At 47.5% G+C, this 71,352-nt stretch overlaps 4 protein-coding genes across 6 annotated transcripts in view; 2 read left to right on the forward strand and 2 right to left on the reverse strand.

Annotated features, from left to right (window-relative positions):
• Positions 1–5,748: 5,748 nt before the first annotated feature.
• LOC135817109 (uncharacterized) lies at positions 5,749–23,507 on the forward strand. Its single transcript, XM_065330228.1, has 16 exons — positions 5,749–6,174; positions 8,007–8,200; positions 8,816–9,017; positions 9,766–10,100; positions 11,110–11,336; positions 12,649–12,756; positions 13,758–14,009; positions 15,988–16,572; positions 16,944–17,183; positions 18,308–18,400; positions 19,055–19,125; positions 19,674–19,839; positions 20,761–20,827; positions 21,284–21,558; positions 21,979–22,088; positions 22,283–23,507. The coding sequence occupies exons 2-16, from the start codon at positions 8,014–8,016 to the stop codon at positions 23,025–23,027; spliced, it is 3,663 nt and encodes a 1,220-aa protein (XP_065186300.1). The 5' UTR covers positions 5,749–6,174; positions 8,007–8,013; the 3' UTR covers positions 23,028–23,507.
• A 1,128-nt stretch (positions 23,508–24,635) lies between these two features.
• LOC135817110 (anaphase-promoting complex subunit 4-like) lies at positions 24,636–27,974 on the reverse strand. Its single transcript, XM_065330229.1, has one exon. It carries the CDS (start codon positions 27,651–27,653, stop codon positions 25,065–25,067), a length of 2,589 nt encoding a protein of 862 aa, XP_065186301.1. The 5' UTR covers positions 27,654–27,974; the 3' UTR covers positions 24,636–25,064.
• Positions 27,975–31,117: 3,143 nt separating this feature from the next.
• LOC135817111 (transient receptor potential cation channel subfamily V member 5-like) lies at positions 31,118–53,758 on the reverse strand. 3 transcript variants are annotated; one of them, XM_065330231.1, is made up of 15 exons: positions 53,365–53,758; positions 46,381–46,876; positions 45,658–45,911; positions 44,742–44,968; positions 44,141–44,266; positions 43,341–43,547; positions 42,342–42,512; positions 41,379–41,645; positions 41,144–41,230; positions 40,192–40,364; positions 39,888–40,053; positions 39,164–39,230; positions 35,029–35,303; positions 33,318–33,469; positions 31,118–31,718 (listed from the first exon to the last, which is right to left on the reverse strand). In XM_065330231.1, exons 2-15 carry the CDS (start codon positions 46,743–46,745, stop codon positions 31,679–31,681), a joined length of 2,577 nt encoding a protein of 858 aa, XP_065186303.1. In that variant the 5' UTR covers positions 46,746–46,876; positions 53,365–53,758; the 3' UTR covers positions 31,118–31,678. The 3 variants fall into 3 exon arrangements, with proteins under 3 accessions (XP_065186303.1, XP_065186304.1, XP_065186302.1); XM_065330232.1 differs by lacking the exon at positions 53,365–53,758 and having other exon boundaries at positions 45,658–45,908; positions 46,381–46,900; XM_065330230.1 differs by lacking the exon at positions 53,365–53,758 and having other exon boundaries at positions 46,381–46,900.
• A 6,412-nt stretch (positions 53,759–60,170) lies between these two features.
• LOC135817112 (transient receptor potential cation channel subfamily V member 5-like) overlaps positions 60,171–71,352 on the forward strand; it is a 30,410-nt gene continuing 19,228 nt past the window's right edge. Inside the window, exons 1-5 of the mRNA XM_065330233.1 lie at positions 60,171–60,401; positions 60,572–61,030; positions 68,059–68,462; positions 69,028–69,323; positions 70,623–70,831. Of these exons, the coding sequence (XP_065186305.1) occupies positions 69,059–69,323; positions 70,623–70,831 (474 nt within the window). The 5' untranslated portion in view covers positions 60,171–60,401; positions 60,572–61,030; positions 68,059–68,462; positions 69,028–69,058. The remainder of the gene's footprint in view (positions 60,402–60,571; positions 61,031–68,058; positions 68,463–69,027; positions 69,324–70,622; positions 70,832–71,352) is intronic.

Consider the following 71,352-nt stretch of genomic DNA (forward strand, 5'->3'; position numbering starts at 1 on the left):
CGTGATCCAAGCTGACGAATAAGGTCCGATGGTTCAGCTACATTGAGCCACAAGCAAACCAAACACCACAACATTGCCAGAAACTAACTTGTTCACACCTACATACAATCATGAGTCCATACCGTGTCTGGTCTGGTTTGTTATGTTAGGAACCTAGAATGCATTGAACACATGGATTCGATCACAATCTTTCCTTTTACACCGTCTCTCGCATGCAGCATGCATGGTCCATGCCCTCGGTGCTTCGTAGATCTACGTGATTTATCACCGTCGGTGCCAGACAGAACGCGCACCTTGAAGAACTAAGATTTGAAGTCAGTCATACGACGATTCAGAGCCGCAAACGAACTTTCCACACCTGACGGCTGACGTATGCTCCCTCCTTCAGTCTGATTGCATTGTCGTTTCCTACTAGACTACTAAGTACTAGGAAACCTTGCAACCGGTTACCCTATTAGTATTAGTTTGTGTAGCCTGGACTGGAGGCCCTCGAGGGTGGCTTGGCAAGTCTGCCATTTGCTGCTGCAGTCAACATGGTCAATGTCGCTGATCTAACAGACAGCTAGCCTAGCACTTGTGCCAAGTAGTTGTTGTGGCTTAGCACTAGCAAGTAGCAGTGGCGATAGCAGTAGTGCGAGTGGAGGTGAGGTGAGTTTCACAAGCCCGTATTGCACTAGCTATTGCACTAGTGCTGTGTGGTAAAACACGACAGAGCCTGCTCATCCATGACGAGGCGCTTTCAAACTCCGCCGAATCGCCCATCTCACATCGACCGTTCCGTTACGAATGGAACCGGATGGCAAAAAATGGTCTGTTGTGTTACCACTACAGGAAATCATCCGGTCATTGATGATCAGATCATGGATGATGTTTGAACTGGGCCGGAATCGACCGGGGCTTGTTGGGAGACTGTATCCTCTTGTAACCACTTATCCAGGCCAGGCGACTAATAACTGTCACCTAATACTAGCATGAGGGAGTGGCTTCATCGCCCATACTGGACATTCAGAGCAGCCAAAGGATGTAATGGCACAAAGTACAAGTGCACGATACGATACGAAGTCCTGTGATCCATCTCAGCATCTGGAGTGCTGACTCTGATCTAGCTGGGTTCAAGCCAGGATTGTACTTGTACATAATTGTATGTAATAATGTAGTACTAGTAGTAGCAAGCACACGTACACGTGCATCTGCTGTAGCCTGAATAGATCCAAAAAAAGGAATGACTTCTTGACTCCGCCGATCGGATTTCATTGAGCAGCACAGCCATGACATTGAGCCTTTGAGGGCGCTTTCCTCATCAACATTTCGAGAAACACCTTAGAAACACCTCTTCAGAAACACGAAATTCCTCGAAAAGGCAAAGTGTGTCCTTACTTTGAACCAGGGAGTAGTAATTTTACTACTCCCTGCTTTGTTGTAGAATCATGTTCTCATGTAGATGAACCCGCAATGAAGTACCGCGTACCTACCATACCTACCGTATTTTCCGGGGTATAAGCCGCACCCCCCTTTTTGAGGCAAAATATTGACTAAAAGTTGGTATTCGGAGTATAAGCCGCACCCACAAACCAAGATTTTTCACACTCATTGACAATGGCCTTTCTACAAATTTATTATGGTTATGGAGCTAAATACCATGTTAGATCAGATTATGAAGTGTTAGTGCACCACAGGTTGCTGCAGAGATGTTGGTGTATTGCTGTGTTGACTACACTCTACAGATCACTCCATGTCATCTGCACTATCTTCAGTCTCGCTGCCACTGATGTTGATCAGCAAAACAGGCGCGAATTCGCGAAGCTGAGTCGAATGACATGTCACATGACGTCAGCATGCATACTGATGTATGCTAAGCATTCATTCGCGCAAGCATATTCGGTGATAAGCCGCAGGGGCGATTTTGGTCCGATTTTTAGCGAAAAAAAGTGCGGCTTATACCCCGGAAAATACGGTATGTACGCTTATCCATGACATAGTCATTGGCCGGATTTTTTTGGCGACGACTGTATTGATTTGTAGTGTAGATCTACGTGTAGCCGTAGGTGTACCGGTGTACGCGGTAGTGGATGACAGGTGCGGAACCGTGTTTCAGCTAGAACCACGACTCGGCGAGGAGACTGCACAGTACTGATGCAGACTCAAAAATAGCTAGCACGACCAGTGCCGCGCCAGTGGGATGGGGATAATTATGTGGTAGATCTACCCCAGTGACGTACTGACTTGAGTACATGTATTCTGATTATGGTTGCCTTTGAAACTAAAATTACAGTCTACTCGCGATAAGTCACGCACTTTTAAGGGGGGACGGGAGGTTCGCTGGCCATATTGCGGTGCCCGTTATAAATTCGCTTGAATCTCAGCACTCAAACATCAGAATTCCTTCAAATTTTCAGTATATGTTCCTTGACATCCACTGACGACATTGCAACCAAGAACTGTGGAAAGTATACTGGTATCATGGAGAAATGCAGGAAAGCAATTTTGGAAAAAATGCGATAGCCGGGCATGATTTCTGCGCAGTTTTTCTCAAACATGGTCACTTGAAGATAAACACATAACACTGCAAAATGATCAGGTACCAAGGGGCTAGGGCTGTTGCCTAAGCACAATGCGATTACAGTTCCCATGGTGTGCCACTGCAGCCTTGAAATAACAATGCACGTGCGCAAGATAACTTGACTGAAGTTCAAGGTCCATTATTTTGTTTCTAACAGAAGATCTTGTGTCCTAAGAAGGCAACGGATCTAGAATGGACCGTACAGAACCAGAAAATATATACTTTTACATACAAGATATGTACAGCATTTCTAAAAAACTGCGCAGAGTGCCCATAATACCCCTAAAATCAGTGAAAAATGCACCTAAAAATTACATAAAAAGGACTGATAGTGGAGTGCTACTGAAATATTTTCACATATCTGACCTGAAGTTGCCATTCAGAAACCACCTTTGTCATATGTAGTGCCCTCTTTCTCAATAGTGGTCTCCTCCCAGCCTTTCCTCTGCCTCCTTCTCCTTTTCCTGCTCTCCTTTTCCACTGCTGATGACTTGCGGAGGGACTTCTTCACACGCCATTGGTCTTCTAGCTCAAGCGCTGCCTTCGTGTGATTGCCATCAATGCATCCACACTCTTTCAGCACACTGAGCAAGGTGATAGCGCCGTTGTTGAAGTTGAGCACTGCCAAACTACTTGCCAGCTGAACGGTGTCGACGGAGCAGAAGCCTTCCTTCGGACACATTCTCCAAATGACGTTGTTGAACGACTCGTTCGCATTCTGCGTTGCACCCATCTGGCAGCGCTCCAGCAGACTTCGTTCGGACAGCTGCATGTAGATGGGCTTCACGACTTCGAACACAGCCTTTGGGAGAGGGTTCTTATGAGGCCTCCGCGTGTGCCCACAGACCGCTGCCAAATATCGCACGCAGCTTCACTCTCCATACCGGGTGCAGATGCCGCTGTGTTTATGCTGCACTTGTGATTATCCAGCCAGGTTGAAAAGGCTTCCTCCGTGATTGCACCACTTCGCTTCTTCTCAGTCCAGATCTTACATTCGTGACAGTATCGACCCTTCACTGTGATGTCCAGTACACGGCCGCTCTGGAAGGAGATGCACGCGAACACACCATACAGCGACGAATTATCCCCTGCGCATCCAAGTGCCGTCGAACGTCACTGCGACGTGGGTGGAATCTGTCATGGCACGCAACTCAGCTGCGGATTGAACCATGTCAGTTTCAGCTAGCTTTACGGCTGCAGCAAGGACAACTTCCTGGTGGCTGCGGTACGCTTTCTCCGTTACAGGAGCAGGAAAATTCATTACGCCGCAAAACTTTCGGAGTCCACCATGGCCACGTCCAATGCATCGCATCGCCAGTACAGATCGTCAATTCAGATCATAGCTCCTGCAAATTTTCTTGCTCAGAGACGTACTTCCACTGTATCCACACAAAGCGCATTGAAGTCGCAGGGTCGATCCGAGTCCAGTGTCATGACAGTTACTGACGATCATGTCTCCCTTCGTGCACTTCCTACAGACAGTAAATTTAATTGATCCATCAGTTCCTGGAGACACTGTAAATCCACGATCTTGTAGCCAGAGACAGACTTCTCAACATCAGGATAGAATGCATCATCATCATACTCCTGGCAGCTATCACTGGACGACTCGTCTGAATCACTGTCACTCGAGCACACAAGCTCAGATTCAAATTCCATGATCATAATAATATCACTAAGCCATTTTGGCCTCGACGAAATCTTCCGAGAGGAAGCGCTCTGCGCCGCTTCAACGGTGCCTTCTTCCACAACTGGTACAGAGCTTGACTGCTTTGGGGCGTAGTATCTCCTTTTCTTCCTCCTATGGCCACTTCCAGAGCTGCTGGAGCTTCTCTTTCGGTTCCCCATGTAAAATTGTTCACTTTCACGATCACAAACAAAAAAACAAAGATTTTTTCCTTCGCGTGGGCGTCGTGGCGCTGCAGAACGTCATACGCGCGTACGCGATCAAGGAAGCACGTGGCAGCTCTCCATGACTACAAAAACAGAAGCCAGGGTCGCTTACCTGGCGAAGTTGAATCAAAAACGCTTGATTTTGGACTAAACCAAAATCACAAATTTAGGCAATTGTAAACATTTGAGTATTTACATTTGAAATTTATCTCGACATACTTTAGCTCATAACTCCACTTCTACTAAACCGATTACGCTCAAATTTGAAATTCTGGCGCTTCAAATATCCTAAGACAAGATTCCATAGCAAAAAGTTCAAAACTCAGAAATTCATTTTTTGACCCTCTGAACCTCCCGTCCCCCCTTAAGTCACGCACTCGCGATAAGTCACGCACTTTTTCATCCAGGACACCCATCTCAAGAATTTTTTTATTTTTCGGGATTTTGTGGATTTCGTGAATATTTGCGAATGATGTGGTTTTCAATGATGGAGCTTGAATACTGTAAAGGTAAGAATATAATTACATGTATTATGTGCATATTTGTATGAGAGCCTTCTCCCATCCTGACAGGATCACCCACGACAATCCAAGTTTGTCAGTCACAAACTTCTCCCTTCGAAGCAAAATATACTTCACTAGCCGCTCCTCAATTTTCCCGAACTGGGAACTTCTGTTGCGGACTCCCTGTGGACAAGACGGATTAGCATCGGCGAGTTTGCCAGCTTCAGCATCCCTCAGCCAGCCGCGGAACATCGCCTCCGGAACATTGTTCAACTTCGCAAATTTTCGAGCGGACGTTTTTCCACTCTCACGATAGAGACGAACCAAACGCAGTCGATCAGCCACTGTTCGCTGTTCTTTCGTTTTCTTATGAGAAGGCATCGTCAAGCAAAGGGAAACGAAGTGTTGCACGACGGAAACAGAAGTGCGTCTTGTCAAATCTCTACCAAAACTAACGGAACGACGTTACGTCGTTACTTGTCTTTCTCGATCATGCCTTCTTCATTATCGATCATGGCTTCACGCTGTGGTAGATCTACGTCTCGTGTACAGTGTACAGTGTACCACAGTAGTGTACAGTCAGTGTTCAATACAGACTAGAGAGTGTAACGACGTGCGCATGCAGCTCAGTGCTTGTACGCGTGTTCAGCACACATGTCCATAATTATGCAGAAGAAAAAATGACGGCTGTACATATGCATGACATGGTGCATAATGTAAGTCACGCACTCGCGGTAAGTCGCGCATTTTCTATTCCAGGACACTGTGCGTGACTTATCGCGAGTAGACTGTACTCTGAGTTTGAGTACAACTACATGACTACAATGACATGATTGTTGTAATAACTAACTTTACTAGTAGTATAGGTCTACAACTTCTACAACGTACAAGTACAAGCACTAGCAGGACTACTCTTTTTGTTGTTGGCACTCGTACCCCGAGTACTTTAGTTCCTGTGCTGAAAACTGACAGCGTACCAGCAGCAGCAAGCAGCAGATATGCTGCAAGAGTCCACGTTGTCGGACCGAGAAGCGGAGTAAAAAATTCCTCAGCGAACACCTGTGCGCTAGTTTGGTCTGATTTCCATAATCTCTGACCATGGGTACCATGAGTACGCGCTAGCAACTACAGAATGCAGTGGGAGTTCTAAGCTGTGTAGAACGTTCGAACGTAAAGGAAAAAATCTGGTGTGCACAAATTCAGCACGCCAGGCTCACGGTTAGTTGTTCATGCCTTGTGTCTATTCCTCCCTGTGTCTGCCTGGAAATATCGAATATTTTAATTTCTAATTTCATTCATATTTACACAACGAAGCTCATTCAATTTCTAGAGAATGATCATACCGTATTCCCGGATAAATCCACTCGGAGCCTGCAAAGCCAGTGCAATTGTTTATTTATTTTTATTTTTGGGTGAATTTGAAGACTGAATTGGAGGTACTGTGTGCCAGGCTCTGGCATCCACTGAACACCTTGGGGTACACTCCGTATCAGACAATCAACACGAAATACATGTACTAGAGTAGCACCAAGAGTATAATGTAACCTCCCAAGAGTGTGAAACTCCTGATACTCTTTCTATGGGGTTCGCCGACGGCGAAAACTCACATCACGTGGCGTAGTGTCGCAGTTGTATGTTTCTAGCACGTGGTGTAGTGTCGCAGTTGTATGTTTCCAGCACGTTTTTAGCGAGCTGCGGAGTAATAAAAAAAGCTCTCTCTCTCTGACAGAAACTCACTGTTCGTATGCAAATCCCCAGCATGATCATGGCAGATATTCGGTTTGCCCGCACGCTATCCTTCGTTTGTTCGTAGTGAGACACGTGATGTGAGTTTTCGCCGTCAGAGGCCCCATATGCAGAGTTGCACACTCTTGGGACGTTATACTCTTGCTACTCTGAAGTTGAAAACACCGGAAAATGAACGCGTAACTTGACTTCGGGGCTGGTTGTATGCATTATGCCGTTTCACAAAGCGAAACAAATTCGCTTCAGCTGACACCCACCCGAAAATGAAGGAAGAGAAGAAAACCTCCGTATGTGCAGTTTCAGTGTGACTTTAATTTACGAACCAAGGGACTTTTTAATAGAGATAGTGCCGAAAATTCATTCCTAAAGTCCAATTTATATACCATATTATCTCTAATATAAGCACAGTCTCCAATAATAGCACGTCTCCAATAATAGAACACCTTAGGGCGGCATTCAAAAAATAAAGTGCTCAGTCTCCATTATAAGCACACTGTGTAAATTCATTATCTGTACCGGCGAAAAAAAACCCTGAAATGTGTGCGTCATACATGAATTTGGCATGGCAACATGCCTCTGAAATGAGGTTGAAATAATAATGGAACAGTCTCCAATAAAGGAACGTCTCCGTTAATAGCACGGGGCGGAGGTACATTGAAAAAATAAAGGACCGTGCTTATATTAGAGATAATACGGTAATCTCTTTTTCTTTCAGTGATTGGTGTAGCCCAGAGACCGTTTGGAGGGTGTCGTGAAGATGTCTGGTTATAGTGGATGACTACAGTGGAGTCTTTGCATATTGAGAATTGTACAACCAAACACCCGAATCACTATAATACTTCCATTGCACCTCACACTCACTATAAAACTTGACGACTTCCTTAGAATGCCACCTATGTGCAAAACATGGCAGCCAAGTTCCTGCCAGGGAACTTGTGCTATGTTTGGCAGGTGCAACCAGGTCTGGTACGTCTGTGACCAAGAGTACATGACTCAGCGCATATACTCTCGGTAGCAGGTATGTCTGTACAGGCGGTGTACGCAGTTGATGACCGCCTACGCAGGGCTGATATCGTACTTCGTAGTGCATGCACTCAGAGTGGATTTGCCAAGTGAGGAAATTTGCAGATGGAGGAAATTATAAATAGCTGCCAGATAAGACTCGTATGAATGCAGGCAGTGGTGTCATTGGTAGACTCTGACCAGTTCATGTCCACGTGGTGTTTGGACACTGGTGCAAACGGTTCCCAAGCCCAGCCAGCTTTGTATGTTGTGCTTTTCCATGCTATCGATCTTTCCATCAGGGTTGCAATGGCTGATAGAGGTAATCAAGATGCACAGGTGCCATGGAAACCTCAACCCAACACGCCCAGTCGACGTACTGGTGGTGTCAATGCTGCTCCTGCTACCACGGCGACTATTCCTGGTCAGACTCCAGCAGCAAATGCGACTGTAGATAATCGTGAGCACGATGTCGAAGCTGCTCTACCACCGGAAAGTGAGTATCTGAGCACAACTTTTAAAAAGCTTACACAATGTCATTGGCACAGGACCAGGAGGTACGGTGTAAAAACCTTCGTTCTTGCAGAGCTTTTTTGTTTGTTTTGTTTTTGATTTATTTCAGTTCATTGCCTCAACAGTACCATGCACAAGTTGAAAGAGGGTCAAACAAGAAACAAAAGAACTACTTCAGTGCCATAATATTATATTGGATGTTTGGCGGTACTTTCCTTGTGTGAAAACTCCCTGCACCCTGAACGCACCAGCTTTTAGAGAGGATTTTCTTATCAGCAGACTTGCCCAGTCTTGATAACAATAATAATTGTTGTATTTAAATATGCTGCTTTATGGATAGCAGAACCTCTTTCAGGTATTGGACGTTCTTGTGCTATATCCCTTTGCGGAATGTAAAGGGTTTATGGATATACTCGTTTTCTACTCTGATTTCCGTGACATGTTTCTAATTTCAATGGAACTAATTTAGAGAGGTTGTGTGCGAAGAAGTGTGTTTCTCAAGATTTGTCTTCTTAAAACCGCCTATCATTCAGCAGGCACTGTTACTAGTTCGTAGTACTTGTAAGTAATTTGTGTTTATGATCTTGATTATGTACAGCCGATGATGATCACATTCACCATCCTACCCAAACAGTACCAGATAGGAAGCTGGAGTCAAAGGGAAAGCCGATCATGGACCGTGTCCTCGACTCGCTGCAGTACTTCGTGCTCTGGGTGTATTCTGGCAACAGTGTCGACCGGCGTATTCTCAGCACCAACGACTCGCAAGATGAAGAGCTCAATAAAATGTACCTGCTACGGTGAGTGCTGACTTCTCGTTTAGGTTGAACCCAATAGAACGCACCTATACAATGGTCAGTGGATGACACTAGTCTATTTGTTCTCTGGAGCTCAGTAGAGTTAACCTTATTAACACAGACCCTGATTGAACTGACACTCTGTCACCTGTCACTCTATCACTCTATGCCCATGGTCATGATGATGGGTGATCAAGTGCTGGGATACTTCAGTGCTATGATGACATGCCGCACTTTCGCAACAATAACAGCAGCATACACCATCCAACAGTATAATGTCCAGCAAGTCATAATATTATGACTTGGCCACATCATGTAGAGCTGAAGGCAGGGAAGCGACCAGACATGTTCTCGATATGGTAGGGAACAAGATGGAAATTGGTAGAATACTTTTTTCTCTCCCTCCCTCTGTCCCACTAACTCCTCCTGTCTCTCTCTCTATCTCTGTGTCTCTCTATCTCTTTTTCATTCTCTGTCTCTGTCTCTCTCCCTCTCTCTCTCTCTCTCTCTCTCTCTCTCTCTCTCTCTCTCTCTCTCTCTCTCTCTCTCTCTCTCTCTCTCTCTCTCTCTCTCTCTCTCTCTCTCTCTCTCTCTCTCTCTCTCTCTCTCTCTCTCTCTCTCTCTCTCTCTCCCTCCCTCTCTCTCTCCCACTCTCACCCTCACTCTCACCCTCACTCTCACCCTCACTCTCACCCTCACTCTCACCCTCACTCTCTCTCTGTTTCTTGTTCTCTATTTCTTTCTGGTGCAGCCGCAAAGGCTCTCTGTTCAGGTCCGTGGTGCGGTTCAAGGGATCGTCTCAAGCCAAGGCATTGGAAGCGCTGCAGAAAGATTTTGAACGCTACGGTGGAAGCGAGTATCTTGAGAGGCAAGCTAGCCAGGCGGATGCAATCCGATTCCGACACCCTTCAAATTGGTGGTCGCCGAAAGTCAACGACAGTAACATCTTCTTGCAGCGTGGTCTGTTTGCCGACTCCACTCCGTTCCACGTAGCTGTGCTGTTCAACAATGTCGGCATGGCCAAGGCATTGCACTTGTTTTGCCCTTGGTATATTGATATAGACTATACTGAAGATGTTTATCTTGGTAAGTTGGGGAGAAGATCTACTGAAATCCACATACAGCACAGGGGTGTAGCTGGTCCTTCTCTTGGGGGGGGGGGGGGGGGGGGGGTGCTCAGCCACTTCACCAAAGCATTGCATCATCTGTATCGTGCGTGTAGGATGGCTAGTGCATGTCATCATGGTCAGTATGCTCATGCTGAACTTAGGTCGAAATTTTTAGGGGGGGGGGGGGGGAGGGGGGCGGGCTGCACGTGCCCCCGGTGCCCCATGCGGGCAAAGTGCCTGCAGTGTTGACCGGAATCCTGTATTGACCTGACGAATGTTCATGCACCAAAGTGCAGTGGATCAAACATACATCCCTGGATCAAGCAGACTCCTGTCATATCGGGACAGTTTCCGCTGCACCAAGGGTGTCCGCCAGGGCAGTTTCTACTGTACTTGTATGTAGAAAGATGACAATCACACGGAATCTGATTGAGAGGATTGCTTTAGTTACTATTTCTCTCAGTGAAATAGGACCACATTGGGCTGGAGTAGGGGGGGGGGGTGAATGATGTGCCACAACCTCCTTAGAAATTGTCCTCCATGCACCTCCCTATCAAGTAGGGCTCCGACAGCACTCTTCCCACTTCAGTGAGTGTGTGCAAATGTGATTGGGAATATTGGACTAAAAGCAGCACAGCACAGCTTCCTCAGACCGTCACCTGAATCGGCTCCAAAAAGTGAACTTTTGCTTTAAGGCCGCATTTCTTCTTTACCTCTCTGTTGAAATTATGCTATTTGCAGTGAAAGTCATGCTTGTGATGCTGTTTGCAATGACATGCAAGCTTGTTATGCTTGTTGTTACTTTGAAAGGCATGGTTGTTATGCTTGTTGATCTGTTGAAAGCCATGCTTGTGATGCTGTTTGCAGTGAAAGGCATGCGTATGATGCTTGTTGTTACGTTGAAAGGCATGCTTATGATGCTTGTTGTTACGTTGAAAGGCATGCCGGTTGGGGTGCTTGTGGTGTTGTTGCCTGTACTACAACAGGTGAGCATTCACTGCATATAGCCGTGGTGAACTGCGTCAAGTCTGCCTACTGGTCCAAGACTGTGGCACAGCTGAGATCGGAGAGCAGCCGTGCAGATCAGCTGTCACGGACCAACGACATGCTCACCTTCCTTGTGGAGAGCAAGGCTGACGATGGTGAACGCAAGAAGATGCTCAACGTCAAGGTCAAGGGTTTCTTCTTCGATCGCAAGAGCGAGCTACATATGGTATGTCATAAGGGAGCAAGCTTTGCAATGAAATGAGATTGATTCCTGACAATGCTGTATCACCAGGAGTGAGCCTGAATATTTCCGTGGGGAGGGGGGGGGGGAAGCATGCATGCTGTGTTGTGACATGTCTTTGTAGCCGTTTTGATGTTCTCTGGCTGTGTTTTCCTCTTGTTTTTGGTTTCAATGCATGCGTGTATGTGTGTGTGTGTGTGTGTCCCATATGGTGCAGTGGTATGTGCAGCGATTTCCAATCGATAGGTTGCGGGTTCGATTCCCGACGATTATGGTCACACACGTCTTTCTTCTCTTTCTCAGACTCTTCCGGACTTTTCTTTCATTCTCCTGGGTGGTTACCAACAGCCAGTGCATGCCGGAGTATGTGGTGTGATGTGTGTGCGGGAAAAAAAATGAAAAGACCAAAAATAGGGATTCACTGGCCAGAAAAGGTCACTTCAAATAGCTGCATGGTGTAGACCAGGCTGAATAGTGACGATCAATTCTTCAGCCTTGCAAGCTGTTGAATGGTGCAATCCCAGCACAAGTTGCTATGGCTTCTGCCGTAGCATTGCTATCATCGCCTCCGGCGATGGGCGTCAAAGGTCAAAGGTGTGTGTGTGTGTGTGTGTGTGTGTGTGTGTGTGTGTGTGTGTGTGTGTGTGTGTATGTGCGTGTCTGTGTGTCTGTGTGTGTGTGTGTGTGTGTGTGTGTGTGTGTGTGTGTGTGTGTGTGTGTGTGTGTGTGCATGTGTGTTCTGTACAGTAAGTTCAAAAGCTAAATCGTTAGATTAGCTTGCTTACACCTGCAATATGTACCATCGCATTGTAAAGTCCCACTCTTTTTATTCCCAGAAAGCACAAAACTGTGTGGATGGGGAGTTTGGAGTGATTTTGACATAATGGCTACATCTCTCACGGCTTACTACAGTTGTGGCAAGTGAAATCCGACACTTGGCATAAGGGACTGCACCGTGCATCCTGCAGCCTCTGCAGCCCTGCATACGTACAGTACATGTGTTGCATACAACTTTATCTGTCTGATGACAGAATTCGTACTCATCACAACAAGGTTCAAAAGGTGCTGGCAAAAATGAATGGCAATACTCCTTATGTGTACCATGTTTGTGAACTGTGTGTATCTACGCTGTGACCTTTCGACCTGTTTGGGATGCATACGGCTCTATAGTACAAATTAGGTGCAGTGCATTACATCATTGATGTCCATTTGAGGCGCTGTCCCCTATGGCAAGTGTCGGATTTCACTTGCCACAACTGTAATTCACTTATTATTATGGTGTTTGGTGTAATTCTAGGTGAACTGGGGCGAGACACCGCTGACATTCGCAGCAACTTTGTTCCTACCTCGTGTCATCATGTACCTTGTCGATCAGGGCGCAGACATCTTTGCAGTGGATGACGACGTAAGGAACTGACAACAATGTAGGATTGTAGTAGTTCTAACGAACAGATAGAAGAAAGCAGTTGAATTGGTAGCCCCTGTGTTGTTTTGGACTTCGGAATACAAAGAATGCACTGGCCAGCACATGCCTGTCCGACCAATGATGTGAGCATTACCGGTACATTGGTTGCTGTTGAAACCAATATTATTATCCCGTCATCACATCAAGATTATAGCCGTGTAGAGCACTGCAAACCTAGTGTATAGCCATGGCTACAGCCCGGGCTGTGTTCAAGCAACTAATGTTCTGATTGTGTTTGTTAGTTGACTTCTTTCTAAACGTCCAACACGACCTTACCAATGCATTATGAAGGGAAAGAAAAAAAAGATAGATAGATAGAGAGAGAGAGAGAGAGAGAGAGAGAGAGAGAGAGAGAGAGAGAGAGAGAGAGAGAGAGAGAGAGAGAGAGAGAGAGAGAGAGAGAGAGAGAGAGAGAGAGAGAGAGAGAGAGAGAGAGAGAGAGAGAGAGAGAGAGAGAGAGAGAGAGAGAGAGAGAGAGAGAGAGAGAGAGAGAGAGAGAGGAGAGAGAGAGAGAGAGAGAGAGAGAGAGAGAGAGAGAGAGAGAGAGAGAGAGAGAGAGAGAGAGAGAGAGAGAGAGAGAGAGAGAGAGAAAGAGCAGTCCCAGCTACTTCAAGTGTAGGGACCATGCGGCACGGTGGCTGTGCCAATGGTTGGTCTTGCAGACCAGAAAGAAAGAGAAATTGTATTCTGGTTTCTAAGTCAGACTTTGCTGTATTTGATCAAGACACTGCCAGGAAAGATGGTGCGGATGTGATAACAACTGGGTTGATACTCTGTGTTTCTTCATACACGTATTCACTGCATACACATATGCACAAACACACGTGTACACACACGTACATGCACACACACACACACACACACACACACGCACATGCATGCATGCAAACCCATGTGCACCCACCCACCCGCACACATACACGCATACAAATGCACCACAGGGAAACAACATCCTACATGTACTGGCCATGCAAGTGTCGAAACCGAAACAATCTGACGACCCGGACAACGATGCGGCTGACCCTGTAGAAGACGATGCTTGGTGTGCTAAGCTAGTCGACATGTGTGCCTTCATCCTGGAGCTGGCCTGTGGTAGCAAACATGGAGACAAGGAGTTCTCTTGTCTAGAGGAGCAGATGAACCACAAGGGTATGAAGCCAGTACACACAGCAGCATACTACGGCAATGTGGCTGTAAGTGTTACTACGGCAATGTGGCTGTATGTGTTAGTATGTCAATGTGGCTGTATGTGTTACTATGGCAATATGGATGTATGTGTTACCATGGTAATGTGGCTGTATGTGTTACTGTGGCAATGTGGCCGTATGTGTTACTATGGCAATGTGGCTGTAAGTGTTACCATGGCAATGTGGCTGTAAGTGTTACCACGGCAATGTGGTCGTACTGAGTGTTACTACGAGAATGGGGCTGCATGTGTGTCTGTGCAGGCTGCATGGGAACAACTGTATGTTTTTGTGTTTTTTTATTTTTTTTACGGGCAAACAGAATACAATTGACAGTGCACGGCTGTCAAGAAGCGGCAACTTAGAAAAATGGCGTCGGTTCGAGATGGCATGGTAACCGCGCACGTGCCGTGGTCCGTGACTTGCTCATGTATGCACGCAAATGCAAGTCACAAACTCACAAAGATCGTCTTTGCATTTGGAGAAAATATCGCGACTCTCTTTGGAGGTTGGCGAGGTTTGCCTAATCTTTACTTGATTGCGGTGCCGGTATGTCCTCTCAATAATTAGAACAAAGAGAGCTGATGACCGCTTCGTTGCTGAGCAGAAGTAACAATCAACTCTCCTCGTGTCCTCAGTGCCAAAGGCAGACGACTGCAATTCCACAACGCTCATTTCACGATGATGAAAACAATAATCGTGTACTAGTACACACTTGGACCATTTGGTCATCCCTATTCTAGCCGCTAGTCCGCCCAGCAAGCAGATATTGACTATTACGATAGGGACAACTGCGTGAACGAGGGCTCGCCCAGCAAATACAATTCAAGTTGTGACTCCAGTCAAGAATTAGGGTCTTTCCTCGAGAACTTCACAAATACAGGCCAGGGCACCCCACAAAACTGATAGATGGCACGAACGAAAGACAAATAGGCTAGACAAAGTGTCCCAAGTGATTGGAAACAGCAGATCTACCAAATAAGACAGCTACATGTGCCTAAACACGATTCCCATACAGCAGAGAGTAGTATCAGGCAGAATGAAAGCCTTGGAAGTGCACAAATACAGCCACGACCGCCACAAAAATTGGACGACCGCCACAAAAAAATTCTCATTGCTGTACCTCCTTGAAGGGTGAAAGTTACCAGTTATCCTATAGCGATGTCAGTTTATGCCTGTTGGAACCCCCCACAGCCCGCACGAAATACCTTTCAAATAATTCCAGGATGCAATTGCAGCTCCAGACAGGAGGAAGAAGAACACCGTGAAAAATAACGGCAACGATGCCCAAACTCTCGGGAAACGGCTGGAGTCTTCCTGAAGATGTTAACATTGAATAGCCATCGATTACCAGCGTGGTTTGGTGACTTTAGAACTGTTTTGAGACTTAGAACGAAGCGATAACTCAAATTTGATGGAATTGTTACCTGTCAAATGCGTGGGCGAGCAGGCCAGCTGACTGGTTATGCATGAACATGCATGAGCATGCATTGATTTTTCATGGTTCACGTGCAGAAAACTAAGTTGCCGCGATCCAAGTGCAGCTAACAGCCGTGAGTGGCATGGCGAATGATTAGAACACAACACCAAAAAATGAAAACAATTTTATGTGTGAAAAGAAACGCAAAAAAACGAAGAAAAAAAACAGGAAAATATAAGGGCATGTATAATGTACTACATGTATGTATCCGGCATTGCTGCAACATGCTACTCTAGCAAGAACTATGCTTGCGCTATCGGAATGGGGTACACTGGATCGGAATGGCTCGGCCGAGAGTGCGTTGTGGATTGGTGAAGTGACTAATATTTTCATAACTGCCGAGTTTCGTTGCCTATTTCTCTTCTTTGCATGACTGTACTTTACATGCATTGGGATGACTTATTATTCTACTCCACAAACCTCCAGCCGAGCCAAACAGTCATAAACTTTCCTTGCTTGTCAGAATGTCATGATTGGCTGCCATTGTTTCGCTTGTTTCACCTGCAGTTGTTTCACTATCTGATGCACAAGCCACCACGAGAGCGTGTGTACTGGGCGTACGGCACGGTGTCAATGAAAGTGTACGATCTGAAGGATCTGGACACCATTGAATGTGAACCCGACAGCAGTGATGGTGAAGATCAACAACGCAGATGCACGGCTGACGACTATCACTCGCCAGCTGTTGCATGGAAAGATCCGCATCGCCCGCTCTCGGCAGTGGAGGAGGCAGACTTGACGTCGGACGAGGAAGCTTGTGATGGGCCAGTGAATGCACGGGGGAAACGAGACAGCTTCCAGAGGTTCTCGGCGTCCGGATCTCTACGCAGCGCTATAATGAAGCGGTCAAGTCCAAATTGTACCCGACGAGTAGTGCAACATTCTGGAGACTCAGCTGAAGCTTGTATCAATATGGGTGCTACGGGGAAAGGCAACAGGCCTGATGACACAGGCAGTGATAGTTCAGATGATGAGGTGGACGGCTTGCTGCGTACGGATACCTACGTGACATGTTCTAACAAAGTGGTCCAGCCTGAGAAGGTGCAACCCGCCAATCTGCTTGAAGTGCTCGTGCAAAGCCGTTCACCCAGGGTAAGGCCTGTGGCAAGTGACAAGTAACGTGTGTGGTGTCTTGAGTGCAGCATTCATCCGGTTTTGCTCGTATCGCAACATTCATACTATTAACATATAATACAGTAAAACCTGTGACTAACGACCACCCCTTGGCTTGGGGCCAGAGAAAGCGGTCTTTAATGGCAGAGGGTCCTCAGTTAGAGGTTTGAACCACACAACCATATATGAATGTGAGACCGTCCGTGCCTGGCGAAGTGGTCTGTAGCACCAGGCTGGTCGCTAGTCACGGTGGTCTTTAGTTACAGGTTCTACTGTGCTTGGGTATAATGATCTTTTCCCTGTTGTCTGCCTGCATTGTCTACATGGTCTACATGGTCTATGTGCTGTAGGCAAAAGAGTTGCTACTGGAAACGCCTATACAGGAGCTGCTCAGTCTCAAGTGGATGCAGTACGGATATCTCGGGTTTTCCATCGTCATCGCAGTGCACCTCCTCTATGTTGTTATACTCTCGCTGGTCGTGTTCTACCGACCTGTCAAGCACTCCGACTGTAACCTCACGGCCGTAACCACGGAAACAGGTGGTGGCTCGGGGACAGTTATGTGCCCACTGGTCAGACGATCAGTTTTGGTGAGTGACGTGTGAGGTATAGCAAACATTTGGAAGTGTTTCTCACGGCATCGCTCCTCTTACCCGCTACGAGGGTGTGTGCATAGTGAGTGGCGGATGAAAGAAACTGCCTGCATGCTTTAATTATGTCTCTGGTGCTGTAAAAGGACGGAAAGATGAATAGAAGATTCATCTCAGTACCTCAGACTTATGAATATTCATTTCGAAATCGAGACTTGTCTTCTGTAGTTGATACACGCATACACGACCATTCTGAGCAGATCTTTGCTGTAAGGCATTCAGATGCACCCAGAGTTGTTGTCACGAAATACATATATCAACCATATTTATCACCGCCAAGTTGATCATCATGTTATAAGCCACACCGACATTTTTTGGGTGAACTACAGGTAGAATCCTGATAATTCGAATATGGCTTAATTCGAACATACCGCTTAATTAGAAGTTTTTCCAGGACCAATTTCTATCAATACGATTCCCACATAAAAAATTCTGATAATTCGAACCTCAAACTGGATATGTCCGGTTAATTAGAAGTCCCACAGATTCCACTTACATAGAAAATGTGTGGGATTTCTGCTGATAATTCGAAGTTAGCAAAGTGTAATTCGAAGTTCACGGTACATTGTACTGGTCAGTTCAGTTTGCATGAGCAGGCTGTGCCGGTCAGTTCAGTATCCGTGAAATCCTTGTCTAGGTCCATAGCGCAACTCTGCGTGGCCATGAGAGCATTTTGACATACACATTGTGTTGTCGGTTCATGTTTGGATAATAAGAATGTCCAGATAATTAGAAGTTTTTTCCTGGCATTTTGAGGTTCGAATTATCAGGATTCCACCTGTACTGGTGTTTAAAGTGCAGCTTATACTCCCGAAAACACGGTAATGGGAGGTATGCATCTAAGATGGCTGTCACCTTTTTTTGGGGCAAGTTACCCCATACTTGGCAGGTACAACCCGTTATAGTACATTTATGAGTATGACCTCACAAAGTTCATGATCTTTTATGCAGAGTTGGTATCATGGTGTGTACGGATGTAGTGGACTTGCCCCGCAAAACCTAACGGCGGGAAATTTATGCATACGTCCCATTGGTCTTTGAATTGATTTTATTGCCATGCGTAGGCCGGAGAAGCTTACAAGTCGACGGGAGATTTTGTGCGTTTGTCTGGTGAAGCGTTCATCATGTTGACGACAGTTATGTTACTGTGGATTGAAGTAAGTCTATCCACTGGGAGCAGCTGCTAACCTACGGCTTGTCCATATTTAGATGTTTATATACCCAATGCTGTAGACAGCAAGCTGTTTCGGCCATAAAGGCCTCATCAGTACAGTTACAAGCTAAATAGGCCGAGCTACCAGCCATGGTGCAAAGGAGGCACGACAGACATTAAGATAGCTCGTCGCTCTAGCGCCAGAGTGCTCAAACTATGTTTATACACCTAAAGTACAGGATGTATGCTTGCACTAGTATATCCATACACATTTACATCTGGCGTGGAGTGCCTGTGTTGTCCAGCCGATACTGTGTGCAAATGATATCTCAATGACTTTGGGCATCTGCGTGTTGATCCTCGAGGGTGGTGGCGCTCCTAAGGATGCGCAAGACTCGGCCTTTAGCCAAGTCTCGCGCGAACCATGATTTTTTTGAGGAGCGGAGCATTTGGTCTATCCAGCAGAGCATAAAAGTTTTTAAATATGCTTAAAACCCATTCCTGTGAACGAAACCTTTTTCTCTTCTTTTTCAAGTGTCTCCTTTTAAACGTGTGCAACCATGTTTGCTGTCTCTCTCTCTCCCTTTCTCTCTCTCTCTCTCTCTCTCTCTCTCCCTCTCTCTCTCTCTCCATTGTCTGTGCTATGGGTTATGTATAGATTGTGGATGTATTGAGAAGTAATGTGGTCTACATCTGGTTACGATATGAAGTGCTCTACAGTACTATGAAGTATGTTTGTACAACCCATGTGCTACCCATGTGCTACCCATGTGCAACCCATGTGCAACCCATGTGCAACCCATGTGCAACCCATGTGCTAGTATTAGCTACATTCTGAGTCATGATATACTGTTGTTCATACACTCCTCAATCGTGATGTCATGTTGTCGATGTATTGCTTATCAAAATCATGATGTAATTTTGTCAATACATTTTGCAACTGTGTTCATATTTTCCTCATTGTAGCTTTCTCTCTACTGTGCTTGATGTGTTAGCATGGTGGGAAGTTGTTTCACACACACGATCCCTTCTTGAGAATTCAGGAGTTAACGCGATATACTCGCTCACTCTCTTTCTCTGTCTGTCTGTCTCTCTCTCTCTCTCTCTCTCTCTCTCTCTTTCTCTCTCTCTCTCTCTCTCTCTCTCTCTCTCTCTCTCTCTCTCTCTCTCTCTCTCTCTTTCCATGACACTATGTTAAAAATCAAGGATGTAACTTTGAAATCATCTTAAATTAAAAGTACGGAAACTGTTTTGTTGGCATTGTTCCTTCGCTTCAGGTGGACGTACTCTTTGCTGATATTCGTTGCCGTGATCCTCCGAGTGATGGACAATGATTATGAAACGCCAGTGCTGTCTGTGGTGGTGATACTGGCGTGGATGTACGTGCTGATCTTCGGACGTGCATTCCGTCTCATGGGCCCATACCTCATCATGATAAGACATGTAAGATATGCACTGCACGTCATTAGTGCGATTTTGAAGTAGTTACATGTAAGATATGCACTGCACGTCATTAGTGTGTACTATGTGCAGTAAAACCTGTCAAGGCGACCACTCGCATAAGGTGACCACCTGTCCCAAAAGACCACTGCAGCCAGGATCAAAGGATTACTATTCCCAGTCGAATGACCCTGGATACGGAGACCACCCGGAAGCAGGGGACCACATTTTGGAGGTCCCTTGGTTGGTCGTCTTAGACAGGTTTTCCTGTAGTTAGAATCGACCGGTTTGGGGATTGGGCGTGTGCAATGGTCAGTGGGCATGTGTAGGACTCAGTGATCAGTCACGTCTTCATGACCCATCAACAGTACATTGTCATAAGTTAGTATGGTGGACTCTGTAAGAAGCAGAATGTGACACTTCCTGAAGATTGATTTCTGGTGAGCCTGTGGTCTTGGGGCACATTGGAAACTGTGACGTTGCTGGCTGTTTAGTTTTGCGTCGGGTCATGGTGCGTTTGTGACTGTATGACTGGTTTCAGGGCCTGTAACTGTTCACAGGGCCCTGTTTGGCCACAGAGTCCTGTTTGGTCACAGAGTCCTATGCAATACACTGAAGTGTACACAGAGGCAGTATGCTTAGGTTCTGCGAATGTGCTCAATACCTGATTCAGGCAGAGCGGCGTTGGTTGTCGGATGATTGATTCAGCCATGAAACTCTGAGTCACAATGGAATTTGCCCAAGCTTTTCGTTGTGTGCCTTTGTGTATGTAGTAATATAGTTAGAATTGGGTGGGGGGGGGGGGGGGGGGGGAGTGGTCAGAAACCTGTCCCATGTTGGTATGTTCCTTACCAGACCTATCTGTGACTACCCGTGAATTTCTTCTAAGAGCACGTTTGTGGCGTGCTGTTGTCCGATTTATAGATGTTGTTCCACGACATGCTCCGCTTTCTTGTCCTCTACGCTGTTACTGTGTTGGCATTTGGTCTTGGTGAGTTTTGTTCATGGTTGAGTTCACTGGTCCAATCTCCGAACTGTGCTTCCTGTCTGCTATCAGGGAGAACATGTTTATTGCTGGCACATGTTCTCTTGTTCATGATGTCATTTTCATGTGTATCTATCTGGGGCTGTTTAACCATTGCCATATCATCTTTATGCTCAGTATCCGGTGCTCTATAGATCTCTATAGAGCTGTTGCTGCACATCTATCATATGACAAGACAGGACAGCCATGTTGGTTCCTTCTGCTCTCAACGCCTGCATCCCCTCAGTGCATCTATGGGTCACTGAGTGATGCCGACCATGTCGGTTCCACTGTCCACTTGCCACGATCATTTTCTACACGAAACTCACACACACACTCACACTCTGTGTCTGTATGTTGTGTGGTTGTGCATGTTTTGTGTGTGTGTGTGTGTGTCTGTGTTCATGTTATGTCTGTGTACAGGTTTCTTTGTACTGCTGCAAGAGTCTGTGCCCAGTCAGCCAAATGACTTCTCCAACTACTTCTTTTCAATGGTGACTCTATTCCGTACCACACTGGGTCTGAGTGATGTTGAGCTGTCCACATTCGAGCAGTCGCGCTCTACTGTTCTGGGAATCATCTATATTATCTTCTTTCTCATATTCACCTATCTACTGCTGGTGAATTTCCTCATTGCCATGATGGAGAGAACACAGAATACCATAGCAAAACGACAGCTCTATATCTGGAAGGGACAGGTATGTGTCAATGTGCATTTTTTGCGGATAACGTTTCATAAATTTCCACATTCATGTGTTTAATGGAAGCAAGGAAAACGGTGGGGCACAAGGTAGACGTTAGTGACTCTTCATTTAATAATTTCCTTGGCTCACCATCATGTGTTCATTTATTCGTTATTTAATTAAGAATTCGCCCTTCGTTTTGCGGCTCGTGAAATCATCCTGCTCAAGGAACACTGCTGCGTTTTTAGCATTCGTTTCTGTGAGCATCTAATCACGTGAGCAGTGGCAAAGTGCAGGTGCTGTACAAACAGACTGCAAGCTACATGTACAGTGTACCAGAGTAGTAAGTTCTTCACTTACCCCATGACTTCAGTCAACTGTAGTCACGTTGTCCAAAGTTCATTTCAACAGTTTCAATATGTGGTGTTCCTACAGGTTGCTGCCACTATTCTGTACATTGAGCGAAGGCTGAGGCGCATCTTCCCTGCTCGCCGGTTTCGCGTGGGCCGCAGTGGTGCCAAACTGGATCTTGATAGAAGTCGCAGGTAGGGTGATATGATCCGATGCCATACTCTGAATACAATATATGGTACTCCTGCCATGGCTGTGGGAATGGCGTTCTTCATTTTAACAAAACAGTGCACATGCGCATCAAACTGTTGTACACCCACTGCTCACAGTTGCCTTAACACACACTACAAAGCCTCAATGTCCATCTGGTGTTTTTCTTTGCCCGCAGGTACTTGTGTCTGGAGTTCAAAGAGGCCAAGATGCAGGCGTTCACTTTCAACAGCAAGAACCTCAACTTGAAACGGCAGGAGACTGTCCTGTCTAACCTGGGAGCAATGTCAGCAGATGGGCCATGGCAGCCTGTTGATCGCAGAATATCCACCGGTCAAAATTCAAGCAGTGCTGCGATATCTGCAATAAAGCAGCAGCAGCAGCAGCAGGAGCAACAGCAGGAGCGGTGGCCCCAGCCGATTCGCGCAAACTCCACTAGCCCACAGCCACAACGGAGGAGTCCGCTTTTGGACGGTGCCCGTGTGGTCGCAGAACGCCTTGCCGCCCGCCATTTTGGCATGAGAAAGGCGAGTTCAGTGCCCGGAGGCGGAGGAGCTGGCGATCGGTTTGCGGAGACCGTGTTTGGAGCGTGCTCTGCAGCTGGTTTGCAGGTTCATGATCTACATGGCTTGCATATGACTGGCTTACAACATGCTAGCACCGCTGGTGAACAGATTGCACAGCCACAAGCAGGCTATGCATCATTACCCGCAGGTGATAGTAACCAGTATCGGCAGTCTGCTCGTGCTCAGGCCTTGCTCAATGCCTCCAAATCCGTCCAATCGGACCCGTCAGCTTTCAACACGGCCACTGAAGCTGCAGCCCTGGAGAATTCGTTCGACGATGACGATGAGATCACAGGTCTGGAAGTGCGCCGTGGTAAGCGCAAAGTAGCTGAGCCGTACAAAGTAACGAAGTGTTGACTGCAAGGTTTGTTCTAATGGACATTCGACTCTGTATCTAGCTGGTGGAAATAATATTACAAATATTATAGTGAACAGTAAAGTCTGTCTTGAGTCTCCCACATGTGCACACATTCTAAACAGATTATTATAATTTTCGAATTTTTCGCATCTTCTTAAGCTTATCTGACCACTGCAATGTGCCTGCAGTCTCACCAGTCACAGTCATTTTACTTCAGTACTTATTTATTACGAGTTTCTGAGAATGCATACCTAACATTTTACCTACTGTGAGACATGTCATAACGAGCCGCAAAGTTAACGATTGTCCAAAATTATAGGTTAAACGAGAAGATATGTTGACAATCAGGCTTGCAGTCTTCAGGCATATCTGCACATGACATGTATCAGGCACCACAGACTGAATAGAACTTATTTATAACGAAGAAATGTCGTTCGTTAATAGTTTTTAATTTACTTCCTCGTCACGTTATATTCACAGATCTTACTGTATAACTTGGATGGAGAGCCAAGCCAAGGGTTTTAAATTTTAAAAGAAAGGACCAAAAAGTTACATGTTAGTTATCCGTACGTGCACCCCCCCCCCCCCCCCCCCCCCACACACACACGCACAAATTTCGACCTACAAAGCTTCAGCATGCACATAATGACCATGACTGACATGCACCTGCCATCCTACACATACCGTACGGCCGCACCTTTAAAGCCATGGTGGTATATTCGATTATAAAGCCAGTCTCAGTTATAAGGCCATGGGCTTCATAAAAAGAAATGACATTAAATTTTGAAGAATGTTTTGTAAAAATGAAGGAATAAGTACTATTTATGCTAACAAACTTACAGTCCAGCAGGAAGGGTAAATAAGTAGATTTAGATTGAAATTTCTGTGTGGACTTTGACTTTTATGGCATGGCGTAGTGGGTGAGTCATTTTGCATCTAAAATATCTAGGACAGCAGCGGTGTTTCGATTATAAGGCCATGGCTTTAAAGGCGCTGACATACGGTATATCATACGTATGCGGCCATGCTCACCCCCCCCCCCCCCCCCCCCCTCAAAAGTTGACTAAGTACGCCCCTGCGTGAAGTATACATGTACGGAATGGCCGCTAAGGACAGGACATTCAGATTGTACTTCGAAGTAGTATTTTTTTCCTTACACAAATAATTATAGTACTTACTGCAATGCCGGCAAACTGACTTGGGTACATATGCTGTGCAAGTCGATCATTGTGCTTACGGCGAGCTCAGGGAAACGATGCGATGGAACACATCATTCAGAGTGCACGGTCAAACACTACAATGTAGTGCCATTGCTGGCAGGGTACCGTTCAGTACACACAATGTAGTGCCATTGCTGGCAGGGTACCGTTCAGTACACACTGCACTGGTAACACTGTAGTTACTTGTGAATGCAGACTTGAAGCTGACTTGAAGCTGACTTGAAGCTGACTTGAAGTCTTGCAGACACCTGGCAAGAAGAATACAGAAGATGCATGGTGCCCGCTGTATGGGATTACACGCGCTCATTCATGTACTCCGAAATATGCATACGTGCACACGCACACCGAAGTAGACCCGGAGGGACATAACTCCTCGACGATCAGGAATTGATTGCGTCTCGAATGCAACATCCAAGAGAGTTTCAAATATGGAGTGAAAAACAAAACAAAAATGGTATGGACCAGCCATAGCAACAAACTAATATCAACACCTGTTACTAGTACTCCTGTACGGCCTAAAACATTTGCTGTGGGGCAAAGCCACTAAAATCTGGGCTATTTGTTGTGTAGTACAAGTCATAAAAAAATAAAGTAGCTGAGCTTCAAGCGCCGGATGTATCACACATGCACGCACGCACGCGCACACACACACACACACACACGCATGCACATTGGTCTCTCAAGGATGAGTTGAGAATGCTACATCACAAAAAAAGTAGATGTACATACATCAACATAGATAATAGACCGGGAGCCAGCGCCACCAGGGGTTTCAGCTGTGTTTCAGTACTACCAGCTGAGCACAAATCACCAGCACTAGTCACATTCTATATCAGACGTGGACGGACTAAGAACTTCGCCGGCTGAGTCAACCGGACTAGTTGCTTGTTCATTAGTTTCACCGGCACTGCCATCGTCTTCACCGTCGGCCTCATCATCATCTTCCTCGTCTTCATCACTATCTTCTTGTTCCTGAGCCATGTCGTAGAAGCGCAGGTAGCGAGAGTTGCCGGCCACAATGGCTGATAACTGCCGGTTGCCGCTGACCGCAAAGCCAGCCACTTTGTTCAGCTCTACATCGCGCCGCAGCTCCATGCAGTCCAGAGCATTGACCGCGGGTACTGTACATGTAGACCAGCTGCTGCTGCTGCTGCTGCTGTCCTCACTGCTAGCCACCTCACTCATCTCACTGCCACTGCCATTGGTATCATTACACAGGCGTGTGGTGGTGGCGTCCACCGCGGCAAAGTGACCCAGCAGCCGCTCCAAATGAAGCTGGCCGAGCATTGCGCTGCCATCGGTGACGCTGAGCAGGACAGTGAGCGTGTAACGAGAACGCACACTCTGCTTCTCGCTGTACCACTGAGCGTCCACCACACCGTAGCGGCAGCCAGTGCTCTCATCCGCAAAGTACACGTTCAGCGCTCGAGTGGAGTGCGTGATCAGTACTACAGATATAGAGTCATCGTGCAAGGCAACGTGAGCTATGCCGGATTTACTCTGGCCCTCTAGCAGGGATGCTGAGGAAAACCGATGCGGGACATAACAGCTAGACTGACAAACCGGCCCACTGGGTAATGCTAATGGTGGACCAGAAGACAAGAGGTGATTGAAGGCAGGCACAACAGCAGCGAATGCCTCCGTCACTGTACTGGTCAGTGACCTGAAATCTTGAACGAGAGACGTGCTGGGATCGTGTGTATACGACCAGTCAAATTGCTCCACAACCGATCGTAGTTCCAGCAGCAAGTCATTATCATTGTCGGCGACGGGCTGTTTGTACGGCGAAGTCAGCGGTTTGTCGCGGAGGTACTGACCGACTTTTTCAATGTTGAACTGCTGCTCCTGCTGCTGCAGACTAGTGCCGGACCTGTCTATTTTTATAGGTTCCATGTTAGACTCTTGTGGGTCAGACTCACAGCAGAGGCTGGCAGAGATGAACTTTCCGACACTGCAAAGTTGCGACCGGGTCATGGAGTACTTGACGGCATCCGGATCGCTCTTCGTCTTGATCGTCGACTGAACGATGGACGAGGCGCATGTTAGCCACGCCAGGAACGACTCAATGTCTTTCGATGACATCAGCATGACCGAGATCAGCTCGGAACATTTCAGGGTGAGAGTTGCCACTGCGTTCATGCACTTCCTAAACGCCGTCGCGTCCAGACCAAGGCACGCAAACTTGCAGTGAAAAGATGCAAAGCCGAGGGCGTCTTGGCACTTGCTCATGAGATAGAGCAGCACAGGCTGCAGGGAGCTGACCACGGTGGCACGGATAGTCTCGTAGCACGACGTCAGGCGAGTGGAGACGCGGTAGAGCGCGCCCTCGCTTAGCTCGCGTTCCAGGAACACGGCCGCTTGCCACGGTAACGTACCGCGAACCAGCAGGCGTAGGAGCACACTACCAATCTTGACTTCGCCCATCGAGTTACCCAGCTCTGTTGCCATCGCTGACAGCTTCTCGTTTATCTGCTCCATGACATCCTCCCATGAGTCAATGATAATTTGTATAGACCAGGTGATGTAATCGCACAATGACATCATCACGCCGTACAACTGACAGACCGCTACCAGCTCAGGACGGCGCGTCACGATAGCGCTCACGTCGTGCACATGACGACGCTCACTGCTACCAGCGGCCGTTGACGACGCATCGCTGTGCTTCTGTCCGCTGGCCGCGCATATCACACCTAGCTGCGACCAGTCTGACGAGAGACACACATCCGCAACAGCCGCACCATCGTGCCGTAGCTCGCAGACACGTAACAGACCACACAGGTACAGCGAGACAGTCCCGTCGCAAGTACCGACCACCAACATATCTAGATTGTCCTGCGGCAGCAAACATTCTTTACTATCCAAACCGAGCTCACGGCGACACGAGCCATCGCGTTGTTCACCAAACCATTGAACAGCGACGTTGGGTACTTCAGGTTGCAACGAATTTCCAGTCTGTACATACTCGGCAGTCTTGTCCCTGTCACCATGGCAGCCATCCTGCTCAACAAACCACTCCAGACAGGAGACGGCAGCACCACGGTGGCTCTGTTCACTGGGCTCGTCTGCATGTGACGATGTCATGATGATCTCATGCACACAGGCTGGCCCCTGCGCCACGCCATTGAGCACAGCGTTCTCCAGGGTGAAAATGCGAATGTGGCCTCTCTCGTGACCAATGGCCACCACACGACCATCAGGTCTCCAACACACAGATGTCGCTGCACCTGTGCGCTCCGCGTCAGGACAAATCTCCCAGATCTTCTGCCATGTGCTAGAGCGATGTAGTGACACAGATCCTTCTCTGGACACCATCAAGACCAGATCGAACTTCGGAGACCATTCCAGTGATTTGGCTGAGACCGATATATGTTTGTCGGTTAGATAGTGGAACGCCTTGACCTCCATACTGTTGATGTCTCTTGAAACACTCGTCGATCACGGAGAATAAAGTCACTCCGCTATGAACAGGAGTGCATACAGGTCTTTGCTCACCCTTCGTCTCGTGTCCGCGACATCCTCAACGAAATGATAATTTTTTACTCCAATACTTCGGAAACAGAATACTAGTAAAATCGTTTGGGGCCTGAGCTCGTCCGGGCAGCCACGCAGAAAGTGAGTTACTTGTGACAGAGGTTGACGCGATGAGCAAAACTCCCTATGACTGTGATCGTGAAGACAAGAGCTGGACTGCCAAAACAAAACAATATTCCTCTCGAGATCTCTGCACTCTCGATCTCAGCTCTCAAAAAAACAAAAAAAACTCTGTACATTTTCCATAATAATTTTCGATTGTTCGCGCCATTTTCAAGAAATCATGCTATTTTATGGGGAAAAAAACAGGCAACCGCGCGTATACGTATACGCGTACCGGCGCATGATCTGATCTGAATGAATATTAATTTTATGAGTTCTCGTATACGAGGGCTTTTTCAGCACCAAACACCTGAACACTCGCGAGTTAAAGGGGAAGTATACCCTAAAATCAAATTTCAGGGCTCACAGTAGGCATGCAGGATCGACAAAAGCGTCGTGCGAGGGCGGGTTTGGTGCACGTGAGTCGCGTGACCCCGGGAGAGTACCGATCGTGTACATCCCACGCATCCAAAACAGAACAGAAAAGAGAAAGAACCCGAGTTGTACTTGTAGTTGTACCATGTGTACTGTTCTCGTAGTTTTAGAGCCGATGTTCGCGATATTTTGGAGGAGAAGGCGAAACGCAACCTGTGCTAGTCCCAGTAAAAACAACATGCCATGTTCGACCAAGAGCTGATCCTACAATGAGCGATCGTGATGATTCCACAGGTAAGAAGACAAACAAACGAGTCAGAGCTCGCCAGGCAGGTAACGCCGAGAACATGATGATACCACACGGAGCTGGTGATCGGATGGAGGTGAACGGGACCAGCAAATCCACCGGGCGTTTGTCGAGGGCCACTGAAGACCAGGTTTCCCAGGGTGCCAGTTCCTCCATGATGGCGAAATGCGCTGCCACAAGAACTCCAGCGAGAATGAAAGCACAGCAACCAACGCCGCGGGCAAACTGAGGAGAGAACACTGAACAATCTGTGCACAATGATTTTCTCTTCGACGGCACGCGTTGCTGTTCTGCTGCATGCATGCGTTTTTCTTGTTGTTTGATCTTCACACATTTTCGCGCAAGCGGTTGCACGCCGCTGGGACTCGGGGTTACTAAAATTAGTACAGAGCATCTCCCCCTTGGTCGATTTGGACAATCTATGGCTCAAAATTTTCAGGAGACCCTGGCAAAGAAATTTACCGAGACGTTTTTGGATACTCCTTTCGAATGCTGTACTATATCTCACGAAGTTTACGCATATGCTCTGGCATACCCGTGTGAGTAATGAAAATTTGTTTCGGTAAATCTTTTGGAACACCTGTCATCTGTGCCTGGGCCAAGTCTCAGCTTCGTAGAACCAGGCTGAAGTGCTGCTAACTCCTTCAAACACCCCCTACTTCGAGCAAAAATGCGACGAAATGCTGACTGCTGATTGGCCAAGCTGGCATTTTGGAGCACGTGCACCGCCCCCATCTAATCGACGCTTTTCTACGCAACTGTGAGCCCTGAATTTTCACCAGTTGTAGTCTTCGGGGTGCTGAGTCGAATGGTCTTGGTCCGAGGAAGCTGCGACGCTCCCTTCCTACTTGAATCCCAATCGAACTCGCGCACTTCCACCGAAACTGGGTGACTGCGCCCTACTAGATGGGGATTTGTTTGCAAAATGTCACTAAAAGCGCCATTTCGTTCTTATAAAAGCACGGATGACCGCGATTGGCCCATATGTTGTAGTCTTTTGGACGCCGAGTCGACTGGTTTTGGTCCGAAAAGGCTGCGATGCAGCGTTCCTCCTTTATTCCCAATCGAACATGGTTGAACAAGCGGTCACGTGCTCCTGGGTGCCCAAATCACCTGGTCACCGTGCCTGCAGGGTACAACTTACTAGCCTGTTTGACCTTTTTTGGGTGCAGTCCTGTCACTCGAGTTGAACTCGAGTTGAACCTTGGTGTGAAAGTTGTCGCCTGCTGGCGCGGTGACCAGGTGATTTGGGCACCCAGGAGCACGTGACCGCTTGTTCAACCATGTTCGATTGGGAATAAAGGAGGAACGCTGCATCGCAGCCTTTTCGGACCAAAACCAGTCGACTCAGCGTCCAAAAGACTGCAACATATGGGCCAATCGCGGTCATCCGTGCTTTTATAAGAACGAAATGGCGCTTTTAGTGAGATTTTGCATACAAATCCCCATCTAGTAGGGCGCAGTCACCCAGTTTCGGTGGAAGTGCGCGAGTTCGATTGGGATTCAAGTAGGAAGGGAGCGTCGCAGCTTCCTCGGACCAAGACCATTCGACTCAGCACACCGAAGACTACAACTGGTGAAAATTTGATTTTAGGGTATACTTCCCCTTTAAGTTCGGGTGATGGACTACGAAATGAGTAGACCTACGTCCTACGACCGAGTACGAGTGCAGACTGCAGGAGTCGACATGCGACCGACGTAACAATCATATCATCGTATTTGTCGAGGGCAGTTTCGAAATTGTAAAGTAAGTGTAGTAGTGTTCCTGTCCTTTCCCAACTCATTTTTTGTACTCATGATGATGTACAGTGCAGTACAGTGCAGTACATTGTAGCTCGACACTCAATTACGTTGTCGGAAAAATTCAAAGAAGTGATGCATTGTACTTGTCATGTACACAGTCCACTATGTATTGTATACCAGGTATACAGGGAGTCGTAAAGTATTTTACGATTCCCTGATTGTATACATGTACAGCCATGTAACTAAGTGTACGTCTTCAAGTCCAATTCGTCATGGCACCATGGCTACGCCAAAGGAAGCCAGCGATACTTAGCACCAGGGAGTCGTAAACTGATAATGTATTTTACGACTCCCTGCTTAGCACCTCACACTCACAGGCATGCTGGAGTGGAGATTTGGCTGCGTGGTTACCATGACTACAGTACTCGGTCACGTAGCAAAAAGGACCCATGAGTGTGTGTGATCCCCGGCAGCCTAATCGGTAGGGCACTGTCCCGGAAAGACAGGGGTGCTCACTGGGTTCGAATCCCGATCGGGATCCTTCTTTTGCAACATTGGCGCCTGGCAATGCCGGGCTAGAACCCACGACCCGTCGTACCCCCCCCCCCCCCCCCGCGTGAGTAGGTATGGCGTGAGAACACAGCCTGTTGGGGTAGGGGAGTCACTGAGTGTAGCAAGAAGGACCCATGACTCATGGCATAAGTGTGTGTGATCCCCGGTAGCCTAATCGGTAGGTAGGGCACTGTCCCGGAAAGACAGGGGTGCTGGATTCGAATCCTACATAGCACCCATAAGCGGTTTTGCTGACTCATCACCATGACATCGATATTCGTTTTAAAACCTCTATTGCAGTCTACAACTTGAACTTCTAAAGCACTTGTTTCAGTAGCAAGGTAGCTCAGCAGCAGGGCCCCAGATGTACTGATCCGAGAACAGAATAGAAGCAAGAAAAGCAGAGGAATGAACCGCAAGCAGTGCATTGCTCAATGACAGGTGGGGTGTAAGAGCGGCAGGGAAGCGATAGATCGAAAGGTTGACCAATCCATGCAACTCATGGACTGCATCCGCATCAGAACAACCAAGCACATACCATCCGCACTGTACACACATGAACACATCTCTAGTCTAATCATCTTGCCTACATTCTAAACAACATGAGATGATTGCTGCCTGTGATCAGCGTGTAGCATATTTAAGCGAGATTGTTCCAAGTACCAGATAAAACGGCAAATTCTCTAGTTCTCTCTCTCTCTCTCTCTCTCTCTCTCTATCTATCTATCTATCTATCTATCTATCTGACTCCCAACCGTTGACAAGAACACTATAGTTATGATTGCGGTCAGTGTAGATTCTGATGTTGCGTGTTCACCCATCACGTTCTTGCAGCATACGGTTCATGAACGCACAAGTACCTGCACAAGATCACGCACAGAAAGCAGAGAGCACACCTACTTCAGTCCAAGTCATCAGACACTTTTTTAGAACATAATGATAATCGTAAGATAGCTACGACTCATATAAATAATACTTAGTCCGCCAAGTTAAAATTGGCGCTTATCTTCTCACTTGGTTTTTTGGTGTTCTGCCTGTGCCACACGGCATGGAACCACCGAATCACCATCCGAACATAACCATTCACCATTGCATCCGACGACATTGCAGCACAAACCATCACAGAAGTTGCGATCGGTTCGTTTGAGTCTTTTTGACGGAGCTGCCGCCGACGAACACTTCCGTCAGCGCAAGAAAACACTGCAACCTCCGCTCGAGTCCATAAAATAGGTCAGGATGCTCGCATTTCAGAGCGATGGAGAATACAGTTTCTGTCTACTTCCAGCTGTCTGATGGCAAGGATTGTTTACTCCGGGGAGGTATAGAAAAGCTGAAAAAGCGCTTCGCGAGCTTGAATTTCAGTGCTTGCACAGTACAGCGCCTGGTGAAGGGCTATCACCAGCAAATCGCTGACGAAGAAACTGCAGCTCATGTCGATATCTCCAGTAAGTGAGACCAATCCGGCGACACACTTTGAAGCTCACAGAGGACAGGGCAAAGGAGCTAATCAAAGAAAACACCAAGTCCTGAGAGAAACACTCGTGGAAAGGACTTTCAGGAAACTAGCCGAAAAGCCTGGTGCACGGCGTTGTAGGTGCAGTACGAGCGCACAGGTGTTACATCAAGCGAAAGCTATCACTGCGCTACATGTAGATCTTCAAGCACTAGCGGCTCGCGTGGGTACGGGTGCTGATCAGCAAGTACAACAAGCGCAAGAGGCGATTTGAAAAAAAGGACACTGATATGGCGTTGCCTTTTTGTCTCAAACAAAGACGCATTATTGCGACGAACGGGGATAACACTTACAGTCAACATGCGGGCAGTCTCACTCAGCTTCTGATGGGAAGGTGACAGGCACGCACTGCCTTTGAGCGTGATTCGAGACGAGGAGAAGCGGAACAAGCTATGAAACGACCCGTGCAGCAGCTGTTCGGATCGCACGTTTTGAGCTCTTCCTCCAGCGACGATAGTGGCGAGGAGGATGTGTAACTTGCTTGAATTTTCGACTGAGTTGCTTACTGACATGTAAAATAATCATGTATATAGTGCTTTGTGATCATGGCTTGCTTCAAATATTCGTATTTCTTTCCTGAGACAAGTGTGAAGATAAGCGCCGCCAATTTTAACTGGGCGGACCAAGTAATGATACCCGTGCTCATGTCACAAAACAAAGCCTAATGGTGGGGTTCGCGTACAGGGCAGGTCGAACTGAACCGCCTTCCGTTTCCGTGGGACACCACCATCCCATGCATGATCAGGCGTCAGATGTGGCTCCTAAACGGTGGGGGAGGAGAGATCAGATCCACTAGCCAGAGCTAGGCCAAAGGCCAAAATCCCACTTGCCACATCCATGTTTTCACGAAATGAGGCATAATGATAGTCGACTGTGACTGGACGGCATGTTTATCTGAGAGGCACTAGCCAGTCAGCAAATCACAGTCATACAAGAAGACACTTACCGCATCCTTCTCTTTGTCGGTCGGTCATTCTCCACTTTCGGGTCCTCAAGTAGCAGGTTCTGACCCAGCACACCCACTTTCTTCTTCTTTGCAGAGTAAAACGGCAGCCATGTGGGAATTCTACGCTCCACCATGAACAAGCTGGAAACAACCTGTTCAACAGTACATGGTCACCGGGAAAGTGGAACAGGAAAGAGTAAGTTGATGGAGCACGTACATGTACACTCATACCTTGTTTATCTTTTTCATCATAGCCTAGGAGCCGTGGCATCATTTATGATCCACAGCAAGAAAGCAGCAATGCCCGTACCTATGGTGAAGTAAAATAAAGGTACCATAACTGTTAACATCTGGGAAGTCTGGGACTGGGCACTGCCTGTAAATTTGAAATGTCCTTAACTTCGAATCACATACATTTGGATGGGGAAAGGCCATAGCTATGGCAATATTACGTCACAATTTCCACGGAAAAAGTGCCGAAAGAGTGGTAATATTTCCACTGAATCTCGTCCGAAGGGTGTCCGGTAGAACGAGGTGCTTGTAACTTCTGGTTCCGGATAACCGAGATAATTATGAGTGTGCTGGTGTGATTTTGACTTTAAACACCCCAAACAACAGTTGGTACTTAGGTTAGACAATTGGCAGGCAATCCCTCGGAGACTAAGTACATCAGAACTGGTTGTCTAAGGCCCGGTTTCCATGAGAAATACGCTCCCCGGGATTGTTGATCCTGGGCTCGTGTGCTTGCACTCTACTACGGTGAGTGTGGTGTTGGATGTTCAATGTTTGGCAACAGAGCGCCACTAGAGACAAAATTAGTACAATTGAGAAGTTGTCTGCCTGAGAAAGTATAATGTCAGAGGATTCCGCCAACAGTCAAGCTCATGAGGGTTCATGCACTGGAAGTGCGACCCCGTATGCGGTACTGATGTCCTTCGGGTAAGACAAAAGTCCTTCCGGAAGGAGTTTGGACATGGGACACGAGTGTCATTGGTGACGAAGGACAACAAACTTGTCCACAAACAGGACATCCATTAGCAAAATCCTTACTTGTATAATCCCCAAGCCAGGAAACTCCCCTGATAAGCATCCATTTACTTTTGGAGAATCCTTCAAATAAAGTATGAATGTATAATGGTCCTGCCGGAAGGAAACATGTTGTCCATCGTTCTTCAGGACTATAGTATTTGTGCAAGCTAGTAGAACAAGGCCAGGGCTCATTTTATGTGAACGACCCTTACTCAATCTCTTACGCCAGTCCTTTGAAGGATGCTAGCAGCTGTATAACCTGTTCAGGAGAATTTGTGATTACCTTTCCGAGGCGATTGGCAAGATGGAGATGAAATTTGGACAACAATCAACCTCTGGAGAATAGCCCTCCCTATTTCCTTTCGTCTCATTTTCTTTACCTTCTACGGTGGGGTAGATACAAAGTCACTTGCACAGCGCACAGAGGACCAATCTATTCATACAGCACTTAACCATGGCCGTCGGAACCGGTCCGGCTGTCCCGGCTCGAGCCGAACCAATATTCTGGTTCATTTTTGCGGCTTTGCAAATTTCCCAGGGGAGATTATTCTGCCCCCCCCCCCCTCCCTTGTACTATACTTAACTCCCATGTTGATGCTGCACGGGATTCATCTGAAAACCCGAATCATCAAATACGGTACTTTCATGTGAGGTAACACGAGTAGTGTTCGCCGGTGCTGACCTGTCCTCTCCACAAGCACTTGGCCTGTTGTAGTGTCTCATCTTGCATGCCGTTCATCAGTGCTATGAGAAAGTTGACCAGCAGCAGCACGGAGAACACCAGGAAGAGTACGAGGGCAGCAGTGACCAGAGCAGGAACACGCGACTGCTGGATGGTGGTGTAGTCCAGGTCGCTGAGGCCCAGCGTGTAACGGAACACGTTGACCAGGGCCTGGTCGTACTCGGAGAAATCCTCCGGTGGCTCCGGCCGGCCCTCTTGGAAGAGAATGTGGAAAACTGGACAGAACACGCGTAGAGACGTGAAACTCACCTCAAGTATTGGTCAGAAGCATACACCACCATGGTGTGTGGAATAATCACCACCCAAAGATAGGTCATGCTGTATCAATTTCCACACTGTTTTCAGTAGTCACACACGCACACCGCACCTCAGAACATGCAAACACTTTACCAAACAGTAAAAACATACCCGGGACCGCACAGTTAACACACACACACACACACACACACACACACACACACACACACACACACACACACACACACACACACACACACACACACACACACACACACACACATCCTTCCTTCCTTCCTTCCTTGTATCACTGCCGTGTCCGGCTATGCTACCCCCAAAGGGGCAGACTCGGATTTGTGCTGCCCATCAGGGCGCTCGGCGGGAGTGTCTTATCGCGTTACATTCGTGGCGACTCTCATCCTGCCGTCGACGAAAACTACAGTGGCATACCGGGCATTGGAACGGCTTCGTTACCGGTTGAGTCCTGATGTTGACGATGTGCACAACTCCATCACGGCACCTCAGGTGCCATTCCTCCCTGTCCTGGGCGATGTCATTGAGGTCGTCAACTGCAATGTCGATGGAGGTGACGTCAGCCTTTGCAACATCCTTCCACCGCTTAGCTGGCAGGGCGCCGTACATAAGCTGCAACGGAATGCGATTTCCCATCCGGGCAACGTGTCCCAGCCACCGGAGCCGGCGCCTCTGAACCTTATCGACGATATGCTCAAGGTCATCCCACATGCGACGAACCTGGAGGGAAGAGATTCGGTCGGTGATCTGCCGTCCCCGATCTCCCGACCTTCAGCATCGACCTTATACAGTGCAGGTGAAATACCTCGAGCTTTCGCACGTCCCTCTGTCTCAGCGTCCAATTCTCTGAGCCATAGAGCAGGATGGCAAGGACCGTAACGCCATACACCACCCGTGTTGCACCGACGTGGAAATCGTCATTGCAGAAGATGGTCTCCTTCAGGCTGAGTAACGCACCCGAGGCAGCAGCGACCCGCCGCGATACATCGAAGGTGCTCCGAGCATCGGGCGTAACCTGGCATCCCAGGTAGCCGAAGGCATCAACACACTCGGCTGTGCCATCTAAAGGAGCTCTGTCTGATGGTAAGACTCCACTCCCGGCAGGCATGTACTTGGTCTTTGCTGTGTTGACGGTCAAGCCAAACGCGCCCGCAACTGTCTGGGAGGCAGACACACACACACACACACACACACACACACACACACACACACACACACACACACACACTTGTACTTGTTGTACTTGTACTTGTACTTGCTCACTGCCGAAACTGGTCACGTGGGTCTCCCCGGGAGAGGGGAGAGAGACTCAAAAGGAATCTTGGAACGATGACTCAATTGGCTATTGAACCACCAACGGCCGACACCCCCTGAAATCTCCAAAACTCTGGGTGGACTTGAAAATGATCCCACTTATGTGCTCACCACACCTCAGTAAGTGGGTGAGGACAAGGTGCAGAAAAAGAATTGACGGCATCAGGGTATCCGTCCCGGGATCCAACTGCAGTTACCCCTGCCCCCAGTGAAGGTAATACTTGCTACTACAGTCGTCCCTCTCTAATCCGGCACTTGTTTATCCGGAACCCTTGCCAACCGGCGCACTTTCTGACGAAACAGATTTTTTTCGTTCAATTCCTACATCTTAATCCGGCACTTGAATTCCGCCTCCGGCAGTGACTTTTTGAAACGAATCGCTCAAACTGCACGTAGTTTGATTTCATAATCCAACAGTCGTAAATCGCATACCGTACAGGTGCACTCCTTGCCAGGCCAGGCTAGGCCAGTCTGGTCAATGTTGTCCAGGAGACAACGGCAGTCAACCATACTTTCTTATTTTAGCAAGGAGTAGTGTCCTGCCAATTTTCAGGTGTGTGTGTGCGTGTGTGTGTGCGTGTGTGTGCAAGAGTACATGTGAACATGTTCTCTGTTTTACTTTATCACTTTATCACTGTGTATATTCCCGGAGAACAATTGAGAATATAAAGCCGTGCACCAAATACTTGGGTTGAAACGGAAAAACCCTGCGTTTTGACGTACATATGATACATGCATGCAATTGGGTGGGGCCGGGTCAGAGGGCAGGATTTCTTAATCCAGCACCCTCGTTAATCCAGCAGAAAACGCCGTAGCAAAAGGTGCCGGATTAGAGAGGGACGACTGTAGTGTGGGTGGCTGAATCAGAGTGGATCTGATATAAGCCTCACTAGCACCATTGATTACACAAGAGTTAATCTAGCCAGAAGCAGTCCATGGTTAACAGGTATGTATACTTCAAATAGAAAGTACTCTAATTTCAGAAATTTTCGGTGCTCAATATTTTCGGTATAAGGGCAACAGGTTAGGTTAGGTGAACAGAAATTTTCGGTACAGAGAAGCAGTTCCCTATTGGATTATGTGTGTTAGTGTTTGTTCGGTGTATTGAAATTTTAGGTATGAAACAGACGCACCGAAAGTACCGAAAATAAATATACACCGAAAATTTGTGAAATTACAGTATATGAACCCTGGAACCAACAAAGGTGGCAGGTACAACATTACACCTTCAAGTAGCCGAGCCCGTTGGCAACAGACCCAACACAATCAGGCATAAGTGTACCCACCAACCGAACTAGCTGGCACACACACACACACACACACACTCACACACACACACACACACACACACACACACACACACATTCTCTAAATCTCTCTCTGTCTCTCACACACACACACACACACACACACACATTCTCTCTCTCTCTCTCTCTCTCTCTCTCACACACACACACACACACGCACACACACACACATACACACACACACACACACACTACTACTACTACTATCAATCAGCTACCCCTTGGGGTCACGCCGCCCTCCACTCAGAGAACTGAGCGCAAGGTGAGGGGCAGTGGTGCATACAAAACAGAAAGTACAGCAAAATGAATTGAAAAAAAAGGAAATCAAAACAAGCTGCCATATTGATGGAAAGGGACTCACAAACAGAGGAAGGAAATATCACAAACCAGATGAACAGTCTGCTGTAGGTCCACTATAACATGCAACGACTGAAGAAAGGAACAAAATTAATGTGAACATGATGTTCTGTTCAACAATAACGTCTGTACGCGTACTGCTTCGGCCTTCATGCACCAGGAAAGCACAATCTTGAGCTGGAGGGTGGGCACCGAACGTCCCACAAGGGCTCCACAAGACGTACTTTCACGAAACGACGAGGAGTATGCGCAGCAAGCTAACATCACTACACCATCGCCGCACGACGACTGGCCACTCAGGTCCAAACAACACGACAAATTCACAATTCCAGCTATCACCGCGCAGGAATAAATTGTTGCGAGTGTGACCTGTATCCTTTTTCATCCAGGAATCCACTTGTTTTGCCGAACGCCACTGCATTGTTTCAGGCTGGGGATTGATCCGAGGGCTCGCCACGCCACTGCGGAGGATGCGGAAAGGACGCAAGAAGACGGTGACGGCAACAAATTACCCGCCCTGGTCGTCAGCTCACTGAATGTCCTTCCGCGCGAGCGAAACCGGCTACAAGGCATGAAAAGCCTACTGCCAGTCAATACCCAGGGACGACCCTGACCAGAAGGCCAAGGCCGTCCGTGGAGGAGGCCAACAAAGAGAAAACCAGGAGCTAACAAATCTTCTTCCTCTCCACGAAATATTTACACACCTCCGCCACACACACACACACACACTCACACACACACACACACACACACACACACACACACACACACAGAGGCAGAGCTGCACCACCATGAACATTGTGACAGCATGGTGGAGGAACACTCACACAGTCCGAATGTCATGATGCTGAAGAGGTAGATGACAACAAAACGGGAGATGATAGTCGTCATGATCTAAACAAGGACGAACAAGGACAAGATGGCATAAACATCCCATCTTCGAAGCAAAATAAATCCCAAAGCTATGCAAAAGCAATATATTATTTCTTTTGCATAGCTTTGGGAATACATATCATGTAGTCACACACAACAGAGGCGAAAGGCTGTGAAGCTGTAACTTAAAGTTTCACGTATTTCAGCGATCATCAGACAGCGGCATTTAGGGGTAAATAAATGCTGCTGTCTGATGATCGCTGAAATGCGTGAAACTTAAAGTTACCGCTGCACAGCCTTTCGCCTCTGTTGTGTGTGTGTGTAACTGTGTATACTGCTCTGTACATTGGTGCATTGAGCACTGTACCTCGAGCTGCCTAGACCGGCCTTGTTTGTATCATGTATTCCCAAAGCTATGCAGAAGACGATACGAATACAGTGTAGTAGCCTCTGTTGCCAACCTTCTTTGACAGTTCGTATGTACACGTGTGCGCACACACACACACACACACACACACACACACACACACACACACACACACACACACACATGCATTCTATACATGCTTGTAGCTCAGAACCCATCACACATTCTTCACATCGGGCTGGTGTCATGAGATACAGAACATGCAACTGGAGATGCAAGCACTGAGGACACCGCTAGCACAGTCTGACTACCTCGTAGATGGAGAGCAGGTATGGGCCACTGAACTTGAAGTCGCGTGCAAACACCGTTGTGTAGACGTATGCACAGAGCGTCAGTAGAGCTACGACAACATCCTGATACTCTACATCACCCAGCCGCATACCAAACGCGACGATTGCCAGGATTATCGTGCACAACCTAAGAAAGAGAACAACAAAACAGACAAAACTGGGTTTTTTTCAAACTGATGTGCATGTCTCCAGAGCTCCTATCCAATGGAATGGTTTCAGGGAGAAAGAAAGAAAGAAAGATATGACTTCACTATTGCAAACTTACTTCACACCAGTGAAGGCGAACGATCTTCCAATGGAGCCGTTCCTGAAACGCTTGTAACTGTACAGCATCTTGTCCTTGTTTGTCGGCACACAGTCCAGTTGGGAGGACGTTTCATTGGAATTCGTTTTCTTCTTGTGCGGACAAAGCTGGGCGACACGGTAAAAGTCAGCAATCTGAAAAATGCAACATAGTGAATAATGCAAAATAACACAGCTATTGAGTGCAAAGACGGGATAAAAAACTCTGAGTCGCGGCCCTTTCTCCTTGTTGTGTGGATACATGTGTCATCTCAAGGGTTAGTCCGCTCAAAGAGAGGATGCACACTGGTGAAGTCTGCATACTTGTAAGCGGGTCGGGGAGGAGGACGGCTAATTTTAGCGATGGTGAAGCTATTTTGGCAAAAGGAGTGATTTCGTTTAACTTCGTCACACTAATCGAAAGCTCGCATTCTGAATAGAATGAATAAGCATGTACTCTTTTCTGAAACTCCTCGCAGATCTGTGCTGGTTATAAATCGCTTGTACAGTAAACGTTTTTACACCGTCAAAATGAGCCGTTTTACAGTCATGCGGTGAATAGCAACTGCACGTATCACTGGGTGAGGATTGAAGCGTCTCATAACTTTGGTGATTTTGGCAAGAAGATACATGTACTGTAAAAGCCATATATGTAACGAAGTGCTAACTCTAACGAGTTAACGAGGAGAAATCTGTCGTTAAAATAGAAATCGTTATACAGAAATCGATACGTATACTGTCCTATTGAGCGTTGAGGATGGGTGAGAATCGTTACCTTTGGTACACGTAAACTAGTCAATTTTGGGAAATCGTTATATATGCGCCTCGTTAGAATAATGGCTTTTACAGTACACGGCTAACAGTGTGACAACGGGTGACAATCACTGAACACGTATGTCGATGCTGATGAAGTTCCATGCGTTTTTGCAGCCTACCTCCGTTGCAGTGTGGACGATAGTTATCAGAATCACAACCAGCTCTGCAAACAAACGCCACCAGTCTGCCGATGACTTGTAGGAATCCTGCACAGTGTACCACAAACAACACAATTAGAATGGTTGGAGTGTCTGTGACAATGATTCAACTTTCTCCCCCAGAAGCTGAATGTCAACATCTTCCTTCCACACTCAGACCAAGACTTATGTGTGATCATGTCAGCGCAGGACATACCGTAAACGGTCGTATGATACACGGCGTACAGAGCCGCACTATCTCTCCGCTGGCTGTCGTTTCGTTGCGTACAAACACTTCACTGGCTTCGTCAATCACGTCCGGGCACACTGAGTACGTAAGTGGTCGATAGTAGGCTGCGAACGTCAACGCTATCAAGTACACCGTGTTGAGTAGAAAGAAATAGGTGAAGCCGACCGTTCCATATGTATGCCACTTGAGCTCGATGAGCTGAACGATTGGCGTCACTTGAAACACCTCTGTCGCCTGAACACACACGCATGCGCACACGCACACACACACACACACGCACACACACACACACACACGCACACACACACACACACACACAAAGCCCGAAACTAAAATGTATCAAGTGACAGCCAAAGGTTACATCATCACCGGCCCCAGAATGGTACCCGTCTCTTTCAAAACTCACATCATAATTATAGTTCTATGGTGTAGTGCTTACATAGTCATTCTACATACTTTTAGCAAGCAATGGAGTAGTAATAATAGCACTCCCTGACAGAAACCCACTCCACTTTTGTGAGTCATCAGCATGACCATGACACTAGGCAGGTGCCTGGACTGCGGGCATGCTGGCCTTCGTTCCACATACAGTCCACTTTGCGTATAACGACACTCGGCCGGGCATCAGAAAAGTGTCCTTAATCGCGAAGTGTCGTTATACCCGAAGTCTCATTATAATTATGTATACAGGTAGAATGGACTTTGCTCTGGGCATGGAAATTCTGTCATTATTCGCGAATTGTCGTTATATCCGCAGTCGTTATTAGCGAAGGTGACTGTAGTACGAAACAAAACCTGGAACATGTGTTCGTATCGGACACTAAAAGCACCCAGTCTTGCCAGTCGACATCATAACATAGAACAAGCACTCAGTCTTGCCAGTCGACATCATAGCAAGCACTCGGTCTTGCCAGTCGACGTCACACTTACTTTCTCCTCTGGGCTTGACAGGACCACGTCGAGGACATTCACAGAGCGATAGCCGTCTTCCCTCTCGTTTTGCGAGTCCAGGTCCTCCAGTCGATACGCTGCCAGCTTCATTGTGTCGTAGTCGACCAGTTCAGTGCGTACAGAGGGAGATGTGACAATGGCCTTGAAAATCTAGCCAACAACAAAGGCAAGAGGATAGGTAAGATGATAGGCAAGAGGATCAACGTGCAGTTAGGGTACATTAAAAGGTCAACGTTAGCTTCATGTCCATTTCAGGAATGTCGGGATACAGACAAGATAGCCATGTCCATGTGGTGTCTAATGCGTAATGTTGGGCTGCAAGTACTTTCTCTGCCAGCTTTCAGAGAAAGTACTTGCAACCCAACATTACACAGAAGTGCCAACCTACGGTACTGATCAAAGCTCGGCACTGCTCGGTATGGTCGAATAGTCACAAGCCGGCATCTTACTGAGCTAGAACAGGTAAAACGGCATCCGGAGCATCACCTGTTCACTTGTTCAGCCCCCACAGGCAACATGATAGGCTTGGTGATTCTGTTGTTTCAACCACTCACACTCAGCCACACTCACTGCTTGTGGCAGTGCCAGTGCCAGTGCATGCAGCTCCTCATCTCCCGGTGTAGTCTCAGTTCAACATAACAAACTGGCAGAATGAACAGATAGCTTTGAAAATAACATTTGAACATCCCTTCTGCGTGTTATAATCACATCTAACGGGATTACGCCCACTGGGATTAGGAGAAAAGCATTAGGGTTTGTATGGAAGAACTCAGATGGTGAGCCTAGGAAAAATTGAAACACGGAAAAATGTGGGCACAAGTTATGCGGTCGAGTCCACCAACCAAGTTGCGTGCCAGGCTGTGCACGTCTGACTGTGCAAAATCTGGTTTAGTTGGTGGACTCGACTGCATAACTTGTGCCCACTATTTTTCTTTATATGGAAGAGAAATGATTGATAGAAAATGCAGTATAGCTTACTGCCACGTTTCCATTGTATGCTGCGACATGTATAGGCTTGTAACCGTTGTCATTGCGCTTCTCTAGCAACTTTGGATTGTCCGGGAACAGCTCTTCCTCTTTCGTCATTAGAAACTGGAACATTTCCGTAAGGTATGCCTCGTCGATTGGAATGTCGTGCTTGTGGCGTTTCATTTGCGTGGCAAGCCGATGCATCACATTGTTACCCTGGAGATTTGGATATAAAGCAATCAGAGCCGCAAAGAATTTAGTCGCAGCATCTAAGGAGAAAATATGGGTGAGCGGTACATGAAACGATGTGTGTTTGCTCCCAGCCTGCCCCCCCCCCCCCCCCCCCCACCTCTAGTTGCTCTTGTGGTAGGCCAAAATGATGGGCACTTGGATATGATATCGCTGGTCGAGGCCATGGAGTCAGTTGGTCAAGACTACCATCACGATAGATCATTGCTTAGACTGTGGATCTTGTAGAGCTTCCAAATCCGGGGCCGAAACACCCATCACTCTAAGCACAATGGTCTTGTGCCGTCTCCCTTATTAATGCTAGAACTCTCAGGTGGATCGGAAATTGCAGTCTGCATTAATCCTCCAAACAATTACAAGTGAATGGTTTGAAAAACGTGTCATGCGCAGCACATGACGAAAAGCCCAGGGGCGGCTCATTCTACAGAGTAGCATTTCCATCAACGTCCAAATCTCGCCTCTCTGTATGCTTTGAAGTGCTTTCACCTGGACTTACTCCCAGGAAAGGATACTAGTATACATAAAACTGCAATGTGTTTGGCAGACCAAACATCACTAACCGACTCGTCAGAAAGATGCAGCAAATGCTTGTCTTTCTTCAACATGTAGTTGACAACGCGTCGATTCAGCATGCACACAGCCATAGCAAACGGCGACAGGCCAGCATTCAGGATGTTTCTCTTGATCTGCAGAAAAGAGCAAGTAGAATTGCACGCACATACTTTCCAGGACAGTAGTGCGCAGAGGCACACTCCACATGATACCAATGCTAGAGTACTGCTCCCCCCCCCCCTCCCCCCCCCCTCCCTCTCCCCTGTATGGTCCGTGTTACGGGCAATTCCTAGTTACGGGCCGCAGTGCTCTGTCCCAACCTGCCCGGATCAGAGGAGCTTTACTGTACTATGCTTAGGCTTTGAGGCATTCAAATACTCTCAGCACACACTGTGACACAGGGCCATAGTACCCTGGTCTGGCCGGTCCCTATTTCGAAAATGTTGACCTACCCAGTTGGTGGAAAACGGGTTTTTCGCAATAATGTTCATTTCTGGCCGCTATCCCATTACGGTCGTACCACCTGAAATCCCGGCTCTAGGACCCTGCCACATGGCACATCCTTCTGCTATAATAGACACTTCCATACAGTGTATGTCAACCACTTACAGTCGCAAAGCGTTCGCGGGTGTAGAGGACTCCCGTCGCCGACTGACTCAGCAACTTTCCTTCTTCCACCCAGTCACCACCCTTCTGGTCAGCTGGCAAAGCAGCCAGCGCATTCAGAAGGAGTCTTAGCAAAGTGTTCTCATCGATATCCTTATCAATGTCACACTCTGCATCATCGGAATGGGTCTGCGTAGCATGCATGGCAGCAAAGTGAACAACAGTTTCACCTGCAGTAATAAAGGAAGGCATTATTACAGGCATCTCAGAGAAAGAAGGGACAATGCATCAATAAACGTGATGAAAGATGCTGACTTACTGAAATGGAGGGTACCTACATGCCGCAACGAGAATTGAATAGTCCTAAATAATCCCACCATTCTCGTCATGCATCTCCTTGCAGTACCCTCTTTTGTTTCTCTCCTTATTATTTAGTTCTCCGTGGTTGGCTACCACCCGACTTCTCATAAATATTGGCAGTCTAATTACGACGAGCCAGGAGATGTTGAATAAATAGATAAATACTTGCACCTAGCTTGTCGCTGTGTACATCCTGTTGATGCATGGCCTGTTGGAATCACTTATCACGCTCATACAATACTTCCGCTATACAGATTGTACGAGGAAGCAGTCCATAAACAGCAGGCCCTGGGTATAGCGTGACCAAACCAGGCTTCACCATAGCTCAGTGGTTAGAGCATCGCTGGCCTTAAGCGAGGGTCTCTGGTTCCAGTCCTGGTGGTGACAGTCAGTTTTTCTTCTGACTATTCCCTTGTCCATTCCCTCAAATAATGAATATTGGATACCAGGGTATGTGAATCATTAATTTACAAGACCCTGCATTTCATTATGGCAGTCATTGCAAGTTGCAGGGAGAGTATTTTGGTTTAGCAGTGTTGGCACCAATCGTTGAGCTCACCTTCATACAATGCACAATCCGCCTCAAATGGTTTCAGCTGCTCCTTTAAAAACGTTCCTTTCTTGTCTGCCGGTATGAGGTCCAGGATCGTCTTTGCCAATTTCTGCTTATTCCTCACGAACGCAAACTGAAAGAGAGTGAGAGTTCTGCAGCTGTAGTCCACAGTGGCGGAGTGGTCATCCATTGTCCAGGTGCTGTCGGGTGCTGTGTCCTTGCCGTCCAGCAATGCCCGCATTGTCTTCTCGGCCTTGCTGCTGCAGACATACACATACAGAAGAGGGGGAGGGGGAGAGGTTAATTATGCTGTAAGTTTTTTTCAAGTATTTCATTCCAGTTTATTCCTTCTCCCGAGTGGGTCTATTCACTCTATCTTTATTAGGTGGATATCTGATATAGTCACCACTATAAATACAATCAATCATATCCAAATCCAATCCAATCAGGGCCAATGGGGACGGTACAGTGAGGAGGTGTGAAAGGTGAAGGGTGCACCATACATTGTATTTCAGTGGGGTTACCCCTGTACCCCCATGTACCCCGGTACCCCCCCCCCCCCTCCTCATGTACCCAATGTACCCCTTTACCCCAGTACCCCCTCATGTACCCCTGTACCCCTGTACCCCCCCCCCCCCCCCCCCCAATGCACTCACATATCTATACAGAGGACAAGGCATGTACATGTGTACACTGTCCTAGTAGTAGGAAACGGGCCTTACCACTTACCACGCTGCATCCGTGCTATCCACCGAACCCTTGCAACACTTGCTGTAGTTGATCTCGACCCCAGACACATCAAAATCACCGGAATAGAGGATATCGAGGAGAAGTCCACAGCCAGTCACACCAGCTGTGTGGTCTAGTATCGCTTCGTCGTAATCGACACTTTGGCTGCTTTCAGTGCCATCAACATCCGCCTGATTCTGGCCTGGGCCGCTGGTGTTTTGAGTTGGTTGCCGGAAGGTAATGCGACGCATGGAATTGTTCTGCGGTGCACCCCGGTGAATGTAACCGAGCTCTTGGTCATGGCTGCCGTTGACACTGCCGCCACCGTTATCACCTCTATCACCGCTTCTGTTGATGGAAGTCATTGTGGAGCAAGTGGGCTGCAGCCCAGAGTTTGCAAAAGGTTCTCTGCTAACAGTACAATGTACTCACAGTTGCGATACACTCTGCTAGTCTGCACGGCTGATGTTCTGTGCTAGTCTGCACGGCTGATGTTCTGTGCAGCACAAAGGGTTTGAGAACAAACATGACAAGTATCACAAACAGCTTCAATCTGAACTGAGATTTTGGTCGTCTTTTATATATGTAACAACAGTACTTCAAGTATTTGTAAGCGTCCAACTGTCACGGTGCTGTTCCAGCTGTTGAAGTACAGCTCACACGCACAACGATCGAGGACCAATCATGGGAAATCATGGGGAAATCAATTGGATCATGCTTCATGCAACCTGCAGCTCCACTACACGTATTAGGGTATGTTCCACGTGAAGTCTCGATCTCTCGGCCATGCCATGCCCCAGATTCCCCATACTCCATGAGCATGCCATGCCCCACACTCCATGAACATACCATGCCCCACAGAGGCAATACAACGGTACACAGCTCCCCCCCCCCCCCTCCCATGGTGTGATAGGTCAGGCATAAACAATTCACTTCGGTTCATTCCCTTTCCTGTGTCACCCAGATGCACCCCACCACACTGACTCAGTGTGTGAGTCTGGTGGATGAACAGATGTGCTACATAATTTACATGGTCCATCTGCACTGCAGCCATCATTGCACAACAATGACCTGCCTGGGATCTATTTGCACAAACCCTGGTCCTAGCCAGCGGCATCAGAACTGAAGAATTTGAATTGCAGAGCACAAATTGAAGTTGCTCACGTCAAAGTGCGAAGGAACCCTGATGGCCAAGAACAGATTTTAAGAAAATGTGCACCCGGAAGTCCACATACATACTGACTGATTTACAATGTTCACCGTACAAACACCCATCCGGCATAACACAGCTGTTAGCCTGTTAGTGTTGTGCAAAACCAGTACAAACCCTGCATAAACCCTGTATCTCTTGTGGTGGGCACATGACATTGTAACAACATCTGAACCACGTAAAAACGAGCCACTTCACTGAATCCAATCAATGTGTGTGTGTGTGTGTGTGTGTGTGTGTGTGTGTGTGTGTGTGTGTGTGTGTGTGTGTGTGTGTGTGTGTGTGTGTGTGTGTGTGTGTGTGTGTGTGTGTGTGTGTGTGTGTGTGTGTGTGTGTGTGTGTGTGTGTGTGTGTGTGTGTGTGTGTGTGTGTGTGTGTGTGTGTGTGTGTGTGTGTGTGTGTGTGTGTGTGTGTGTGTGTGTGTGTGTGTGTGTGTGTGTGTGTGTGTGTGTGTGTGTGTGTGTGTGTGTGTGTGTGTGTGTGTGTGTGTGTGTGTGTGTGTGTGTGTGTGTGTGTGTGTGTGTGTGTGTGTGTGTGTGTGTGTGTGTGTGTGTGTGTGTGTGTGTGTGTGTGTGTGTGTGTGTGTGTGTGTGTGTGTGTGTGTGTGTGTGTGTGTGTGTGTGTGTGTGTGTGTGTGACTCTACAGGAGTCGGTTAGGAATATTGTAGCTCTCATCGTTTGATTAGTTTTTGTTAGTTTTCAGTTCTCAGGGACGACTCTGGGCTTCCAGGGTCGTCCCTGGGACAGTTCCCAGTAGAAGTCCACAGCGGAAAGTCAACAGAGCAGATTCCAGGACGAACTTCGGGTGTCGTCACTCTGACTCTGTTTTCCGCTGTTGGACCCATCGCGAGGCCTTGCAAGCCCGCGAATGGAGCCATCTACCGCACGCAGTAGGAGACGAAAGGAGTTTACCCTGAGCGTTGGGACGTGGAATGTCCGCTCGTTGCTGGAAAGTGAAGGACCCGTCCAAACAGCATCCACTCGACATCAAGTGGCTGACGACAAGAAAATTTATCGGATAATTCAAATTTTCAAACGTCTTGGATTGGAAATAGTTTGTCTTCAAGAGACCTACTGGCTGGATAAGAACGTCTATAACATCGACGGAGCAGTGCTAATTTCGTCTGGAAGACCTTCACCTGGCGAGGGAGAGTCGTGTCGAAGGGGTGAAGGTGTTGCGATTCTGTTGCTGGGAAATGCAGCTCGCGCGTGGCGTGACGGCGGTTGTCAATACGACGCCCGCAGCTCTCGGATTGTGTCAGCGCGATTGAAGTTTGATATTCATGGGTGTTCACCGGTATGGTATACTGTCATCTCCGCATATGCTCCGACGTTCGCCAGCAAGCGAATTGCCAAGGAACAGTTCTTTGCGGACTTGCAAGCGACTTTGCCACGGATGGGCACAGAAAAGTTTATTCTGTTGGGTGACTTCAACGCCAGAGTTGGATCCCGTACGCATGCTGACGCTGATGAGTGGTCACGTGTACGGGGCCCACATGGAGTGGGTGAGATGAACTCTGCAGGACGTGAGCTGTTGGATTTTCTTGCAACTATTCAGGCGATGGTGTGTAACACATGGTTCTGCAAGACAGAGGATAGGAAGTGGACCTGGCAACATCCAAGGTCAAAGAGATTTCATTGTATTGATTTTGTCATCACGTCACAAGCTGACTACCACCAATGTATTGATGCTCAAGTTATAAGAAGTGCGGAATGTGGGAGCGATCACAACCTGGTGGCTGCGCGTTTTGTAGTAGGCCGTCTGCAGCGCCGCTCGCATTGTGTGCAAACGAAGAAATGTAAGCGGTTTGATGTTGCACGTTTGAAGGATGTCCACAGCACTGACTCATCTGGAAACATCACACGAGTTGCTGATGTCTATCGTGAATGCCTCACAAACAGTCTGCAACAGCCGAATGAACATACCACCGTTGAATGCAAATGGTCGAGGTTGCGCACCGCGGTCACCGAGTCTGCAGAGGAGACCCTCGGTTTTCAGAAACGTCGTCAACCAGATTGGTTTACTGAGAGCAAAGATACCCTCGAACCCTTGTTGAATGAAAGGAATCAGCGATATCAAGAATGGATTTCAAGTGGCAGGTCTGATGACACGTGGAACAGGTTCAAGGCTGCCAGGAGTAAGGCAAGAGCTGCTGTCCGCTCTGCCAAGAACTCCTGGTTCACCAACAAAGCCAAATCTCTTGATGGTGCACGGTTCAGTTCCTCACGGGTGTGGGCATGTGTTTTAAAAGGATATGCAGGCTGCCAAGCAGGGATTACGCCCTGTGTCTACTACCGCTATTAGGGATGCAAATGGCAACATCTGCAAATCTGTGGAGGAACAAGGTGGACGATGGTACCAACATTTCGATGGCGTACTCAACATCCCTAGCACATTTGATCCATGTGCCATTGACGAAATAGACCAGCAGCCTATCAACCAGAACATCGCTGGCAAGCCGGATGCAGCAGAGGTGGCGCGAGCTATTCGACAACTCAGCAACGGCAAGGCCGCTGGCGCCTCAGCTATCCTGCCTGAGTTGGTCAAAGCGGGTGGTGAGAGTTTCATGGAGGCACTGTTGGATCTGTTGCACCATGTCTGGGATGACGAGGCTGTTCCGCAGGAATGGGTAGACTGCAATCTTGTGCCAATCCCAAAGAAAGGTAACCTCTCATTGTGTGATAATTGGCGTGGCATATCACTCCTGGATGTTGTTGGGAAAGTTGCTGCTCGAGTACTTCAGTCCAGATTACAGATTATTGCGGAGAATATTCTACCCGACTCCCAGTGCGGCTTTCGTAAGGGTCGATCTTGCACAGACATGGTGTTTGCAGTTCGCCAAGTCCTGGAGAAGTTGTACGAACATCGCTGCCCGGGATACGTTGTCTTTGTTGATTTACGTAAGGCGTACGACTCAGTAAACCGTGAATGCATGTGGCTGGTTCTCGCGAAGGCAGGGGTCCCTAGTAACATCGTAAACATCATCAAGTCGTTTCACACCTCCATGTCGGCTACTCTCTCCATCGGGTCAACACCCATCCAACCCATTGCAGTGAAGAGTGGTTTGCGGCAGGGCTGTTGTATGGCACCAGTCTTATTCAACATATTCATGTGGGCTGTTTTCCGCTGCAAAGTGATGTGCAACGGATCACGACCTTCTACTACCGGTCGCTTCTTCTCCATCATGAGTGTTGCACAGCGGGATGTGTGGGACTTGAAGATAGCCAAGGACACCATTCTGAAAACATGGAATGCAGCAAACCCACTGGATATCCCCGACCGCCTTATGCAGAGAAGACTGGAATGGCTTGGGCACGTGGTACGCATGCCTGAGGAGCGGATGCCGCGGATGTTGTTGTTTGGCACATTGCTGCCACCACGCCCAGCGTGTGGCCCGCGGAAACGATGGCGAGACGCAATTAGGGTCGACCTGCGACGAATAAACATCGCCGACGAGTCATGGTTTGACACAGCGCAGGAACGATCTGAGTGGCGGCAAGCTTATCGAGCAATACAACCAGCTCAGAAACCGGCTCGGGAGATAGTCTGCGAGGTGTGCCGGCGTGCATTTGCTCGGCAGCAAGATATCGCCCGCCACAAGTGCATCATGGAACGGCGTAAACCAGTCCAGCAGCAAGCCAACAGCCGCCAGTGCTCCCAGTGTCACCGATGGTTTCGGAGTGCGGGTGGCATTGCAGTCCATCGCTGTGTCCAGTCTAATTCTGCCCCGAATGTTGCCAATGCCACAAGCTCTTCACCTGTACGCCTATGTATTCGGAAACCGTGCTGTACCGCTCACTGTCCCATTTGTGAACGCTGCTGTAAGTCGATCCGGGGCTTTGCTATCCACAACTGCAACCGATCCACCAGGCGCCCAACTGCTGATGAAAGGGACAAGTTCCAATTGCAATGTCAGAATTGCCAGAGGCGTTTCAAAAGGCGAAACGACTTATCCCGTCACCAACGCTCATGTCTCCTCTCGTCTCCGTCTCGCTCAACGAGAAACACGTGACCTACATGGCAGTGTATACCAGGACCAGGACCAGGACCAGGACCAGGTGTGTGTGTGTGTGTGTGTGTGTGTGTGTGTGTGTGTGTGTGTGTGTGTGTGTGTGTCACGGTTAGTATGTGTGTGTGTGTTAGTGTGTGTGCACGTGTGTGTGTGTGTGCACGTGTGTGTGTGTGTGTGTGTATGTGTGTGTGTGTATGTCGATAGTCATTACCACGTAGCTCACACAAGCCCTAACGCAACCGAGATCATCTTTCTTTCACCTGCAGGCTGCAGGAGATCAAATATCACATCTAGGAAGCTACTGCCAGCCAGTTGTTTGGTCTTCGACTAGAAACAGCCCTCCTTTTAAATAATAATTATGCCTTTCACTAAAGTCATGTAGTTTTATTCAGTTACCACACAGGCTAGCGACAAGTACCCATATATGTAGCATCAACTGTGGTGTAGAACAACCGACACGTGTAACCATGTCCCCAGGAGTCGAGAAACCAAGAGTACATGAAAACCAGAGTGTGCAGCTTGGGGCCTTCTCTGCTATGGGTGTCTGTCACGGCGAAATTCCGTGGTTACATCATTTTGGTGCAGATCTGAGGCGGGAAATGGCGTAGTGCGTACAACTGAGCTGCAGTTGTGCAGAAAGAGACCTGCTTGAATCCTGCTTGTACGCACTACATCACTAAAATGATGTAATCACGGAATTTCGCCGTGACAGCAACCCATCCGAGCTGCACACTCTGGTTTTCATGTACTCTTGGAGAAACTAATTACTTGGCCACGTTTAGCTTAGGGGTCTTGTCACCATGGTGACTAATAATGTTTTGCTGTACCCTGTGAACCTTGAACCTTGAACCCAAAGTAATTAGTTGAAACTACTAGTACTTTTTTTTTTTTTTTTTTTTTTTTTACGAGAAACCACGAACCTCGAGAACAGAATACTGCATGGTAGAGGTGGTTGCAGACGCAACTGTGGTGGTGAAAACTGGAGCATCTCCGCCGACCTGAGGTCTCGGCTTCAGCGACACTTCAGAGCACCAAAAACTGGGGAGGAGTAGGTACAGGGGGAGGGGAGGGGGGGTACATTTATATAGAGGGAGGAAAAACGGAAAGATGATACATGTGATAGAGGAAGAAAAAAAAAAAAATAAAAATAAAAAAAAAATAAATAAAAAATAAATAAATAAATAAATAAATAAAAAAAAGGGGGGAGCCAGGGTGCAAGCAGAGAGGGTGTTCAGGGAGTGTTCAGAGGGCATCTGTGGCTGAACGCCAGTCTCGGCTGCGGAGCGACTTGTAGGCGCCTTCCTTGAATACTACAGTACATGTAATGAAGTACCGTACTATACTCAAGGACCGAGGAGATTGTGATAACGGATGACTGTACTGTGTCAGGTATACTGTACTCTACTCTACTGCTTTCACAGACTCAGTCAGTGCGACCTCTGACTCTCTAGACTCTAGTAGTAGACTACTGGTCAGTTTGTCAAGAACACGGCCACTGACGACCACTTAGGGTAGCAGGTGTGCCAGGGGCGAGCTTCTAGATCTACACGGTGCTGACATCGGGTGCCTTTCCCTGACAATCCGGTGGCCAGTTATTTGTCAACGGCATGCGCATAAACACTTCTACTAGTTCTAGATGTTGAAAGAAGGACCATTACCGGTCAGTACATACATGGGACACTTGGACACGTTTTCGTAAACTAATAATTATAATTGTGACAGTTCAGTTTCCAAACACCAGACTCTCGTGAGGTTGCTTACCCTGCGGTAGTAGTGACGACGCGATTGGTCTTCTCGAAGCTACGTATTGTACGAGGAGCGTTACTGTTATTACCACGCGAAAGAAGCGCAAACTGCTTGCGTCCTTCCACAACCACTATGTCCTACATGTGACTCTCAACCGCTGATGCCATGCACGCGGCCAGCAACGCCAAAGACCGAAAAAGTTAGTTGCGAGGAATCGAAGCACTGAATAATGAAAGTCTGAAATACAAAACGACGTTACGTCTCAAACACTCGCCGCACGCTTGCCTCGCCAACAGCGATCAGGTGACATTGTCACCTGATCGCATCATGTCAATATGTCGGCGGTGATGGACCATTTAGTATGATTGTACAGTTTCGCAACTCAAGATACACTTTTTGTCTTCGCTAATCTATAGCACAAAGTGTCTGTAGTCTTCGCTAATCTATAGCACAAAGACTTCAAGTGTCTGTAGTCTTCGCTAATCTATAGCACAAAGTGTCTGTACTGTAGTCCTCGCTAGCACAAAGTCCTCGCTAATCTATCACATACGTGTAGTAGTAGAGCCTGCCGTTTGATCAGAAAATGTGGTGAGATATACTACAATGTATAAGACGCCTTGTACTTTGTTGTAGGTGAAACCGAGAACGAACAGGGGTTCTCTGGGGGATGCATTCATTAATTGTGCATGTTTAATACCGACCAAAATAATTAGTGCAGCCTTCTTTCGATGCTGTGGGTGCCGTGTGGCTTTTTCACGTCTGTGGTCAGTGTGGACTACATGCATGCCTATGGTCCATGGACAGCAGCACCCATTGGCCAAACTGACAAATAATAATTATAATACCGCAGCTGTCACGTGTGACTCTCTGTAGTTTCCGCTCATCTATTATCATGATTATAATCCCACTCTGCAACTGCACTGGCTGCACAAGTGTGTAGATCTACCACTTGGCGTGACTTGTATCTAGCTCTAGTTCACTGACTCCGTGACTGTGTATCACACTCTTGTCATGAGCCATGGACAGACAGTCTGTCAGTGTCAGTATTATGTATGTGCCAGCACACCGAACTCCGTACAGCAGCAGGCCCGGTGCAGACGTCGTTTAGTTTTATCTGCGACGCTGACGTGACGGGACACCGGAAATGCATGCTAGCACTTCTAAGGTTCTAGCCCCGAAGGCATCCTGCTACGTGGATTTGTGCCCAGGGCATGTGCCCCGGCTAGGTGTTGGCGGATAATGCTCGGAAATATGGGATATAATGCTCTCAGTAATGCTCCACAAAAGGCCATATAATGCTCCAAATAATGCTGATAATGCTCCGCCGGATGGAATATAAACACCTGATCCTTGCGGTATTGGGCTAAGAAAAACGCTATAATATTGCACCCATGCTATGATAACCACATAATACAATATCAGGTAAACATGTACGCTATATAGGCACAAACACATACAGTCATATCGAGGCGGCACAAAGAGGAGATAACAACAAGTCATCAATGCAATTTATGCACGGATAGAATGTACATGTACATGTATGTTACCTGGCCTGCAAGCCAGTAGAACTGTAGCGAGTGGGATTCCTGCTTGCAACATAGAACGCACAATCTGGATCCGCCGCAGAGACGCGGCTGAACTAACGGCCTCAGTAAGACCGGTGTCAGCTAGAGCCTTCCCAATTCGTTTCTGATACGCCAAGAAGGACTCCTTGACCAGTTTCTGCCTCTGAGTTTCCCTCTCCAAACGGGACTTTCCTTGTTTGTGTCTCGCGGTAGCCATATGGCACATGATTATACTCTTCTTCCCTGACAATGTTGTATGGCATGCCAGGCACACTAACTAACTTGCCACAGTCGCTTTTGAGCGGCTCATCTGGGAACTCCCGCACCCGTGTTTCGGCACTGATGGCCACTTCAGTGCTCTGTCCATGAGCTACTCGCGTCCTTTTGGAAACATTTCCAGACTTGGTAATCAGGATCATATATAATTATGGTAATAGCTGTTTTCTAAAAAGACCGCTTCCTCGCTATCGCGGCAGGATCTACAGTTTCCAACTCGACGACGTCACTATCATCAGAGGACCCCGCCAGCTTCCTCCCAATCCCAAGAATGGCATCGCGGCGAGTCAGCCATCAGCATTGGCTGCTAGTTAGCTGGTCTTAAGATCTTACACAATGGTCAATGTCCGGTGAAAGCCCAGGGTTACTCTTCGACAAAGACATGCACTCTTGCTTCGATGAAGAATGTTTTTTGTAACATTGTGGACGGTATCCGGGTAAGGTCTGGAATGTGTGCGTGTGCGCACCTCCACCGTTCCATGCTGGCTCACATAATCATTTGTTTCGTTGGTTCGGCGTTGTTACCTGGATCTTCAAAAAGTTAGTTCCTGGCGCATGGCCGAAGATAGACTTCCGGGACCGGAAGTTTCTGCGCGAGTTTCCACACTAGCAGTAGCACTGTGCTCATGGTGCTGGACCACAGCTAGCTAGCACTACTAGTACTGGCATGGCACTGCATGCAGTTTACTGGGCCTGGCACTGTGTGCCACGATCTGTTTGGTACCATGCATGATGTGTACGGTGGTCTATCGCTTGTAGCAGGGAGTAGTAAAATACATACAGTATAATACTGTATTTTACTACTCCCTGGCTTGTAGTAATACATCGCCTATACATGTACAGTAGTAATAATTGCCAATCAAAGTCCAACGCTAGCGCGCTATAGCCGATACGAATCTGTACATGACGAATTGAGGATGTGTGTAGATCTACTGATAGTATACTAGTACCATGCATGCAGTCATGTAGAACGTCGTATAATGCCATTTTTGGCCGCGTAATGCTTTATAATGCTCGTAATGCTCCGGGTGGTGTATAATGCTCGATATAATGCCGGCATTATCCGCCAACACCTAGCCCCGGCCCCTGCCTAGGAGCCTAGGGGAAGCTTTCTTTCCGTACCGTGGCAAGAAGTGTAGATCTACTGCTACGACGTGAACACAAAATACCTGGCAGTGAGGCTTCCAAACCAATCCATACATCCATGGGGGCCGCTGTCGCTCTGAGTGTGTAGGCTGCTGCGTCACCTGCGTGGGACGGTTTACTCTTGTGTCAGTTGTGATACCCAATGGGCAATGATGTGTACTGCAATATCATGCATGATGTATGGTGAGGCTGGACTCCTGGCTCCTGTCCTGAGCAATCTTGTGTCTTTTTGTTGAGGATATCGTGACCTGTCGCGAGTGCGTCACTGACGGATAGCGTTACCACTCGTTACAGCGTTAGGGTAAACAAACACATTATTGAGATAATTGTATTCAATACAATCATTACAATCATTGCCCATGTGCCTTATGTGCGTAACCGGCGCTTGCGAGCCGCCATCGATGCACCCTGAGTCGAGCGAGTTGATCTTCATGAGCTTGAAGGCAGGGAAGGAAAAGGAAGAAGTGGGCTTGCTCCTGGATGGTAGCTGATGGAGATCAGCTGAGACAGTGAGAGTCGACAGGAGGAACAGATATCACTATCAGTGCTGGGAGGCGCAACATGAATCAGGAAAAAGGCGGAAGTCTGTTGTGTTCGTACTTGCAAGAGAATATAACTACATTTACTCATTCCGATTCGTTTGAGGGAATGTTGCGAACGGGAAAGGTCTGGAGAAATATTTGACTGGCACCACCAGATTTTTTACACAGTATGAATTATTACCGTTTGGAGTGTCTAGTGCGCAATGCCATTATGCCACTCTCGTGCGAAGGCTAGTAATCTGGCAACCATGGGCACCGGACACAAGTACAGACTCAGTCGTCGCTCACGTGACATGCACCTCTAGCCCTCGCAGTCTTTAGATGATCCGGATTCCGGAGGGCGACCGAAAGTTGTTGTTGTGGAGGGAGGGAGGAAGGGAGAGAGAGAGAGAGAGAGAGAGAGAGAGAGAGAGAGAGACTGAGAGAAATAGAGAGAAAAAATACAATACAATACAAATCTGCTGCCAACTTCTGTTTGCGCGGGGCCGCATTATTCGTGCTCATCGACCCCGCCATCACATACATGTACATGTATATGTACATCTCTTCTCCAGACTTATTACTAACAATGTGTGATGAACTAATTGCACTGGTGCTCACGTCCTACTGTCGCTGCAGACTGATGATATTCCGCGGTGGGCATCTTCGTTTGATGCTTTTCTCCTGGTTTCCATTCTTCCATAACGCGAACACATCTACCACTTGGAACGGATAATAACTGGAGACTAAAGCCGGGGAAACATGAGATTAAAAACACTACAGTCCATTCAGAAAAAAATGAACTTCTAGCTTTTGGCCATAAATGGGTCAAACGTTGAGTTTTTTTAGAATTTTTTTCTGCAATCCCATATGGAATCCTCTTCCAATTATGTTTCTGAAGTTTTTTTGTCCAAAAAGCAAGCCATAGCAAGAATAGGATTTCGGCCAGGTTTTGCCCCAAAAGCACTGAATTGGAAAAAACCATCAAAATCCAGGCCGTTTGACCCCGCCTGCAACAGTGCATTCTGCGGTTCGAACCCCAGTTCAGGCACCCTTTTGGACCCTTTTTCAAATTTCAAAGTTCGCAGCACTGCACTGTGTACGATGAAATCACGAAAAATCGCCAAATACGGGGCCAGGACCCATTTTTTTCTGAATGGACTGTAGTCGAATTAAAATACCTGGCCATCCTGATCGTGCTTGGCTGGCCGCTTTCCAGGAATACTTGCTGTGGAAAATCTCTGGAAATCATGGCATTCAGCCACTAGGATGTTGTGTCAGCTATCAGAGAGTTAGTGATTTTATCAACTACCCGTACCCGTATTATAGCATGATCCCATGCGTGTATGCTCATCATGACTTTGGCGAAGCGTATTTGCATACTGTACATGTAGTCGTAAATGTCACCTAACTCATGGTGATGAAGTCATGAGCACGAAGATCATTATGACTGTGATGGAAGAGAGGCGCGGGGGGGGGGGGGGGGGGAGGGGGTATCAAGCCATTCTGGTGATAACTATTACCCTGCAGTATGTACGTCAGGTGAGACTTTGGACTGCAAGAACCTATTCTCATTCTGATGTGTTCGAGATGAGCTCGGTTAGGTGCTGATGTCTTCTTGTCGGCGCTGACGAACGATAGCCTTTCAGTCACGCGCAGTTTGCATTTTTTTTACTATTTCGTTTTTTACTAAGTGCACAACCTACTCGTCGGAAGGGGAGAAGACAACAGAGTATACAATATCAAAACAGCAGGGAGAGTAGGGGCTGCAAAGCAAGCCTGTGCTGGTGAGGAAAGCATCGTTTGGTCTTCAGTGTTTCAGTACGCAGGTGCAGTACGAGTCTCCCTTATGGCATACATGTAACTTGAAGTTATGGGATGAATGCCCAGGTCATTGAGGTGTCTCTTCTCCTCTCCTCCAATCTTTCCTTCCTTCGGAGCTTCGTTCTGTCTGCTCCATTTGTCTCCCATTCGAAACTCTAAAGACATGTGGAGGCGAAAGCCAAGTAGAGAACACCTAGTGGTATACTGTAAAATATACAAAATTTCGGCGCTGCAAAATTTCGGCACTTAACGATATTTGACATTTCGGCAGCGATTTATTTTCGGCGTGGGGTAGAGGGCATGGTATAGTGTGACAGATGCTGTGAAAATTTCATCGGCGTTTTAATTTAGGCGTTTTGGGTCGGTGCCGAATATAGCCGAAATTAAATAGCTGCCGAAAATTTGTATATTTACAGTACCGAAGGATGTACCCAGAGTGCTTGACAGTGCTCAACACCACAAAGGCAGAGCGTAATACACAACAGAACAACAAGGACAATCAAGGCTTGTTTGCTGCTACTTTAAGTTTCATGCTCACGCAATCATCAGGCAACAGGTTGCCTGATGATTGCGTAAGCATGAAACTTAAAGTAGCAGCAAACAAGCCTTGATTGTCCTTGTTGTTCTGTTGTGTATATTTACAGTATGCAAGACTGAGTTGTTGGTTGATGGTGGACTGGTCAATGGTGGCTGGAGAAGCCGGTCGTACTACAGCATCTCCAAAAGCGCTGAAATCGCCATCTGGCCGAGAAGCTGGAGATTCATTGCTCGGTGCGATAACATCCACTCCGGCCTCAGCAAGATATCGGAGCCCGGGTCTTCAGAAAGTGTTGTGGCGAAAGCAAGTTTGCGCGAACATACATGTTACGTCATGTATGTTCATACATACATTACATACATTGTATGTGTACATGTACATGGCCATATTGGAGATATTTGTAACGGAAATTTGCATTATTGCTTTCGCCTCCTCACCAGTCTCCCCTTATCTGTACAGTCATGTACATGACATTGACATTGTACATGACATGTTCCAGGCTACAGTACCAGTTTTTGACCAGCAGTTGCCTAATGATCGTGAAGGAAATCGTGAAACTGTGAGTTGCAATACAACTATTAACGTTACTTACAGTTCTCTCTCTCTCTCTCTCTCCTCAGTCCTGCTTCACCTAATATTTATCCCATTGGAAATGTATTGCTTCTCTAGCTGTTGCGCCATTGCATGGTATGCTCTGGTATTGTCTGCATTCTATGGCAACACTACATGCCTAGTATAGCCTGTTGAGTGTTGTCGCCGAGTATTCCTGGAGCGCATTCTGGACATGACCGCTGACAAGTACCGGTAAGTTGACAGTTCCTGTCACCATGAGGCGTATGAATGCAGAATTCCAGCCGGATTCTGCATGCCCCGGACTACAATAATAATTATTACGAACATACTGCAGTGCATAGGCTTGATACTCACAGACATGACACGTGATACAAGCAGAGCGGAAACCGCACGGGGTAGTTACTTAGTTGAGTCTGCTATCTCGCTCGCACGCCACGTGCTAGAGAGAATGAATATTTCTCCAGCTGACGAAGAAACAGACTCGTGATGCCTGACAAGGACCAGGTGATTATGATTTCCTAGGAAATTGACCCAGCCCTCGCTAGCCCTCACTAACCCTCGCTAGCCCTCCTCGCTAGCTGCCTGAGAGGCTTACCAGCCCAGCAATGAGTAAGTCAGGTCCGTCAGAATCTAAAAGCATAACCAACCAACACCATCGAGTCCATTTCAAACCTGTTATCATCCAACAAGGTTGCAGTCGCCGAGTGCTCTTCTTGAAGAGATCCTTCACAGAACACTGTCACCAATGTGTTGTTGTGGATGTGGACATTTTCATGTAGATGCTGGAATCCTGTGGAGGTACCATATCGCAGAAATACTGCTGTTGTCCCAGAAGAAAGACCCTCCGAAGAGTGGATACGGCAATCTACTACTATACGAAAAGCCGGATATTCTGCAAACCCTGACGCAGTGGAGTGAACTGATTCCAGGAGCCTATAATATTCTCTCTCTCTCTCTCTCTCTCTCTCTCTCTCTCTCTCTCTCTCTCTCTCTCTCTCTCTCTCTCTCTCTCTCTCTCTCTCTCTCTCTCTCTCTCTCTCTCTCTCTCTCTCTCTCTCTCTCTCTCTCTCTCTCTCTCTCCACGCTGTCACTAAACGTCACCGATGTCTCGAAGGACTAGTGACTCCCAACCTTTCTTGGCGGACCCGCCGGTAGCACCCCCAGGCCATGGTCAAAATGGCTCATCTCGTGGACAAATCTTCCAGGGATCTCTTAGTAGACTGACCGACCCCTCAAAGGTATGTGGAGCATGCTTTCATTGTCTTAGTTTTAGTCTCTGCGTTGTGCTTGGGTTGGCCAGTCACCTTCATACATGCATCAGCAGTATCGTGCAAACTCTAGCTAGCTACAGCTACTGCACGTCTGACTTGCCAGTGGCCACCATTATCTAGACTGGGTAAGTTCTATGGTGAGCAGGCGCATGTTTGTATGCGTCCTACCTGGTCGGCTTAGGAAGTGTGTACTCTGCCACGTGCACGAATCCGCTACAGTATTACTAGTACAGTCATGTACTAGTAGCCCTATGGAAGTTATGGCTCGTTTTTATTTCAATCCAAATGAGCACCAGAAACCATAAAAAAAGAAGGGATAAAGCAACAGCAAATGAAGGTATGCGAGAAACGTTTTGTTTTTCACGGCTGAGCGTAGCGAAAGAGTTCAAAAAACGTATTTTTCACTCACAAATATTTTCGTGCGTTTGCTCTTGTTCTGCGCAACTCCGCTGAACCTGCCATCGTGGTCTTTGTTTTTCCTCGTGGTTGTTGAAGTTGCCTGCCCACCCACCCTGGTTTCATGGATGTCTTCCGCTGTTCTTCTTGATATTCTATGCCAATGTGTTTGGCTTATGATTATGACATACACCGGTTATTACATACCATTTCTTGCTGTCTCTTGGGTCCGACTGGCAGCGGGGCAGGAATTAATGAAATAGAAAGGTTTTTGGCCGAAAGGCGTGTTTTTCCTCTAGCCCGGTTGAGCGGTCGCGGCTAGGAATGTAGGGAGTCATGGTTTTCAGGCGCTCCCCTGCTGCCCAGTCACCCATGCTCACCACTGGCCATGTTGTTTCACTTGATTTTACGGCCTTTTTCTACCGCTTGCTGGCGGTCCTTTGATGGATTTAGATGTTTTCGGCTATTTATCTAAGAGGTGGCTGCGAGTGTGGTTTTTTTGCTTCTATTCTACTAATTTCTACTCATTTCTGGAAAACGACTACGGTGGTGAGTGTGATTGCTCTGGTAGACCACTACCCCATGTACTGAACAGTTGCTTTGTGAGTGAAAAACCCAATGTCCTAAAAAGAAGAAGAAAAGAAAGAAAGAAAATAGTGAATGAAGTCTCACACACTAATGAGCATGAGATAGAAACCACCTAATGGCACTAGTACAAGTACTAGTACTAGCTGGGTTTTTTCTTTCGATTTTGACGATACACTTTACTCGTCCTACTGAGTACTGTCGTGGACATGGAAATCCGGTCGCAAGTCTAGCGTAGCTGCCCCATCCCCATTACGTCATGGCCATGGCCCAGGCGCTAGGCCAGGGCCGGCTAGCCCGTTCCCAAAGATGCCAAAATTTTTCGCAACTATTAAACTATATTTTTAAAATAATAATACTTATGATTTTCGCAATTCGCAACCGTGCCAAAACAGGTGCTAGTTGCTGAAATACCAAAAAAGGACCAGAAATACTAGTAGCAGAAGTCAAAAGTCGTACACCCCTTCCTGCTGTGAACCACCACTTTACACAATGCCAGTACAGCAGTAGGTCTACTGGCAGTAGGTCTACTGGCAGTAGCCTGTTGCATGTAGTATCCTGGCCCTGGCCCTGGGACGTCGGACGCTTCACTTCACGCTCTACAGTAGAGGAGACGGCTCGATACCGGGACGCTTTGACAGCCAAATTTGTATAGACCCAAACCGATCATCAGCGTTGATTTTTCACTCGAAATATGTTTGTGGAAGGAAACTGGCATGTTGAAGTTTGCTCTGGGGCCAGAGTCAATCGAACTGAGCCACTCCTTTGTGTTGACCCATTGCCTCCAAGTTGCCCAATTTTTCGCTTCAAAAAAGTTCAAATCAGAGGTGGCTCCAAACCGGACACGTTTTAGAGTGCACGTCAAATTCACTCTGGGTCTGAAATTAGGTAATTGCTATCGCTCCACGACGGCCAGTACAGAGTAACAATAAGCCTTGTGTGTGCTTCCATTAGTTTTGATTGGTATGCGGTGCTTTATTGGCGAGAGGCGAGCCGCTGTTTACCTGCGACAAGAAGTTGATTTTTCGAAAGTCGTAAAACTCAAGTCGCAGTGGGAAGCAACACGTCAAAAACTCACCTGCTTGATATGGCGCTTCTGGTCATCGCAGAGCCATGAAATTTTGGCTCGGAGTATAACACATCGTGGTCTCACTGTGACATATGTTTTCTAATCAAAATACCAAGAGAGAAAGTGAATATTGAGTCCGTTCCGGTTTGCAACCTATGTCCTATTTGAAACCGTCCCCTCTACAGAGGCCAGAAGTGATCATCTTTTTTGGTCATTCCAGAAATGGCTGCACCTCCGCAGTTTTCTTCCCTACCCTGGTTTGTAGGCCACTCCGTTCGCAGCCAATCGACTCGGAGGAATAATTAATTGGCTTGGGAGACGTCGCACGTGTGTGACTCAATACTACTGCTACTAGCGGCAAACTACCAAGTGCCAGTAACCGCGCTATGGAAATCCGATGAACCCGAGTGGACTTCTTCGTGCGTGTAGAGGCGCCTATGCCGCTATGGATAGTTTCTCTGAGCTGCCGGGGCAGTCCATGGGAAATCATGGTGACAGCTGGGCACAATCAACCGTGATGACAGGCATGATCAACCGGCTTGCACAGATGTAGAAATAAATTGTCGTGGCTGCGTTTGAGAATGCACGTACAAGTCTTGAAGTGGTCTGTGGAACATACTGAGTACTATAGACTATAGTAGAGTCTCAGTACATGTACTCACTACCGCTGTACTGTTCACGATCACCATGATCACACTACAACAACGAAGCATGATTCCGGCAGGGTTGAGATCAGAATCTGCGACTCGGACGGAAATGACCAGACCTGAATCCTTTCACCTGAAGAGGTGAAAGGATTGAGATACCCCGCCAGGACCCAGGCCTCCAAGGTGGGTAGATGAGCACGTCGGTTCGATCTTGTCAGTGTAATGAATGTAGGAACATAACGTGTATCCATAGTAACGAATGTGGGAACATAACGTGTATCCATAGTAACGAATGTAGGAACATCATCATTCATGGGTATCCATAGTAACGAATGTAGGAACGTAGCAAGAAGGAGCCACGGGTGTGTGTGATCCCTGGTAGCCTAATCGGTAGGACACTGTCACGGAAAGACGGGTGCTGGGTTCGAATCCCGCTCGTGAATCCTTCTTTTGCAACAGGAACAATACGTGTTACCATAGATAGCACTGTATGTCGAAATATTACGGATCACATTCTGGCTGACGCATGGAGTTGCTGGATCAGGTAGTCTAGTACCAGCCTTTGTGACTGTTTTATTATGGGCTGCTAGCATGAGAACTCGTATTGCATGCTCGCATTGCATGCTTGTATTGCATGCTCGTATTGCATGCTCGTATTGCATGCTCGGGGCCGGGGTTGGGTTTCAAACATCCGTCTACTTGTATGGGGGAAAACCAACCACCCAAAGTCAAGCTTTGTTCTTATGAGTTTTTGCAGTTATCGATGCTTGTGTATGTGTGTGTTCATGGTACATGGTGTGTGTGTGTGTGTGTGTGTGTGTGTGTGTGTGTGTGTGTGTGTGTGTGTGTGTGTGTACATGTATGTGTGTGTCCAACATGCAACCGATGGCTATGTAGCAGGGGAGGCTTTCAGGCGCGTACCCAGGGGGAGGGGGGAGGGGGTTACAGGGTACGGACGACCCCCCCCCCCCCCTTTCTGTGAGCCACCTAAACTATTTTTCGGGGAAATTTCAGTATTTCGTCTCTCCATTGTCCGTAAGAAGACGGATCTTCTTCAACTTTCGGTATGGGACATATGGCACCCTACCGGTATCCCGACTGGAAAACATTCTAGTGTTAGGTACCTCCTCCCGTACCTTTTCTAGCTGGCCTGCATGCACTTGCGTACGCACCTTTTGTCTCCTTTTGCTCCGTTGGCCTGGGTAGCTACTTGCGCGCCCATATTTGCCATAGCTACCCAGGCCCTTTATCTTGCCATTTAGACTTGATCTCTCTCTCTCTCTTCTCACTCTTCAATGTAGTCGTTTCGTTCGTCTTGGTCTCTTGTCTCGTCGTCTACTAGTATAATAAATGTCGTTCCCACTAACCTGTTCCCGTTGTAATGTCTGGATATGTCGTCAGTCGTCTTGTTTCGAACTCAACATTGGCGCCCGATTATTGATCGACCCACGACCCTGAGATCATCCCATGCCCAGCCGTCCTCAACCACCATTCGTCTCGTCTATGTCAACCTCGTCTCGTCCATGTCAGTCTCGTCTCTCCTACGCCAACCTCGTCTCGTCTCTATCAACCTCGTCTCTCCTACGCCAACCTTACCTCGTCTATTCTCGTTCAAGCCATGCAGGTCAGCTACCTTTCTCTCTTTCTTTTTTTTTTTGTATGCTTCTTCGTCAAATTTATTTTCGTGAATTTTTTTGTAGTGTGTGCGCGCGCGTGTGTTCGTAAAACATAACCAAGTTAGGGGTCCGATCATGGTGAGCCACGCTCTAATTTTTGGATGTTTAGCAAAAGTGTAACTAGGCTGTATTAGCCGTGCAAAATACTAGTAATTCACGTTCCTCGTCAAACTCCAATAGTTATTACACACAATAAGTAGTACAGGAATGATGTGTACGAGTGCATTTTTAGTACACACGTTCGTGAGATCCATGCGCGCGTGCAGTATGTGTGTGTGTGTGTGTTTTCTCCTCCAGTTCATTTTTTTAAATCTTTTACTCTCTTTTTTTTCTCTCCGCGAGGACGCGGGATTTTTTTTCATGGAGGGGTTGTATGTTAGGTACCTCCTCCCGTACCTTTTCTAGCTGGCTTGCATGCACTTGCGTACGCACCTTTTGTCTCCTTTTGCTCCGTTGGCCTGGGTAGCTACTTGCGCGCCCATATTTGCCATAGCTACCCAGGCCCTTTATCTTGCCATTTAGACTTGATCTCTCTCTCTCTTCTCACTCTTCAATGTAGTCGTTTCGTTCGTCTTGGTCTCTTGTCTCGTCGTCTACTAGTATAATAAATGTCGTTCCCACTAACCTGTTCCCGTTGTAATGTCTTGATATGTCGTCAGTCGTCTTGTTTCGAACTCAACACTAGTATGAAACTCATTGTTGCAGAGAAACAGGAAAGAATTTGGTTTTACCCACCTACTCCCACTCAAAGTCTATCTCTCTGACGTCATAAATCCGGCCCGGTCTGGGCAGGTTAATGACGCCATCATGATGTCACCAATTTTAGTGCAAACTTCAAGCTGGTATAACTCAGGAGCGGCTGCTCAGGTCAACCTGGGACCTTCACCATTGGAACCAGTGCATTTTTCGCTACAGGTTGTGAAGTTTCATTTTAGGGTGAACTTCCCCTTTTAAATAAAATGTTCGGTCTGTACTGCTGCTGCTTGTATACACTGTCACACTGAACTACTGAACCACTGAACCTTGCAGAACAAATTTCCCCCGCAACAATATTTCGGCCAAATATGACCAGGCCGAAAATCGCCGAAAAAAAATACGCGCCGAATATTTGTTGATTTACAGTATGTGTGTCATATGGTACAGTGGCTAGCCCTTTCCCAAAGGTGCTCGCCCTTTTTTCGCCCTTTTTTCGCCCTTTTTGGAAAAGCCCGTTTCTTTCGCCCTTTATTGCGTTTTTTGGTAAATATCGCCCTTTTTGAGCTTTTTTTAGCTGAAAAATGCTAAAATCTGTTTGCTCATGCATGCGATCACAGTTTCCGAGTGCTCGATGGGCCTTGGCAGTTGGCACGCCGCTTTTTTGGGGGGCAACAAGTTGGTGAAGTTGGTGATGCAAGTTGGTGAAGTTGGTGATGCTGTAAAAAGTGGTTTTTTTCAACTTTACTTCCTGTTTTGCCTTTCGTGGACCCATAAATGGAAGAGTGCATATTCATTTCTCAGCTTGGGTTCATATCCGAACATGTATCATGGCTATGCTTCACTGAAAAAAGAGCACTTTTTGCCTGTTTTCACTGAAAAATGAGCACTTTTTCAGCATATTTCGAGGGACGCGAAAAGCACTAGCGGTGCGAATTAAAAGAGCACCTTTGGGAAAGGGCTAATCACGGCTATGCTTTGCTGAAAAATGAGCACTTTTGCCTGTTTTCAATGAAAAAAGAGCACTTTTTCAGCATATTTTGAGGGACGCGAAAAGCACTAAGTGCGAATTAAAAGAGCACCTTTGGGAAAGGGCTAGCAGTGGCATGTGCAGCATATGGTGCAGTGGCATCTGCAGCATGTGGTGCAGTGGCATGTGCGTCATGTGGTGCAGTGGCATGTGCAGCAATTTCCAATTCCCGACGATTGTGGTTATTCACGTCTTTCTTCTCTTCCCTAAACTCCTACCTTTTCTTTCATTCTCCCGGGTGGTTACTTAGCAACAGCCAGTGCATGCCGGAGTATGTGGTGCGCTGGTTATGCAAAGACCAAAAATAGGATTCACTGGCCACAAAAAGCCACTTCATAGCAATGTGGTGTAGACCAGGCTGAATAGTGGCGGTCAATTCTGCAGCCTTGCAAACTGTTGAATGGTGCAATCCCAGCACAAGTTGCTATGGCTTCTGCTGTAGCATCGCTATGATCGCCTCCGGCGATGGGCGTCAAAGGTCAAAAGGTATGTGTGTTACCAAGAGTACATAAACCAGAGTGTGCAACTGTGCATATCAGATCTGAAACAAGTAAATTCACCAGGCTATCCGTATCAAAAAACCGAAATCAGGACAAACCCAGTGACCTGCGCCACCGCGACTGGTTACGCACATTTTTCACCGTACCTGTGGCTTACCATGCCGTCAGAAATGATGTACTGCACATATTTCGCTCCCACAGGAACCATCCCGAGTTGCAGACTCTGGTTTACGTACTCTTGGTTTTACTCATACGGGCATGAAAGGATATTTATGATTGGTTGTGCGTCTATGGTATACTTCTTTTTCCCGCCCACAGACTTTCCGCACTGAGTGACTGCATGAGCCTCTCAGTCTTACATGTACTAGATATGATGGTGTGTTTACGTTGCTGCTACAGGTTGCCGTGTCCCTGTGCATGGAAGAACCCATCTCCATGGCTACCACTCATTTCTCTACCTTGGCAAGACCAGCAGAGCGTGCAATATCAACAGCGGTAGCTACAGCGGGAGCAGTAGCATCCGGTGCCCTAGGCATATATTCTCCTGGGGCAGGAACGCGGCCTGATTGTGTGCAGAAAGACCGCGATCGCACGCAAATCTACAGTATGATGAGGTCAGCGGCATGTGCTGTGCTGTGCTGTGATATCTTCTACAGCGAAGACCTGAATCTCCTGGGAATGGAACTGAATAACGCTTGCAAAAAGGACGCAGAGTCTGATGGCGGGTTGATAGAAAATGAGACAAATGAGGACGAGGAAGGAGAGGATGTCACTGACTGAAATTCAGCAGCAGCCTATACTCTGTACGTACACTTGAAATCACCATAGCCTATTTGGACATCTGTCTCTGTGCATGTGCTGAGCCATTGTTCACGGCATACTGTAGTCAAACTATGAATCCGCAGTTCTGCTCTTTCCGTGCATGTCGGCTGCAGTCTATGTATGTATGTGTGTATGTGTGTATGTATGTGTGCATGTGTGTATGTATGTGTGTATGTATGTGTGTATGTATGCATGCATGTGTGTATGTACTTCGAGTATGTGGTTACCAACAGCCAGTGTATGTCAGAGTTTGTGGTGTTGTGTGTGTGTTAAAAAAATGAAATGGAAAAAATGAAAAAAGTGATAATAGGGATTCATTGGCCAGAAAAAGCCACTTCAACCAGTCATGTGGTGTAGATCAGGCTGAAATTAGTGGAAGTCAATTCCTTAGACTTGCAAGCTGTTGAATGGTGTAGTCCCAGCACAAGTTAGTTGCTACATCTAGCATAGCTTGTTCGCTATCATTGCTTCAGCGATGGGCAGGAGTATGAATGTATGTATCCGTGTATGTGTGTGTGCATGTCTCCTATACTTCTCCATCCAAAGGCTGAGACAAACATCATGCAGCCACAACTGGATGACAAAGAAGGTTGTGGAAGCCATTCTACTAACTGGAAAAGCTCCTCATGGCTCCCTCAGTGATGATCATCAGTGGCTTCCAGGGGAACTTGAAGCATTGGTGGACTTCGGTGGGCGAAAGTTGTCTATCTTCCAGTTCGCCATTGTCAGAAATCGGAAGTCTATGGCTGAGAAGATCTTGCAGAAAGTTCGACCGGATTCGAGGTCAGAGTATTTGAAGGAACAGTTCAAGGCGATCGAGACTGAAAACAAACTCTACGAAGGTGTGTTACTACGTGCCCTCATGTACCGTAATCCTGGCCAGAGAAACCCGACTTGGTCAATAGAATAGTGCCGAGGGGCTACGCGGCCCTAGCATCACAAACACTGCTCCGCTTACATCAGAGTGCAGTGTTACTTTATTACTGTATTCATGACGTCGGGTTTCTCTGGCAAAACTGTACTAAAATAGAGCGTAGTGGAAACCACTGCATTTTAAAAGCCAGCGGTGCAGTCCAGTCTGCATAGACCCCAACGTGTTCATTCAGGCCTATTGGAACCTGTCCGGTTGCTTAGGTTAGTACCAGACCAGCTTTTCGGCCACCAACACATGTTTCCGTCTGTGGAGATCATGTGTACTCGCCATATTGTGTATACCCGCCATTTCATTCACGAAGTATGAAAGGTCATGATACTACTAGACCAATCAAAAACCACTTCCGGTGATCCTGCCATTGCCCGCGTTCCTGTTATAAATGTTCGCTACATACACGTTCTAACCATGAGCAGTGTAGGTCTGGTGGCTGTTTTAAAAAGACAAACGGCTTAGACGCTGTTGTCCCTTTGATGCTATGGAATCTGGGTGTGTTGTGCAGAAGTGAAGTATTCCCTGCTCGTGCAGCCTGCGGGCTGAGTCTTGCCCTGGGCTGCAGTGCAAAGGGTTGCATAGGGGGTGTATTTGGGGCAGTAAACATTGCCAATGCACAGTCAAGAAACTGTGGGGGAGGAATGTCTGCCTTGGGATTTTCTCTACTGAGACTAATAATCGGTTTTTCATTTGACCCGTCTTGATTAGCACACGATGGTCGCAGACGACTGCATGAACAGTTCACAAGCCACACTCCACGATAGCACGTAGTTTTATTCCTGAAAAGTCTTGTTGCATTCCAGGAGGTGACAAACTCATCAGAGGAGAAGCAGTTGTTGAATGAAAAGTTGATGAGTTCCAGCAAACCAGATGGAAATCCGTGAATAAATGATGCAGTAACTGTGGTGGTTTTGTGTATGGTCTGCGGCCACAAATGTTGGCAACTTGAAACTTGAAATGCGTCTTTCTCCGTGTCAGTCAAGTGCAGCTAGGCACCTTTTCGCGTGCGATGCACCATATTATTCACTCATGAGTAGGATGTCAGACTCGATTTATCATTGTAAGTTGCATCCGCTTCTTTGCCCTCGACATTATTTGAAGTATAAAACGGTGCAACTAATATCCAGGGAGATGCGCCAACTGCAACAGCTGAAACAGTGCCTCTGTCCTGGCTCCTTGTACATGTGTACATAATCTGCTGTTTTTATCCATGCAGGTGAAACGATTTTTCACTTTGCTGCCATGCACGCTGCTCAGCGGTACTCTGGCCCGGCTGACCCGGACTCGGACGTTAACAAAGACCCTGGCGACGAGTGCACGCTGCATTTCCTGCTAGAACTGCTGCCGGAGATATCGTACACGGCCGAGACAGTTCTGGGAGTGTATGCTAACGGTCTGCTCTACACTAGAGAAAGAATACCACAAGTGAGTGCATGTCCAGCAGCAGTAGCAGCAGCAGCAGCAGCAGCAGCAGCAGTAGCAACAGCAGCACTAGCAGCAGCAGTAGCAGCAGCAGCAACAGCAGCACTAGCAGCAGCAGTAGCAGCAGCAGCAGCAACAGCAGCACTAGCAGCAGCAGCAGTAGCAGCAGCAACAGCAGCACTAGCAGCAGCAGTAGCAGCAGCAGCAACAGCAACAGCAGTAGCAGCAGCAACAGCAGCAGTAGCAGCAGCAACAGCAGCAGCAGTAGCAGCAGCAGCAACAGCAGCAGCAGCAGTAACAGCAGCAGCAGCACTAGCAGCACTAGCAGCAGCACTAGCAGCAGCAGTAGCAGCAGCAGTAGCAGCAGCAGCAGTAGCAGCAACAGGAGCACTAGTAGCAGTAGCAGTAGCAGCAGCAGTAGCAGCAGCAGCAGTAGCAGTAGCAGCAACAGCAGCAGCAGCACTAGTAGCAGTAGCAACAGCACTAGTAGCAGTAGCAGCAGCACTAGTAGCAGTAGCAACAGC

This window comes from Sycon ciliatum, chromosome 5 (assembly GCF_964019385.1).
Source record: "Sycon ciliatum chromosome 5, ocSycCili1.1, whole genome shotgun sequence".
In the NCBI taxonomy this organism is placed as follows: Eukaryota; Metazoa; Porifera; class Calcarea; order Leucosolenida; family Sycettidae; genus Sycon; species Sycon ciliatum.

Excerpts from the sequence above, each read along its gene's own strand:
- LOC135817109 (XM_065330228.1), top strand. The coding sequence starts at position 8,014 with ATGGCTGATAGAGGTAATCAAGATGCACAGGTGCCATGGAAACCTCAA. Across the intron at positions 11,337-12,648 it reads GCAAGAGCGAGCTACATATG|GTGAACTGGGGCGAGACACC; the intron begins GTATGTCATAAG and ends GTGTAATTCTAG. Across the intron at positions 12,757-13,757 it reads TCTTTGCAGTGGATGACGAC|GGAAACAACATCCTACATGT; the intron begins GTAAGGAACTGA and ends AATGCACCACAG.
- LOC135817110 (XM_065330229.1), bottom strand. The coding sequence starts at position 27,653 with ATGGAGGTCAAGGCGTTCCACTATCTAACCGACAAACATATATCGGTC.
- LOC135817111 (XM_065330231.1), bottom strand. The coding sequence starts at position 46,745 with ATGACTTCCATCAACAGAAGCGGTGATAGAGGTGATAACGGTGGCGGC. Across the intron at positions 44,267-44,741 it reads CCCGCGAACGCTTTGCGACT|ATCAAGAGAAACATCCTGAA; the intron begins GTAAGTGGTTGA and ends TCTTTTCTGCAG. Across the intron at positions 40,054-40,191 it reads TTCGCCTTCACTGGTGTGAA|GTTGTGCACGATAATCCTGG; the intron begins GTAAGTTTGCAA and ends TCTCTTTCTTAG.